General features: G+C 34.6%; 1 long non-coding RNA gene and 1 pseudogene across 2 annotated transcripts; both read right to left on the reverse strand.

Moving 5' to 3' along the window:
- Nucleotides 1-8,158: 8,158 nt before the first annotated feature.
- LOC139888323 (G-type lectin S-receptor-like serine/threonine-protein kinase At1g11410) lies at nt 8,159-38,212 on the reverse strand (annotated as a pseudogene).
- A 10,761-nt stretch (nt 38,213-48,973) lies between these two features.
- Nucleotides 48,974-52,135, reverse strand: LOC139891461 (uncharacterized). 2 transcript variants are annotated; one of them, XR_011773660.1, is made up of 3 exons: nt 51,635-52,135; nt 49,524-51,100; nt 48,974-49,370 (listed from the first exon to the last, which is right to left on the reverse strand). It is a non-coding gene; the product is annotated as an uncharacterized lncRNA (long non-coding RNA). The 2 variants fall into 2 exon arrangements; XR_011773662.1 differs by having other exon boundaries at nt 49,524-51,704; nt 52,016-52,122.
- Nucleotides 52,136-72,089: the final 19,954 nt, after the last annotated feature.

A 72,089-nucleotide genomic window follows, 5' to 3' on the forward strand; every position in this document is an offset into this window, starting at 1 on the left:
TACTTGTTACCGCGATTAACTTTAAATGCCCGAAACGTCTTTGTGACACACGTACATTATACGAATAATATTTTCAGATATTATTTACATTCATGATTAATTTTATTAATCATTTTAATTAACTAAGGTTATTAGTTAATTACTTGGTCTTCTATTGGATTTAGTTGTTAACTAATGGAACTTGGGCTTTTATTAGTGTTAATGGACTTAAGAGCCCACTCTACTCACCTTAATGGACTAATTAGCCCATTACTAGCATGCAAGTATTACTTAAGACTTAACAAGATTAGTTATGTGTAAAGAATCTAGTTACTTACACCTTTCCCATGCAAACACCTCTAGTAACCAACTTTTAAGACTTTAACATGCAAGAGACTAGTGGGCAATTTTCTTCTCCCTCCCCCATTCAAACCGTCAGCCTTTGTAGGCCATGGGGAGCTCAAAATCTTTTTTTTTTGTGTTACATATTACTAGTATCTCTTTTCATTTCTCACACACACATACACTTGTATTCTTTTCTCTCTAATTCTTGTAAGTAACAAGCTCATTTCTTTCTTCTTTTCTTTGCTACAAACCGAACCAAACACCTATAATCATCATCATTTGCTTGGTTGTTATTTGTTCTTGTTTATGGTTTACTTACTTACTAGTTGTTAGTTGTTTACTTACATGTTGTTAAGAACCAAACTCTTTAGTTTGATTCTTCATTTTATCTTGTATTTACAAGAACAAACAAGAACAAAAGTTCCTAGTTTATGATCTACATTTATTGTTTTAAAAGATTAAAAGTTCATGTGTTGTTAAACTCATACTTGTGTTCATGAAGTAAACTTAAAGTCTACTTCCTTAAAGATCAAAGCTTTGGTTGAATCTTTAAAAGTATGAACAACCATGAATTATTAACTTGTTTATTTAGTTTATTACTGCATTTACTTGCACTTTAATTTCGTGATTCATGTTCTTGTTGGTCAAGTGTTACTAGTTAACTTTGATCTCATTAATCTTGAACTAAAGTTAACTTTAAAAGTTCAAGAACATAGAAGTATAACTTTCTAGTTATAACTTCAAATACTTATGTAAGATCTAAGTTTATATAGCTTATGGTCTTCTAACTTTGTCATAATCAAGAGCTTATGAGCTTACATACACTTTACAAGATGATAATCTAAGTTTTGTAACTTATGGTTTCATTAAAGTAAAGATTCAAGTATTATTACTTAGGATTTAACTTAATAACTTCAGATCTAGACCTTTGGGTCTTGGATCTTCAAGATCTAACTAAGAATTATGTTCTACATCTTAAGATCTTGATTAGTTAGTTTACTTTCAAGTTTGTAGTTCAATATTACTTTTATATTTCATGTATGTGTTAAATCTAAGACTTTGATGTAACTTTGGTTCATCAAACACTTGCAACACTTAAGTGAGTTGTGCTACATATCTTAGACTTGCACTTGTGTTATGATGGTGAAACCTTGGTTAAGATGATGCAAACACATCAACGAGTTGTACACTTGAAGCTATATGCATCAAGGATGAGAACCGTGATAAGCGTCGAGTACCAAGAAACCCACCGGAACCTACTGTTTTACTGTTTTTGGGTCTGATCAGTACGACCTGGGCTACTGTAAAGATGATTTTCAGTTAGCTCTGTTCGTGGAGATAACTTTTCATTTAAGACTCATCTTAATCCGAGTTACGATTTAGGATTTATGGCCCTCCGATCGTCACTATGTCCTTTTAACGTTGTGCTGAAAATTCTGACCTACTCGCACTTAGACCGTCGCCACGGTCAAACGAAGATGAGTTTGCTTCTGGAATTTTTACCACAACTAAAGGACTCATATACAGAGCCATGGCCACTGGTCTCGCCTTATTTCAGTAGGTATAGAGGCCGTGGCGACTGATCAAAGTCAGCCTTTGTTTTAAACTCCTTTCATGAACGAAACTTACTTTACACCTTTTGTTTAATGATGAATGATGATGACCTTTAAGACCTAATTTACATACATTTAAACCTATTGGGACGATTTACTGACTTAGTACTATTTGACTTAGGTTGAGGACTTTCCGGACCTACGTACTTGCTTACTTCCCGACTCGACTTTACCACTACTTTACCACTGTGAGTTATAGCATCCCTTTTTACTTTAACTATTTTGGGAACTGAGAATACATGCGCATTTTACGTTTTACATACTAGGCACGAGTACTTAAACTTATATATGTGTGGGTTATACAATGGCATAAACATTCCCTTTAGCTCGGTAACGTTTAGTCATTGGTTTTTGAACCGGTGAACGCGAATCTTAGATATGGATCCATAGGGTTTGACATCCCCACTCGAGCTAGTCGTGCTAGCATTTAACGAGTGTTTAATACTTCGTATACATACGCATTTGCCAAGTGTACTTTTAGGGGGTATAAACGTTAAGTTAGTTACCAAGTGCCCACGGTTAAACATATATACTTTATCATACTGTTTTGAAACGCTCTTTGTAGCACTGAAATCTCGTGGCCTACCTTACATACTGTTATACTTAAACTATAGTTCACCAACCTTTGTGTTGACGTTTTTAAGCATGTTTTTCTCATGTGCTTAAGGTTGCTTCCACTGTGTACTAGTCTTGTTGTAGACACCCGCTGCTTTAGAGATGTCACCGCATGAACGTTTATATTGCATTCATAAACTTTATTACTTTTGAAACTATGATTTGTAACGACCTATGGGTCACATACTATTATCTTTGCTTCTAGTCATAGAAGCATACTTTTGGTTGTAAAACAAGTGACGTTGATTATGACGTCAGCTTTCATCATGAATGTAAACGTATTTTGAAAACGCATATAGTGTTTGACCTTGTAATGATCCTGTTATTGATGATTCGTACACGACGGTTTTGTACGGGGCATCACACATGTAGTGTATTAAGATGTATTAATACAATTTTGGAAGACTTCAAGACATATATCAAAACAATCATACTTAACAAAAATGATTACATTTACATTCCCATTTATTTTCATCAACAATTCTACTCATATTCATCCGTATTCGAACTCGTACAATACCCAACTTCTAGATGTATTTACTATTGGTATATACACTTTAATGATCAGCTCTTAGTAGTCTTAATGAGTCACCTAAACATGTGGGAACCATCATTTGGCAACTGGCATGAAATATCTAACAAAACAACAAATTAATGGAGGCTATATGACAAGGCCATAATCATGTTTTCATGCACACACACAAACACATTCATTTTCCAACTTTCATGCATCAAACACAACTCTCTCAAGTTCTATCTTGATGTTCTAAGTGTTCTTCATCATCTTCATCAAAAACTACATCAATCTAGCTCATAAATCCAACCTTTGATCACCATACAAAACAACTACTCAAGAACACTTCAAAAACACTTCCAAGTTTACAAGATTACTTCCAAGCTTTCAAAACCATTCCAAGTAATCATCTAAGATCAAGAAAACTCTGTTATTTACAGCAGGTTATCTTTCTAATTCAAGGTAATATTCATATTCAAACTTTGATTCAATTTCTATAACTATAACTATCTTAATTCAAGTAGTAATCTTACTTGAACTTGTTTTTATGTCATGATTTCACTTCAAGAACTTTCAAGCCATCCAAGATCCTTTGAAGCTCTAGATCATTTCTTGTCATTTTCAATAGTTTTACCTACTATACTTGAGGTAGTAATGATGTTCATAACATCATCCGATTCATTTATATATAACTATCTTATTCGAAGATTATAACTTGTAATCACTAGAACATAGTTTAGTTAATTCTAAACTTGTTCGCAAACAAAGTTAATCCTTCTAACTTAACTTTTAAAATCAAATAAACACATGTTCTATATCTATATGATATGCTAACTTAATGATTTAAAACCTGAAAACACGATGAACACCGTAAAACCGGACATACGGCGTCGTAGTAAAACCGGGGGCTGTTTTGGGTTGGATAATTAAAAACTATGACAAACTTTAATTTAAAAGTTATTCTTCCGGGAAAATGATATTTCATATGAACATGATATTATATCCAAAAATCATGGTTAAACACAAAGTTGAAGTATGTTTTTCAAAATGGTCATCAAGATATCGTTCTTTCGACGGAACCTCTTTCAAAAACAACTTGTAACCTGTATTTCTGACTATAAACTTATACTTTTTCTGTTTAGTTTCATAAATTTTAGTTCGTTATGAAACCATAGCAACTTGATTCACTCAAAACGGATTTGAAACGAAGAAATTATGGGTAAAACAAAATTGGTTAAAATTACTGGTTTTAGCTACGTAAATTTTATAACAAATCTATACTAACCATAACTTAACTAACTTATATTGTATTATACATATAATCTAACATATATTATATAATCTTGATAGACCATAGACACGTATACAATGTTTTGCCATATCATATCGACGTCATATATATATATTATTTGGAATAACCGTAAGTCACTCTATATGCGGTAATGCTCGAGTTAGCATATAAAGGGTCGAGGTTGATTCTAAAATAATATATATACCTTGAGTTGTGATCGAGTCTAAGACTTGTATACAATGGGTCGTGGATTGATTCGAGATATATATTAATTTATTTATGTACTACTAATTGTGGACTACTAACGTTGGACTGCTAATTTAACAACTTAAATCATCAACACGTAATAAAAAATGTTGTGAATATATTTCGATCATACTTTGATATATATGTATATATTTGTTATAGGTTTGTGAATCGACCAGTGGCCAAGTGTTATTTTCCAACGAAGTAAAAATCTGTGAAAGTGAGTTATAGTCCCCACTTTTATTATCTAATATCTTTTTGGGATGAGAATACATGCAGTTTTATAAATATTTTACAAAATAGGCACAAGTAATTGAAACTACATTCTATGTTGAATTGCTATACCGGATATCACCCTTGTTGAACTTGGTAACCTAAGAATCAGTGTTTATTATAATTGCCACTAATTGACGCGAATCCTAAAGGTAGATCTACAGGCTTTGACACGCCCCAGTCAAAGATTTTGAACTACTTTAGTACTTCGATTTTTCTCTACAGACTAGTGGTTCTGTTTTGGGGATATTCTAATGCATTTTGTTAATGTCGGTTACCAGGTTTTCAAACATATGAATGATTTTTATACAGATGGTTGTTTATGAGAAATGAAATCTTGTGGCCTATTGTTACAATTTGATAAATATATAGGTTAAACCTATAACTCACCAACATTTTTTGTTGACGTTTCAAGCATGTTTATTCTCAGGTGATTATTAAGAGCTTCCGCTGTTGCATGCTAATTTAAAGAAAAGATTTGGAGTCAGCATGCTTGTAATATATTGTTTAAAAACTGCATTCGAAGACAATTTGTTGTGTAATATTATTGTAAACCATTATATACTGGTCGTGTGTAAACGTTATATTTTAGATTATCATTTCTTGATAATCTACGTAATGCTTTTTAAACCTTTAACGATAAAATAAAGGTTATGGTTTGTTTTAAAATCGAATGCATTCTTTGAAAAACGTCTCATATAGAGGTCAAAACCTCGCAACGAAACCAATTAATATGAAACGTTTATAATCGATATGAATGGGACATTTCAGTTAGTCCCTAGAGAAAATTTAAGCTAAACAACATGTAGCATACACAGTAAATATAACGGGTCAAAATCAAAATGATACGGAGTATTAAAAAATTCAAATGTAACCCACAATATGTTTCTAATTCATACAACCTTCATACTCTATATACAAAAAAGTACTATTGCCGTAACATAGTTTTTAGGGTTGTAATGGGTTGGGTTTGGGTCAAAACGAGTTGAGGTCCAAACGGGTCAGGTTTTTAGACAGGTTGAATGGGTCAGCTTAAATGAGTTGGCTCAGGTCGGCTTTAGACCCTTTTTTACATTTTCTATGAAACCTTATATGTGTTCACATTTCTTAATCAAACATCACATTTGTGACATTCTGTATTCACATTTATGAAGTTATATACATATATTTACAATTTTGTTTTAACACTTCATTTAAAACTGTAAATAGTTGAATGATACTACCTCCGCCCCACTTAAAGTGTCCACATTTCTATTTTGGGACGTCCCATATCAAGTGTCCACTTTGTGTTTTAACCAATCAGAAGAGGTTATTCTGGAGAGAGAAGATTTCTGATTGGTGGAGAATGAAGTTAGTGGAATTTTCTAAAACTGTGTGCAAAAAGTAAGTGGACACTTGTAATGGGACGGAGGGAGTATAAACGTAAATGATAGCTAATAATGAAGTTTCGAGAAATGTAATTGTGTACTAATTCCAACTATCGTTTGAGTGTCCATCTCTGTAATGGTTTTATGGTTTAAAAAGTCATCCCTTAATATCCTTTCAGCTCAACTCGCCCGTTAAAGAGAAAAGAAATGTTAAATGACAAAAATACCCTCAAATGCATGGCACATTATTAAAACTAACGAAAAAAATTAACACCCGTTAAAGACAGAGACAACCCTAGATAGATTGAAGTGCAAACCACATGACTATCCATGATTAAAGAAAAACTTAAGGATGAAACTGGATGTTTTTGACAAATCATAAGGACTAGTCTTCAAGTTTTGTCAAAAAGAAATAGGAAAAATTGTTTGAAAATGTATTGAACTTTCACCAAATTCCTATTGTTTGTATCCAATTTTCAGATCTCCTATTGTATGCATTCAACTTTCTAAACTGTACTATTGTACGCATTAAGTAACTTCTATAGCAGGTTTCCGGTTAATATGTATAAATAATTACTAAAGTAGTCCTTGTGATTTACATTATTTTTCTATTCGGTCCCTAAACTTCAACATCATAACAAAGTGGTCATTCCACGTCATCCTTGTGATTTGCAAATATTATCACTTACCCAGATTAGCAGACCCCCACCATTTGTATTCTTCATTCCAAATATGCTCTTCCTCTTATGAAGAACAAAATCACACAAGAAATTGTGAATCCACAACCATGTTCTTGTTCTTGGGTTTAATCTCAGATCTCTCCTTCAATTCCGGCGACTAACCGAAGTATAAAGAGCACTTGCGATGAACTAGCACCCTTCACTCACGCTTCGTTCACGCCGTTGAACTTCTTGAAGGCCATGAAATTACATAGAAAATCCCAAAAAAAAAATTCAAAAACTCTTTTTTTGCACTTATGAGATGGGTTTAGTTTACATTATTAAACAAATTGTTTAGGGGCAACACCAAAGTCAGTTTTGGAGTTAATTGATGTTATAGATCTTACACTAACTCATGTGAAGAGCCATTTACAGGTCATGAACTTGCAAACAAGAAACCCTTTTTTATTTTCTCCCTTCGGCGAAGTCTCTGGTACAGTCACTGATGTGTTCAACAACTATTAATCAATAATTATATATAAACTGGTAGCTAGCTGGTTCGAGTAATGCCGGAGACCCCATCATGGTAATTGTAATTTTGTAGCTGTAATGCTTATTGCAAGTAATTATTATATAAGTAATTATACATCACGAGATGTTGAATTTATGGTAGTGTGATTTGTGAGTAAATTATACATCACGAGATGTTTTAATGTTAGTGTGATTTAATTTTATAAGGATATATTGGAATTAATATCTACAATTTGTATTATTTCATGGTAGCTAGCTATTTTGTGTTTGTATTTAATTTCCTGTATGTTGCTGTTAGAGAAGAAAAAAAAATGTGAAGATGAAGACGATGAATCTATGATGATGTGTGGATGAAAATTTTTGTCGACCAATGACGTTAAAATTAAACATGAGGGATCAATGATGTAATTTTGTCTAGAAATGAAATTGAGGTGACCTGGAAGGTTACCTGATATCACAGGTTAAATGCGTACAATAGAACAATAATAATAGTTGAATGCATACAATAAAAAATATGAAAGTTTGCTGCATACAATCGGAATTTGGTGAGAGTTCAATACATTTTCAAACAATTTTCCCAAAGAAATAAAAGTGAAACAATAAGGTACAGATGGAATTTTGGATGTCCTACAACATTGATGGAATAGTACCAGAAAACAAAAGTATTAATCCCAAGTCCTAACAATGAATTATATGTGAATAATCTTTTCCCCTATGATCATACCTTATCTACCATTCATAACAGTTATTGTCATATTGTTCATTGAACCATCTGTCTCTTTGCTTTCGTCCATGGTTGACTTTGACTAAACTCTGCCAATGACGAATGCTGGTCTATTTGGCGCGGGTAGCGAGATGGTGTCATTGAAAAGCATGGAGATCATATCTGATGCCGTTGGTCTATCTGTTGCACTTTCTTGGACACACAAAAGAGCGATATGAACAATCCAGAAAAACTATTGTTTCACAACAAATGTATCTTCGATTGTTGGATCCTTCAACTCCAATGTATCTCCTCGTTGTCATAGCTCCCATGCCTAAATCATTAAGAAATATAACTTTTTCTTCAATAACATTTCCATATATACCATAAGCAGTTTGGATTCATTGAAAGTAAGGTACTTCCAGTCTACTGTATGAAATTATTATAATATATGCATATTTGATGTTGCAGACGTTTTATATGGATAGCGAGTAGACTTACATAGCCAATCAGATTGAATGAACGGTCAAGATAAACGAAACTACTATTTTTTCTTCCACTGACGATTTCTAGGATCAATACTCCGAAGCTGAAGATATCGGACTTGATGGAGAATGTCCCTTCCATTGCATACTGATAATGCTAAAAACGAACATATATTTCATAGCATTATCCCTCAAGAAAGACAAGCTTTTAGTTGCAATTGTTCTATTTACAAGTGATATTCATTTAAATAATAAATGGTGAAGACAAAAGACAGATTCGACAAATTGAAGACGCAAACGACCAAAAAGCTCAAAAGTACAAAATACAATCAAAGTGGTTCCAATTATTGATAAGAAACGTCTCAAAATTACAAGAGTACAAGACGCAAAACGTAAAGTACAAGATATTAAATTATACGCAAGGACGTTCGAAAATCCGGAACCGGGAACAAAGTCAACTCTCAACGCTTGACGCAACGAACTAAAAATTACAAGTCAACTATGCACACGAATATAATATAATATTTAAATAATTCTTAAAATTATTTATATATTATATATATTATTATAAACCGTCGGCAAGCAAAGAAACAAAGTCTTGTGAGCTGGAAAAAGGGGCCATGCGATCGCATGGCCTGGAAGGCAAAAAGCCATGCGATAGCATGGCAGTAGGTGACACCCCACATTGCTATAAATTCGCGTGTTTTGGTTCAATATACATCATCTTTTTCTCTTCTCATTCATACGTAAAGATATATATATATATATATATATATATATATATATATATATATATATATATATATATATATTTATATATAATATATATATATATATATATTATATTTTAATTTTAATTTTAAATTCTAATAATAAGGATATGATAGCGAATGTTGTAAGGGTGTAAGTCGAAATTCTGTCCGTGTAACGCAACGCTATTTTTAATCACTGTAAGTTATGGTTAATGTTATTTTTAAATTAATGTCTCGTAGCTAAGTTATTATTATGCTTATTTAAAATGAAGTAATCATGATGTTGGGCTAAAATATTTAAAATTGGGTAATTGGGCTTTGTACCATAATTGGGGTTTGGACAAAAGAACGACACTTGTGGAAATTAGACTATGGGCTATTAATGGGCTTTATATTAACTAAACGATATCTCGTTAATTTAATATATAGACTTATAATTTGACGTATTTATATATAACCACGTATGCTTGACTGGGTACGGTGGGCGGGATATCTATAAATACCAATAATTGTTCATTTTACCGGACACGAAACTGGATTAATAGTTAATAGACTTGTTGAAACAAGGGTGGATTACATTCAAGGGTAATTGGTGTAATTGTTAACAAAGTAGTAAAACCTTGGTTTACACGCAGTCGATAACCTGGTGTATTCATTAAACAAAGTATTAAGACCTTGTTACAATTCGAATCCCGAATTAGTTGAAATATTTGACTTCGAGAATAAGAATAATTTGACGAAGACTTTCGCACTCTATATTTATGACTGATGGACTATTATGGACAAATCTGTATGGACATATCGAATAATCCAGGACAAAGGACAATTAATCCATGGGAATAAACTAAAAACAACACGTCAAACATCATGATTACGGAAGTTTAAATAAGCATAATTCCTTTATTTCATATTTAATTTCCTTTATTTTATATTTAATTGCACTTTTAATTATCGCACTTTTATTTATTGTCATTGTATTTAATTGCAATTTTAATTATCATACTCTTTAATTGTCGTACTTTTTATTTATCGCATTTTTATTTATCGCAATTTCATTATCGTTATTTACTTTACTCTTTAAATTAAGTCTTTTATTTATTTAATATTTTACATTAGGTTTTAACTGCGACTAAAGTTTTAAAATCGACAAACCGGTCATTAAACGGTAAAAACCCCCCCTTTTATAATAATAATATTACTTATATTTATTTTTGTATTTTTACAAATATAGTTTTAAAAATATAGCGTTAAGCTTGTTTAATTTTCCCTGTGGAACGAACCGGACTTACTAAAAACTACACTACTGTACGATTAGGTACACTGCCTATAAGTGTTGTAGCAAGGTTTAGGTATATCCATTCTATAAATAAATAAATATCTTGTGTAAAATTGTATCGTATTTAATATTATTTCGTTGTTAAAATAATACTATTTCCTAGTACACCTCGCACACATCAAGTATTTTTGGCGCCGCTGCCGGGGAAATTCTTGCTTAAACGCCGGAAGAGCAACGCTATAAAAAAAGATTTTTATTAATTTTTAGTTTCCTTTTATAAAAATACGCTTTTGTAAAAATACGTTTTAAATATACGAAAATATAAAAAGAAAAACAAAAATATAAATATTTTTAATAGTTTGTTAAATATATATATAAAACTATAAAGTTTCTTTATTTTTATTTTATAAAAATATAAGTTTTATTTAATTTATATAAATATATTATATATATATATAAATCAGAAAACAGAAAAAAAATAATAAAAATTACCCAAGGCCCGGTACTGTAGCAGCCCGTAACCTGGCCCGAAACCCTAGCTCATGCGATCGCATGAGCCCGAAGGCAAAACTTCATGCGATCGCATGAAGCTGTCTGACACGCCACAGTTAACCCTAATTCAGCATTAATTACAGTGTATTAATTATTATTATTATTAAAACCCTAATTAGGTTATATTTATTTAATTATTTAGTTTAGTTTTTAGTTTTAATTTGTTTTAGTTAGTTTAATTAGTTTAATTAAATTATAAAATTAATAGTTTTATAAAATAAATAATATAAAAATAATATTTTTATAAAATTGTACTTTTTACAACTTTAAGTTTATTTTTATATTTTGTATCTTTTTATTTGTTTTTAGCGTAATATTTGTATTTTTCGCTCGTACTTAGTTTTAAACTTAGTATTTTTCCATAGTTATTTTTATTTCTAAATTTTTAGGCTTTGCCGTAAAATCTCTTAAGTGCTTTTTCTTTAGACTAAGATTTAAGTGCTTTAGAATTTTGCGACGCCGTTTTTAGTACTTTTTAAGTTATTGCCATTTTGGATATAGTATTCCTTTTAAGATTTAATATTTTTAGATGCAACTTTTAATTCTTAGTTTTTAGTTCCTTTTTAGGTATCGACGCGCTACGTTCTTTTTATTATTATTCGACCTTTTATTTTTCGACGTTTTTCGACGCGCTCTTTTTCTTTCTTATTTCTCGACGCTCTAGTTTTTAGGACTTAGATTTTTTCTATTTCTTATCTAAAATTTCTTTAAATTTAAACGAAAAATTATTTTAAGTGGTTAAATTGATAGACATCAAAATTTTCTGGTTCGTAGTAATAGTTGGATTTGTACGTGGACCGGGTTATTGGAGCCAAACAGTACTCAATTATATTGAGACCAAACGAATCCTGCCCCTCTGCTGCATCTTTTGGCTATTCAAAACGTGGCAAAATCAGAAAAGTCTATTAATTGGATAACTTATATAATTTTTCTTTCTTTTTAAAAACTAATAGGATATTCAGTGAATGCACCAAGCAGAACGTTCACCACCTTTTGTACGTTCACCACCTGTAACTCGATCAAGACATCTAGCAAATATTGTCGCCGTTATTTTTCTTTAGAATCGTCATCCAGTCAACCAAGTACTCCAATTCAAATTTCCGATAATCCATTTTTTGAACCCGACCTCACAATTGAGAATCCGGAGAATATTCAGGGATAATTCAGAGATCCTGAACCATTAATCTTTCCTCCGGAACCACCAATCATTCAAACAGAGATTGTTGAGGAACCAACCATTAAATCAGAATCCTCTAGTGATTCAGATTCAACAAATTCAATTATGGAAAATCTGGAACCTCTAAGTATGGAAGACCGAATGCGAGCTAAATGCACGGGCCAAGGTCACGCAATTACTCAACCAGACATTAATGCGACAGATTATGAAATCAAAGGACAAATTCTACACATGGTAACTAATCAATGCCAATTTAGTGGTGCGCCGAAGGAATATCCAAATGAACATCTTCGTACCTTTAATAGGATCTGTACACTATTTAAAATCCGAAAAGTGGCGGATGAACAGATATATCTCATGTTATTTCCCTGGACTTTAAAGGGAGAAGCCAAAGATTGGTTAGAATCGTTACCAGAAGGGGCCATTGATACATGGGACGTTTTAGTTGAAAAATTTCTTAAACAATTCTTTCCGGCATCTAAAGCCGTGAGACTTCAAGGAGAAATTGTTACGTTCACACAAAAGCCAAATGAAACTCTATATGAGGCGTGGACAAGATTTGGAAAGTTATTAAGAGGATGTCCGCAACATGGTTTAGACACCTGTCAAATAGTACAAATATTCTACCAAGGATGCGACATCACTACAAGAAAAGACATCGATATAGCAGCTGGTGGTTCCATTATGAATAAAACAGCAACTGACGCTTATAAAATTATTGATAACACTGCTTCCAACTCACATGAGTGGCACCAAGAAAAAGATATCGTTAGATCATCTAAAGCAGCTAGAGCCGATTCTAGCCATGATTTAGATTCCATTTCTGCAAAAATAGATGCTGTCGAGAGACGAAAGGAAAAGATGACTAAAGATATTCACTCAATACGAATTAGTTGTGAGCAGTGTGGAGGACCACATTTGACAAAAGATTGTCTCAGTATTGAACTAACAATGGAACAAAGAGAGAATATTTCATACATAAACCAAAGGCCTGGAAATAATTATCAGAATAATTATCAACCGCCAAGACCAATCTACAATCAAAACCAGAACTATAACCGAAATGTTCCATACAACAACCAACAAGGTTCAAGTAATCAACAAGTATCCAATAATACATACAACCAGCAAAGACCTAATTTTCAAAATATACCACCACAAACCGATGATAAAAAGCCAAATTTAGAAGACATGATGTCGAAGCTAGTTGAATCTCAAACGCAGTTTTTCACATCTCAGAAACAAACCAATGAACAAAATGCTTAAGCATTTAGAAATCAACAAGCTTCTATTCAAAATCTGGAACAAGAAGTAAGTAACCTAGCAAGGTTAATAGGTGAAAGAAAACCGGGAAGTCTACCTAGTGATATAAATGCTAACCCCCGAAATGAAACAGCTAAAGCCATTACCACAAGAAGTGGTATTACACTTAAACCACCTGAAATACCTGTAATTTCTGATGAAGCTATTCCTACTCCACAAGAACCACAATCTGAACAAGATAAGGAAAAACAACCGGTAGTTGAAAAGGTTAATGAAGATAACACAGTTAAGGCTAAACCTTATGTTAAACCATACCAACCACCACTTCCTTACCCAAGTAAAATGAGAAAAGAGAGACTTGAAGCCGAGCAATCTAAATTCTTGAATATGTTTAAACAAATAAATGTCAATCTTCCTTTCATTGATGTGATTTCAGGAATGCCTAGATATGATAAATTCTTGAAAGATCTAATCACAAATAGAAAGAAAATGGAAGAACTCTCTGCTGTTACTATTAATGCAAATTGTTCTGCAGTGCTGTTGAATAAGATACCAGAAAAACTTTCAAATCCAGGAAGTTTCACAATTCCATGTTTTCTGGGTAGTCTTAGTTCAATAGAAGCATTGGCACACTTAGGTGCTAGTATAAATTTAATGCCGTATTCATTATATGCTAAACTAGATCTTGGAGAATTGAAACCAACACGAATAAGCATACAACTAGCCGATCGATCAGTAAAATATCCTAGAGGGATAATGGAGAACATGCTAGTTAAAGTTGGTACTTTAGTATTTCCAGTAGATTTTGTTATTCTGGACATGGAAGAAGATTCTCGAGTTCCTCTCATATTAGGAAGACCATCCTTAAACACGGCTAAAGCAATAATAGACGTGTTTGGTAAGAAACTGACCCTAAGTATAGAGGACGAGAGTGTTACCTTTTCAGTTGATAGAGCCATGCAACAACCGCAATCTGCAGATGATACATGTTATTATATTCAAACTATAGATTCACATGCAGAATTGTTAGAAGAATTTCCAGAATTACAAGGAACAGGAGAATGTTCTTTAGGAGAAGGAACTGAACCAATTGATGAAACTGAAATGTTAGCTACACTTATGGCTAATGGATATGAACCAACAACAGAAGAAATTCAAATGCTAAAAGAAGAAGACAGATATCGATATAAATCATCGATAGAAGAACCACCGACATTAGAGTTAAAGCCACTTCCAAACCATTTGGAATATGCTTATTTACATGGTGAATCTGAATTACCTGTAATAATGTCGTCTTCTCTTTCTGAAAATGAAAAATCTCAACTCATTTCTGTGTTGAAAGCTCATAAACTAGCTATTGCATGGAAGATTCATGATATTAAAGGAATAAGTCCTTCGTATTGCACACATAAAATCCTTATGGAAGAAGGTCATAAAACATATGTGCAACGCCAACGAAGACTAAATCCTAATATGCAAGATGTTGTTAAGAAAGAAATTATTAAACTGCTTGATGCAGGTTTAATTTATCCAAATTCTGATAGTCCATGAGTAAGCCCAGTTCATTGCGTGCCTAAGAAGGGTGGCATGACTGTCATCACAAATGTGAAAAATGAGCTTATTCCTACTAGGACGGTAACAGGATGGCGTGTTTGTATTGATTATAGAAAATTAAATGACGCCACCAGAAAAGATCACTTTCCCTTACCTTTCATTGATCAAATGTTGGAAAAATTAGCCGGAAATAGTTACTATTGTTTTCTTGATGGTTTTTCCGGATATTTTCAAATTCCAATAGCACCCGAGGACCAAGAGAAAACCACATTCACGTGCCCTTATGGTACTTTTGCTTACAAACGCATGCCATTTGGACTTTGCAACGCCCCTGCAACCTTTCAAAGGTGCATGATGGTGATCTTTCACGATATGATAGAAGAATGCATGGAAGTTTTCATGGATGACTTTTCAGTCTTCGGTGATACTTTTGAATCATGTTTAGTTAATCTTGAACGAATGCTTATTAGATGCGAACAATCAAATCTAGTACTTAATTGGGAGAAATGCCATTTCATGGTTAAAGAAGGCATCGTTCTTGGTCATAAAATTTCAAAGGAAGGAATTGAAGTGGATAGAACTAAAGTAGATGTAATTGCTAAACTTCCACATCCCACCAATGTTAGAGGAGTTAGGAGTTTTCTAGGGCATGCCGGTTTTTACCGACGTTTCATAAAAGATTTTTCTAAAATTGCCACTCCTATGAATAAACTCCTAGAAAAGAATGCTCCATTCATCTTTTCAGATGAATGCATCAAATCTTTTAATATTCTTAAAGAGAAACTCACTAATGCGCCGATCATGATAACACCAAATTGGAATCTACCGTTTGAACTTATGTGCGATGCAAGTGATTTTGCAATGGGAGCCGTTTTAGGACAAAGGATTGAAAAACGATTTCAACCTATTTATTATGCTAGTAGGACGTTACAAGGAGCACAAACGAATTATACAACTACTGAAAAAGAACTCCTTGCTATTGCCTTTGCTTTTGACAAATTTCGCTCATATCTCGTTCTAGCAAAAACGGTGGTCTATACCGACCATTCTGCTCTTAGATACCTATTTTCAAAACAAGATGCCAAACCAAGATTAATCCGTTGAATCTTACTCTTACAAGAGTTTGATATTGAAATCCGAGATAAAAAGGGAGCAGAAAATCTCGCCGCTGATCATCTTTCTCGTCTTGAAAAACCCGAATTAGAAGTTCTAAATGAATGGCCATACAAGACAACTTTCCTGATGAATATCTATTGAAGATAGATTATAATCAAATTTCATGGTTTGCATATTATGCAAACTACTTAGTATGTGGATTTCTTGAAAAAGGATTGTCGTACCAAAAATGAAAGAAATTCTTTAGTGATATAAAACACTATTTCTGGGAAGATCCACATTTGTTTAAAAGTTGTCCCGATGGAATAATACGCCGATGTGTATTCGGAGATGAAGCTAGTCAAATCTTAAACCATTGTCACACAGGACCAACAGGAGGGCATTATGGGCCTCAACTTACAGCAAGAAAAGTTTACGATGCTGGATTGTATTGGCCTACAATTTTCAAAGACGCACACCTTCTTTGCAAATCCTGTGATGCTTGTCAAAGGGCTGGACAAATAAGTCAACGTGATGAAATGCCACAAAATGTCATTCAAGTATGTGAAATATTTGACATTTGGGGTATTGACTTTATGGGTCCATTTCCAAAATCTCATAATAATCTCTACATTCTCGTTGCCATTGATTATGTATCTAAATGGGCGGAAGTACAAGCTCTCCCAACTAACGATGCACGAGTTGTAGTCAACTTTTTAAAATGTCTTTTTGCAAGGTTTGGAACACCGAAAGCTTTAATAAGTGATCGGGGTACTCATTTCTGTAATAATCAACTTGAGAAAGTTCTCAAAAGATATGGAGTAACTCATAAAATCTCCACTGCTTATCATCCACAGACAAGTGGACAAGTTGAAAATACCAACCGAGCTTTAAAACGTATTCTAGAGAAAACCGTAGGATCAAATCCGAAGGAATGGTCCATGAAATTGGAGGATGCACTCTGAGCTTTTAGAACAGCCTACAAAACTCCAATTGGAACCACACTTTTTAGACTCGTTTACGAAAAAGCATGTCATCTTCCAGTAGAAATTGAACACAAATCATTTTGGGCTTTGAAGACATGTAATCTTGATCTACATGAAGTCGGACGTCTACGTTTAAGTCAACTAAACGAATTAGAAGAATTGAGACATGAAGCATACGAAAATTCGTTAATCTATAAGGAAAGAACGAAGAAATGGCATGATAAAAGAATCAGAAGTTCAAAAGAATTTAAAGAAGGAGACTGATAGTGCTCCAAATGAACATATATTTTGTAGCAATATCCTCCCAATATGTAAATTATTTAGTTGTAATTGTCCTATTTTAAGTTGTAATCGTTTATATTAAATAAGTGCTAAGACAAAAGGCGAAAACGGCGATTTGAAGATGCAAACGTCCAAAAAGCTCAAATGTACAAGATACAATCCAAGTGGTTCAATTTATTGATAAGAAACGTCTAAAAATGACAAAAGTACAAGTTGCGGAACACAAAGTACAAGATATTAAATTATACGAAAGGACGTTTGAAAATCCGGAACCGGGACATGAGTCTACTCTCAACGCGTGACGCAACGGTGCAAAAATTACAAGTCAACTATGCACATAAATAAAATATAATATTTAAATAATTCTTAAAATTATTTATATATTATATTATTATTTAATAACGTCGACAAGTAAAGATCCAAAATCATGTACCGCAACTCGCGAAGTTTGAAGGGTAAAAGTGCCGCAACTCGCGGAGTTTGAAATTTCATAAATGTCCTATAAATATCAACGTTTTCTGCCGAGTTTTAAACACACAAAAAACACAATAATAATAATACTCTGTAAGATATAATAAATAAATATATATATAATATATATATATATATATATATATATATATATATATATATATATATATATATATATATATATATATATATAGTATAGGGTAGTTTTATATTAGATTAGTTTGGGTTAATATAAAGGTTATTTTACGGGTTTTAATGTTGGAGCTCTGTCCGTGTAATACTACGCGATAAATAATCAATGTAAGCTATGTTCTCCTTTTTAAATTAATATCTCGTACTTAAGTTATTATTATGCTTATTTAAGACGAAGTAATCATGATGTTGGGCTAAAAATATTAAAATTGGGTAATTGGGCTTTGTACCATAATTGGGGTTTGGACAAAAGAACGACACTTGTGGAAATTAGACTATGGGCTATTAATGGGCTTTATATTTGTTTAACTAAATGATAGTTTGTTCATTTTAATATAAAGATTTACAATTGAACGTACCTATAAATAACCATATACACTCGATCGGACACGATGGGCGGGATATTTATATGTACGAATAATCGTTCATTTAACCGGACACGGGAATGGATTAATAGTCTATGGAATTATTAAAACAGGGGTGAAATTATGTACAAGGACACTTGGCATAATTGATAACAAAGTATTAAAACCTTGGGTTACACGCAGTCGATATCCTGGTGTAATTATTAAACAAAGTATTAAGACCTTGTTACAGTTTAAGTCCCCAATTAGTTGGAATATTTGACTTCAGGTATAAGGATAATTTGACGAGGACACTCGCATTTTATATTTATGACTGATGGACTGTTATGGACAAAAACCAGACGGACATATTAAATAATCCAGGACAAAGGATAATTAACCCATGGGAACAAACTAAAATCAACACGTCAAATATCATGATTACGGAAGTTTAAATAAGCATAATTCCTTTATTTCATATTTAATTGCACTTTTAATTATCGCATTTTTATTTACTATCATTTTATTTATTGCACTTTTAATTATCGCACTTAAATTATCGTCATTTATATTTTTCATTAGGTTTTAATTGTGACTTAAAATATAAAATCGACAAACCAGTTATTAAACGGTAAACCCCCTTTTATATTATTATTATATATAAAAATATATATTTTGTACAAATATAATTGTTTAAAATATAGTGTAAAATAAGTCGTCTCCCTGTGGAACGAACCGGACTTACTAAAAACTATACTACTCTACGATTAGGTACACTGCATATAGTGTTGTAGCATGGTTTAGGTATATCTCATCTATAAATAATTAAAACTTGTGTAATTTGTATCGCTTTTCGTATCAAAAATATATAGTATTTCACGTACACCTCGCACGACATCAAGTATTTTTGGCGCCGCTGCCGGGGAACTCGGCGAAACGCTATATTTTTAATTTATTTTTGTATAAATATATTTATATATCATTTTAGAAAAACAATATAAAATTAAAAAAAAATTGTTTTTCAAACACCGCGACTCGCGGAGTTTGCTGGTACGAGGAACCACGACTCGCGGAGCCGCCCTGACCGGCTGACCAGAAACCCTAAAAAGCATTTATTACGGAGTAATTATTATTTATTTATTTTTTTACCCTAATTAGGTTATAAATATAATATTATTTAATTTAGTTTTTAATTAATTTTTATTTTAAGTTATTATTAGTTTTATTAATATATATATAAATTAATACTTTTATAAATAAAAATATATAAAAATAATATTTTTATAAAAATAAATAATTTTATCAACTTTAAGTTTATTTTTATTTTTTGTTTATTTTTATTTATTTTTAGCGTAATATTTGTATTTTTCGCTCGTATTTAGTTTTAAGACATAGTTTTTGCCGTAGCTTATTTTTATTTCTAGATTTTTAGGCTTTGCCGTAAAATCCCTTAAGTGCTTTTTCTTTAGATTAAGATTTAGGTGCTTTAGAATTTTGCGACACTGTTTATAAATTTTAGTACCTTTTAAGTTACGACGCGCTACTTTCTTTTTATTTTTCAACCTTTTATTTTTCGACATTTTTCGACGCGCAATCTTTTTCTTTCTTATTTCTCGACAAGCTAGTTTTTAGGACTTAGAAATTTTCTCTACTTCTTCTCTAATAATTCCAAACAAAAAAATTATTTTAAGCGGTTAAATTGATAGACATCCAAATTTTCTGGTTCGTAGTAATAGTTGGATTTGTTAGTGGCGAGTTATGGGCTTCCGAATTAAAGGGTCCTGGCTACCTGCTGCATCTATTGGCTATTCGAAACGTGGGCAAAATCAGAAAAGTCTATTAATTTGATAACTTATATAATTTTTATTTATAACTAATAGGATAATTAAAATTTGGTAATAAGTGTAGTATGAAAAATCTCGAAGATATTTTGGAAACTCTTTACGACATACGAAATCAATACTCTCAACCGAGTGTTGATGACAATTCGTTCGGTCAATCTTGGATCACGAATGACGAAACAATAACTGATTGTGAAATCTGTGGAGATTATCACTCAACATGGGAATGTTATTATTACGTTCCTATGGAAAATTACGCACCCACGGAACCTGAATGGAATGATTATGAAGAATACAATTCAAATTGGGATTATTCCCAAGAATTTTTCCAAACTCAACAACCAGTAGACGAGGAAAATTACGTGTCTGAAAATTTATTAGACAATATGAAAATCAAACTCGAAGAACTCAATGCTCAAAATGAACAAATGAGAGAGTTTGTAAACCGGCAAGCTGAAACTCTATCAGACTACACACCTGTTGATCTGAGGAGTATTGTGCAAGAAAATCTCATATCATCGAATTTTGATGAATTCGAGAGCTCCGATATCACCAACTATCCCGATGATACTTTTTATTCAGTTTTACCAATTTCACAACATATCGACACATTAGCCTCTATGGATGAAGAAGAAGTAAGGGCGACAAATTGGTACTCTTGGGAAAACGATAAAGTTGAAAATTTTACCCCCGAGACCAAAATGGTGAGACCAATAAGTACCATTAATGAAGAAGAATTTACTTTGATCCCGAAATTCACCATTCCACAACCTTCCAACCCAATATTCTCAATAGACGAGTCATCCACCGAAAATGAACTACGAGCTGTAATAGATAATGACACCTCGGATTTCACCCAATTGGGTAATAGAGGTGAAAACTTTGATCTCGAGAATAAAAGGAAGGAAACGTTAGAAATTGTCCACCCTATAATATGTATGTCGGTGTATATCGATCTATTTGACCAAGAACCAGAAAAGAGACATATCCATTTACTAAAAGCTACACTTAAAAAAGAATTAAGTAGTGACAATCGGGTGAGTCTAAACTTTAAACCCATTGATATATCATACACCACCCGAGATATAAATAACTGGCTCACTATTTTAATTCGTGGAACTTATTCTACCGACTTCACATGTCGTCAGCTAAGTGTGGGGAAGTCTAACCCCACTTAATGTTAAATTAGGGGTTTTAGTGCATAACTAGTAAATAAAAATACACTATTAGGGTAAAAGACGTATTTTCAAAAATTAGCAAACAGTCCAGAAAAGCAACCGTTTTTGAAGAAAAACATGTGTGATAAAACAAGAAGGAATGAACGATGAGGCGCGCCATCTATCATTCGACGAGCTTTGTAATTACAAACTGGGTATTTTTAATCACTTTTCTACACTTATCACCCTCGTGAATTTATAATTATAGTCTGATTTCATGCAAATGAGGGCATTGCATGATCTCAAGTATGGGGAAAGGTTATAAATTCTCTCGGGTTTGCACTTAGTTTATTTGCCAAATTTTGTGAAAATTTTAAAAATTTTCAAATAAATGAATTCAAAATCATGTTTATACATATTTATGAACGATGAAAATTAGGTGTTAATACCGAAATTATCGTTACCTCGGAAAGGACATAAATTGAGAAACACCCTAAAATGATTGAATTCATTTAAAATGGAATAAAGGAGAATAAAAAGGCAAAGAAAGAAACTAAGTGTGGGGAGAATGTACCAAGTTATTCAATTAAAAACTATCTATCACATGTTTCTGTAAAGTTATTGCAGGTACTTTTGTTTTGGACGATTTTAATCAGTTTTACCCGATTTACTGTAATATATTTGAAAGAAAAGATGGATCTACACGATGAATCAATTCCATCATTAAAAGGAAGTAAAGTCTTCCGAAAAAGACACGCGCTTCTTGATTTAGGTCAAGAAATTGTCGTCCATACCAGCTGTAGGTTGACGAAAAATCTAGAAAAGTCATCTCTAAAATCAGCAGGAAATCCACGGACATCAGCATTAAACAGGGTCGCCAAGTGGTCAGATTTATCCTAACCATGAGAAGGATTTATCTCGTATAATAGGGGGGCACCGTGCAAATTAGCTTGATAAGACTAATGAATCAGATCCCCAGAAAGGATAATCTCCTTAAAGATCAAAAATCAGCTTTTAAGACTGATATTACTCAATCCTTGAGATTGACCTTAAAGATTGAGAATTACAAACTCATGGAATTCGATGATATCTAAACTCGAGCTTGACGAGAAAATATTTTGATCAAAATTACAAACCGATTTGTTTTCTGAAAACCTATTTTCAATGCGTTCATTACCATTGAACGTAAAATCCTAGGAATTCACCTGGAATTCATTAGGTCACCTGAACCAAATCGGGTGTCAACCGTAAGAACGGTGGTTGCATAGCATGGTCGGAGACAGGACCTTGTGCCAGACCGAAAAATCATAGGATGATCTTTACTATTGCTCCTACAAAGGATAGTACAAGCATCCGACATGTTTATAAACCATAATCAAAAGCAAGTCACGGGACATTGCCTTAACAGTTGTTTGTTCATCGCTTTCCTTTACAACCGGACGGTAGTTTAACGAAAGGTAACATACGGGACAACTAATCTGGACGTGTTGCTTTCCTAATACAAGGTTAGCAAGTGGGTAACACAAAACCATAAGTTTTGAGCTAAAATTTTCAAATCTGAAACCCACAAAAAGAATTTGCAAACACCAGTGAAGGGTTATTCCAGAAAACTTATCTAGGGTAAAAACTAGATTGAATTTTCAAAAGATCAAATATTTTCATAAAGATCCAATTTCCTTAAAGGATCTAAATTTTTAATAGTCATGTGGGACTGTAAACCACACCGTTACTATCATTATTTATACCGCCGTATCAAAATCACTGATGTATAAAGTGTGAAAAATAAAGAAGTGATTCGTGTAATTTAATTTCAAGTTCTGTATTGCTTAAGGACAAGCAACGCTCAAGTGTGGGGATATTTGATAGTGCTCCAAATGAACATATATTTTGTAGCAATATCCTCCCAATATGTAAATTATTTAGTTGTAATTGTCCTATTTTAAGTTGTAATCGTTTATATTAAATAAGTGCGAAGACAAAAGGCAAAAACGACGATTTGAAGACGCAAACGTCCAAAAAGCTCAAATGTACAAGATACAATCCAGGTGGTTCAATTTATTGATAAGAAACGTCTAAAAATGACAAAAGTACAAGTTGCGGAACACAAAGTACAAGATATTAAATTATACGAAAGGACGTTCGAAAATCCAGAACTGGGATATGAGTCTACTCTCAACGCGCGACGCAACGGTGCAAAAATTACAAGTCAACTATGCACATAAATAAAATATAATATTTAAATAATTCTTAAAATTATTTATATATTATATTATTATTTAATAACGTCGACAAGTAAAGATCCAAAATCATGTACCGCAACTCGCGAAGTTTGAAGGGTAAAAGTGCCGCAACTCGCGGAGTTTGAAATTTCAGAAATGTCCTATAAATATCAACGTTTTCTGCCGAGTTTTAAACACACAAAAAACACAATAATAATAATACTATGTAAGATATAATAAATAAATATATATATATATATATATATATATATATATATATATATATATATATATATATATATATATATATATATATATATATATATAGGGTAGTTTTATATTAGATTAGTTTGGGTTAATATAAAGGTTATTTTACGGGTTTTAAAGTTGGAGCTCTGTCCGTGTAACACTACGCGATAAATAATCAATGTAAGCTATGTTCTCCTTTTTAAATTAATGTCTCGTACTTAAGTTATTATTATGCTTATTTAAGATGAAGTAATCATGATGTTGGGCTAAAAATATTAAAATTGGGTAATTGGGCTTTGTACCATAATTGGGGTTTGGACAAAAGAACGACACTTGTGGAAATTCGACTATGGGCTATTAATGGGCTTTATATTTGTTTAACTAAATGATAGTTTGTTAATTTTAATATAAAGATTTACAATTGAACGTACCTATAAATAACCATATACACTCGATCGGACACGATGGGCGGGATATTTATATGTACGAATAATCGTTCATTTAACCGGACACGGGAATGGATTAATAGTCTATGGAATTATTAAAACAGCGGTGAAATTATGTACAAGGACACTTGGCATAATTGATAACAAAGTATTAAAACCTTGGGTTACACGCAGTCGATATCCTGGTGTAATTATTAAACAAAGTATTAAGACCTTGTTACAGTTTAAGTCCCCAATTAGTTGGAATATTTGACTTCGGGTATAAGGAAAATTTGACGAGGACACTCGCATTTTATATTTATGACTGATGGACTGTTATGGACAAAAACCAGACGGACATATTAAATAATCCAGGACAAAGGATAATTAACCCATGGGAATAAACTAAAATCAACACGTCAAACATCATGATTACGGAAGTTTAAATAAGCATAATTCCTTTATTTCATATTTAATTGCACTTTTAATTATCGCATTTTTATTTACTATCATTTTATTTATTTCACTTTTAATTATCGCACTTAAATTATCATCATTTATATTTTTCATTAGGTTTTAATTGTGACTTAAAATATAAAATCGACAAACCGGTCATTAAACGGTAAACCCCCTTTTATATTATTATTATATATAAAAATATATATTTTGTACAAATATAGTTGTTTAAAATATAGTGTAAAATAAGTCGTCTCCCTGTGGAACGAACCGGACTTACTAAAAACTATACTACTCTACGATTAGGTACACTGCCTATAGTGTTGTAGCAAGGTTTAGGTATATCCCATCTGTAAATAATTAAAACTTGTGTAATTTGTATCGCTTTTCGTATCAAAAATATATAGTATTTCACGTACACCTCGCGAGACATCAGTGACAGAGTTCTTCTTTTCAATTCACGATTCAAGCTATTTCCTGGAAAATTGAAATCAAGATGGTCTGGACCATTTATAGTCAAAAGAGTTTTCTCATATGGAACTGTAGAATTAATAAATTCAAATGGGATTGAATTTAAAGCTAATGGTCACAGAGTTAAACATTACATACATGATCCGATGGAAGTTGACAACGAAGTTAATCACAATTTCAACACCACAGCTAACTAAGTGTGGGGAGAATCAAGTCTTTAAAGGATAATATATATTTCTGTTAGAGTTAGATATTCTGTTTTCGTGTAGTTCTCAAGAATGGAATCCGAATGGTCTTTCCCTAGCAGACGCTAAAGAACTAGTCTTCTCCCCCCATTCTGAATTTTTATTTTTTTTTAGGTTTTACGAGATGAAGACTTCATGTGAACTAAACCATGGTCTAATGCTACACACTTTAATCACTAAACGTAATAATGACACCCTTCCAAGTGAAATGGTATCATTAATCAGAGGTAAATTGGACGGAGTAAGAAAAGAATCCAGGAACGAAAATAATAAGTTACAGTTTGGTAAAGGAAAATCAAAATCCGCAGCGAAAAGAAGAGCAAGACACCTTGAAAGATGTCACAAATGCGGAAAATGGTCACACGAAGGAAAATGCTCGACGAATCAGACATATTCCAATACCGAATTTGTCACTTTATGCAGAGATGGACCGTTCATATGTTTCGAAGAAAAAACGTTGAATGCTCGAGGTTACGCCTATGTAGCTATGGAAAACCAATTAGTCCGACTATCTTATGAGTGGGCTAAAGCAGGTCACTAAGAATTCTATTTCACAGGTAAGTATGTACAGTTTTTATTTTTATTTTATTGCTTTTAACCTTTTGATAATAAACGCTAAATCGTTCGCTATAAGGTTTTAAATTGATATTCAATAAAATTAGGTTTTGCGACCGAAATTATTGATATCATACAAAAATTTACTACATCACTGCGAAATTTACCGTTTATTCTTAAGGTATAAATATCTTTAATCAATCAACCCAAAATATTTCAAAAATTCGTCATGAGTTAAACTAGGTTATGGAACCGAAATTACTTTACCGAAAAGAGGGGCGTATATTTTTGATAATATCTGATTGATTAAAGTGGGATAAAAGACCAAAAAGATTTTTAATTTTGTTTTTACTTTGTTTTTAAAATTAATATTAAAATAATATTGTAAACTTTTTAAATCAATATATTTAAAATTGTAAATATTTGAAAAATTAATATTTTTAATATAAGTTTGTATGTATAAAAACAAAAATATAATAAAAGTTTGGTGTGACTTTTCAATTTTCATAATATGAATTTTTAATTTTATGCATTTTAAATTTATGTTTTGTGTGAATTTAAAAACAAAAATTTACTTTATTTTGCTAAGTTAAAAATATGATTTTTAAAATTCATCGTAAGTTGAAGACTAGGTCGTTGAACCGAAATTGCTTTACCCGAGGGAGGGACGAGAACTTTTATTATCATTATTTTTAATCTAATTGAACTAAAGTATGCCAAAAACATTTAAAAAACCCAAAACATCTTTACTTTTAAAACTGCGCTTAAAATTGACAAATTTTAAAATTTTGTCGAAGGACGGACTAGGACAACAATTCGAAACGCCCTCACTCCTAAAAAGAAACAAAATTTTAATTTTTAATTAATTATATGTTTTATTAGTGTAAGGTTTTTATAAAAAAAAAAAAGTGAAAAGTCACTGTACCCGGACTCCATGCGATCGCATGGAGTTTGGCCTTTGGTGCCATGCGATCGCATGGGAATAAAATTCAGGCCAGATTGATAAAACCCAGCGAGCTGCTCTGCTCTCTCCACAATACACACACATATACACGAAAATCTCTCAAATCCTCACCAAAATTCACCATTTTTTCACCGTAATTCGTCAAATTTCTTGCTCTAATCATGCCTAGGTTCGGATTCTTCAACAAAAAGGTAAAAATTACACCCCTAAACTCTAAAATTTCCTAGTTTTTGTGATAATTACCAATATTTTACCTAATGCAATTTTGTTAGTTTCTAGTGTAATTAGTGTTAAATTGTTAGTATTTTATGCATGTATAACCTAGATTGATGCTATTTAACATGATTTGAAGCCAAAAACTTCAAAAAATTTAGGAATCTAGGGTTTGTGTTCTTGAGCAATTTGGGGCTTTTTGATATAAACAGGTTATGGCCGATTTTTGTCATGAATTATTGCTGAATTAAATAGTGTAACATGTTTAGGTAGCTAAATGATCCAAACTTCGATCCTAAACATGATTTTTGGATATTAAAGTAGACTTTTTAAGTCTAAAATTCATGAACTTGATTAATTTGATATAATTGCCATTTGAGACTCGTTTAATTGCTAGTAATGACTATTTTGACATGTTATTTGAGTTAAATGCTTATGAGACTTGTCTAAAATTCATGAACATGTACCTTATTATGATCCGCTACAGTTTGCTAATGAATTCATAGTAATTCCGATGCATCAGCCATTAGAATACCCAACGATTCCTGAACATACATTGCATCCTAATCTGATATTCGATAGAAACTGGAGAGATTACCCGGCATATCAAAGTAATAAATTCAAATTAGTAACGAAAGATGTAGAGGTGCCTAGGGTAATTGATTAGAATCTTTTGGAAAGGGTCCAACTAGCTGACCGTGTTAGGGAGCATCTGATTCAAAGGTATGGCAGTTCTTCTTTTACTGATTAGGAACGCTTATTCACCATTCGTAGACCTGTATATAAGGACTGGTGTGTTGAGCTGATGAGTACTATAGCATTAAATGTAGATGTAGATAGATTAGATGATAGAAGTTTTCTTAGATTTATACTTGGCCGTAGGATGTACAGAATGTCCATGCTGGACATGGCCAGGGCTTTGCAGATATATACGCCCGCTGAATTACTACTACCCGATTGTATGAATTTGATTTATCGTGGTGAAAGGGTAGATAGGAATTTTGATGCGAACGCAGTCTGGAGGCGTATGTCCGATTATAATGTTTTTGGGCGGGGAGGAACACATACCTACTTACATATTAACAGAGCTGAGCTTCGTATAATTTATATATTTTTGGCTAACTCGATTACACAGAGAGGTCACAACAAGGAAAAATTGACCTTACATGATTTATTTTACTTAAAGTGTATTCGAGACCCAAGAGGCTTTGTTAATATCCCCTACTATGTTGGTTTTTATTTATCTAATATGGTTGAAGGAATACAGGAAGGGGGGATTATAGGAGGAGGTATTTTTGTTACTCTCATTGGAGAGTATTTAGGTGTAGATAAGGACCAAGGGGGTCCACTTTTGGAATGTAGGGAGCAGGTTGAGCTTTTAGGATTGAGGGTTTATGCGGGTGCTAAGGTATTAAAAAGTAGACGCAACCAGGCAATACCCTATGAAGGTAGTCATCCTCAGGTAGAGAGAGGCTCAGATGAGGAAATGGAGGAAGCGGATGACATTAGGGATGTCATTCGGGAGGATATGACTGATGTCTACCAGCGTGTAGATGAGGTAGATATGACAAACGCGGAGAGATTTCGTCGGATGGAGCAGTGGCAAGCCCGGAATGATTACGAGCATTCTAGGCAACGACAGCATGATAGATGGGACTATCATCAGCGTCAGATTATGAGCCGGCTGTCACCTCAGGATCACTACGTCCCGACCCGACCCTCTTACTATCCTCAACACCAGCCCGAGATGAGACCACCTTATACTCTCTACGACCCTAACCAGGCATACCAGTACACCTATCACCAACCATGGAACCCGAATGACGACATGAACTGAAACCCCTATCCAGATTGATTTAGTTCCGGTTGGTAATTTATATGATTTTTAATTTTTATTATTTCTGTTTATTTATGTTTAAACATAATATATTGTGATACTTTTATTGTAATATTTAATATTTTTATTATGTTGTACTAATATTTCATATTTGATTTGAAAGTGGGATTTTAAGTCCCATTTCAAATTAACATGCTTGTTTATATTTGTTTGTATGTATATTGTCAATTATACACACCAGAGTAAAACAGCGCATTTTCAAAGACTGGCATTAAGTTCAGCAAAAGCTAGTACTTTTGACGACAAAACGAAAAACAAATATGATGTAACAACAAGACGGAATGAACAAATGATGTGCACCATTTATCATTCAACAAATAAACGCCAATATGTTTGGAAACTTTGGTAAAATTTAATCATTTTTCTACGCTAATCACCCTCAATAATTTAAATTGTTACTGATTTCTTGCAAATGAGGGCATTGCAAGATCTTAAGTATGGGAAGGGGTTAAATTCTTTCGGATTTTTAAAATTTTTAACTTATACACTTGGTTACGATTAAAAATACTAGTAAAGCAGTAGTTGTATTAGAATCTAGTGCTCTCTGATAATAAAGAACAGCCCTACTCTTATATACTGACTACCCAATTCTAGTAAAATTTTTCAAAATTTTCAATTAAATGACCTCAAAATCATGTTTATACATATTTATGAACGATAAAACTAGGTATTAACACCGAAATTATTGTTACCTCGGAAAGGACATAAATTGAGAAACAGCTTAAAATGTTAGAATTCATTTAAAATGGAATAGAGGACAATAAAAAGGAAAATAAAAGCCAAGTGTGGAAAAAATTTACCAAGTTATTTTGAACATATATCACATATTTTTGTACAAATAACTGAAGATACTTTTGCTTTGGACTAATCTAAACAGTTCTACCCAATTTACTGTAATATATTTGAAAGAAAGATGGATCTACACGATGAATCAATTCCATCATTAAAAGGAAGTAAAGTCTTCCGCAAAAGAAACGCGCTTCTTGATTTAGGTCATGAAGTTGTCGTCCAGACCAGCTGTAGGTTGACGAAAAATCTAGAAAAGTCATCTCTAAAATCAGCAAGAAATCCACGGACCTCAGCATCAAACAGGGTCGCCAAGTGGTCAGACTTATCCTAACCATGAGAGGATCTGTCTTGTAAAATGGGGAGGACGCCGTGCAAATTAGCTTGATAAGACTAATGAATCAGACCCACAGAAAAGGAAAATCTCCTTAAAAGATTAAAAATCAGCTTTTAAGACTGATATTACTCAATCCTTGAGATTGACTTTTAAAGATTGAGAATTACAAACTCATGGAATTCGATGATATCTAAACTCGAGCTTGAACGAGAAAATATTTTGATCAAAATTACAAACCGATTTGTTTTCTAAAAACCCATTTTCAATGCGTTCATTACCATTGAACGTAAAATCCTAGGAATTCACCTAGAATTCATTAGGTCACCTGAACCAAATCGGGTGTCAACAGTAAGAACGGTGGTTGCATAGTATGGTCGAAGACAGGATCTTGTGCCAAACCGAAAAATTATAGGATGAGCTTTACTATTGCTCCTACCAAGGATAGTAATTGCATCCGACACGTTATAGACCATAATTAAAAGCATGTCAGGGGACTTTGCCTTAACAGTTGCTTGTTCAACGCTTTTCTTTACAACCGGACGGTAGTTTACCGAAAGGTAATATACGGAGCAAGTATACTGGACGTGTTACTTTCCCAATACAAGGATAGCAAGTGGGTGACACAAAACCGCAAGTTTTGAGCTAAAGTTTTCAAATCTGAAACCCACCAAACCCACAAAAACAATTTGCAAACACCGGTGAAGGGTTATTCCGGAAAACTTATCTAGGGTAAAAGCTAGATTGTATTTTCAAAAGATCAAATGTTTTCATAAAGATCCAATTTCCTTAAATGATCTAAAATTTTATAGTCATGTGGGACTGTAAACCACATCGTTACTACCATTGTTTATGCCGTCGTATAGAAATCACTGATGTACAAAGTGTGAAGAATAAAGAAGTGATTCTAGTATTTTTATTTCAAGACTATATTGCTTGAGGACAAGCAACGCTCAAGTGTGGGAATATTTGATAATGCTAAAAATGAACATATATTTCATAGCATTATCCCTCAAGAAAGACAAGATTTTAGTTGCAATTGTTCTATTTACAAGTGATATTCGTTTAAATAATAAAAGGTGAAGACAAAAGACATATTCTACAAATTGAAGACGCAAACGACCAAAAAGCTCAAAAGTACAAAATACAATCAAAGTGGTTCCAATTATTGATAAGAAACATCTCAAAATTACAAGAGTACAAGACGCAAAACGCAAAGTACAAGATATTAAATTATACGCAAGGACGTTCGAAAATCCGGAACCGGGACCAAAGTCAACTCTCAACGCTCGATGCAACGGACTAAAAATTACAAGTCAACTATGCACATGAATATAATATAATATTTAAATAATTCTTAAAATTATTTATATATTATATATATTATTATAAACCGTTGGTAAGCAAAAGAAACAAAGTCTTGTGAGCTGGAAAAAGGGGCCATGCGATCGCATGGCCTGGAAGGCAAAAAGCCATGCGATCGCATGGCAGTAGGTGACAGCCCACATTGCTATAAATTCGCGTGTTTTGGTTCAATATCCATCATCTTTTTCTCTTCTCATTCATACGTAAAGATATATATATATATATATATATATATATATATATATATATATATATATATATATATATATATATATATTATATTTTAATTTTAATTTTAATTTTAAATTCTAATAATAAGGATATGATAGCGAATGTTGTAAGGGTGTAAGTCAAAATTCTGTCCGTGTAACGCTACGCTATTTTTAATCACTGTAAGTTATGGTTAATGTTATTTTTAAATTAATGTCTCATAGCTAAGTTATTATTATGCTTATTTAAAACGAAGTAATCTTGATGTTGGGCTAAAATATTTAAAATTGGGTAATTGGGCTTTGTACCATAATTGGGGTTTGGACAAAAGAACGACACTTGTGGAAATTAGACTATGGGCTATTAATGGGCTTTATATTAACTAAACGATATCTCGTTAATTTAATATATAGACTTATAATTTGACGTATTTATATATAACCACATACGCTTGAATGGGTACGGTGGGCGGGATATCTATAAATACCAATAATTGTTCATTTTACCGGACACGGAACTGGATTAATAGTTAATAGACTTGTTGAAACAGGGGTGGATTACATTCAAGGGTAATTGGTGTAATTGTTAACAAAGTATTAAAACCTTGGTTTACACGCAGTCGATAACCTGGTGTATTCATTAAACAAAGTATTAAGACCTTGTTACAATTCGAATCCCCAATTAGTTGGAATATTTGACTTCGGGAATAAGAATAATTTGACGAAGACTTTTGCACTTTATATTTATGACTGATGGACTATTATGGACAAATCCGTATGGACATATCGAATAATCCAGGACAAAGGACAATTAACCCATGGGAATAAACTAAAAAGAACACGTCAAACATCATGATTACGGAAGTTTAAATAAGCATAATTCCTTTATTTCATATTTAATTTCCTTTATTTTATATTTAATTGCACTTTTAATTATCGCACTTTTATTTATTGTCATTGTATTTAATTGCACTTTTAATTATCGTACTCTTTGATTATCGTACTTTTTATTTATCGCATTTTTATTTATCGCAATTTCATTATCGTTATTTACTTTACTCTTTAAATTAAGTCTTTTATTTATTTAATATTTTACATTAGGTTTTAACTGCGACTAAAGTTTTAAAATCGACAAACCGGTCATTAAACGGTAAAAAACCCCACTTTTATAATAATAATATTATTTATATTTATTTTTGTATTTTTACAAATATAGTTTTAAAAATATAGCGTTAAGCTTGTTTAATTTTCCCTGTGGAACGAACCAGACTTACTAAAAACTACACTACTGTACGATTAGGTACACTGCCTATAAGTGTTGTAGCAAGGTTTAGGTATATCCATTCTATAAATAAATAAATATCTTGTATAAAATTGTATCGTATTTAATATTATTTCGTTGTTAAAATAATACTATTTCCTAGTACACCTCGCACACATCACATACTCAGGAGGCATATAACCACTGAAAACACACATTTTTGCTTAAGATATGAAGAAAATATATAGTAATAAATTTGACCAACAACGAATTCATACATACGAGTTGACCATGAAGATATAATTACCTGAGATCTTGAAGAAAGATAACTTACTATGTTCCAACCACCCTGTTAGTCATTGCTTCCGTTTCATTCTTTTTGAAAATTCTTGCCATGCCAAAATCAGAAATTTTAGGGTCCAAATTCTCATCTAAAAGAATATTATTGGCTTTTAAATCTCTATGAATAACTCGCATTCTTGAGTGTTTATGGAGATATAACAATCCTTGAGCAACTCCTTCAATGATGTTGAATCTTTTGGGCCAATCTAACTCTGCCTTTCTATTTTCATCTACAAGATTTCAAAAGAAGGTATGATGCACACAGATTACCAAATCAATTACAGTATGAATCGGCTTATGTCAAAAAATTCTTACCAAAGAGAAAAAAATCCAAGCTTTTGTTAGGCATATATTCGTAAATTAACATCTTTTCATCCTTGTGAATACAACAACCAATAACTCGAACAAGATTTGTGTGTTGAAGTTTGGCTATAAGAATCAGTTCATTCTTGAATTCCACGAGCCCTTAACCTGATGTTCTTGAAAGCCTTTTTATCGCAATTTCTCGTCCATCGCTCAGTTTTCCCTGTTTTAATAACATCATATTGTATTTATAATTACTGTACAATTGCGATAACCAAACAAGCTATCAAATATAATTGGCGAGAAGCCGAAAAGGGAAACTACCTTGTAAACAGGCCCAAAACCACCTTGTCCTAACTTATTCTCATCGGCGAAATCATTTTTTGCAGTCATAATAGATGCAAAACTAAATAATAGAAAACTATTTCCTTGCCCAACATTGTTTTCAAGCTGGTGTATATCCTTGAAGCTTTCAGAAGCTGTCAACTCAAGGAAATATTCATCTCTCTTTCGTCTCTCCTTCTCTGTCATAAGTATCAATAAGTAATTCTAGAAATTGATACAACTATAACATAAGTTCATTTTGATCTTTATAGTTGTATTTTACCTTCTCGTTTTTGCTTACGCTTCTTTATAAACCATAAAATCCCCAAAAGAATTATAACCGAAGGAATGACAACACCAATAACTATCCATACCCATTTCATGCTTTTTCCCTTCCCGTTTCCTGCATATCGACTTGTTAAGATTCATTAATATAGGCAAAACCAATTGAAAATAAATATTATTACCTGTACTTGGAATAAATGGTACTTGGTTAACCACATACTTTAGCGTAGCGTTGTCACGTGTATTAACCAAAAAGCTATTACTTCATGTCCAAATAACACAACCAGTTCCATTAGTAGTATTGCTATTAAACCTCACACAACTACAATTTCTCAAACACTTAATGAAGCAATCACTAATGCTTAAACCCGAGTTATCATCAGTAACACTTTCCATAAAATTCAAAGCAAAATCTCCATTCTTTTCACTAAAACTATCACCCCCTCTCCTACATAGAGGAGAATTAGAGTCGGCTACACATCCATTACCTGAACCGTACCCATAACAGAACTCGGGAGTCCATACAGTATAATTATCTCTAATTTGTCCTTTTGGTGTGAAAATCCGCACAGGTAAATCAGCATTAGTACCTTCATAATCATAGCTAATATAACGGTCTTTGTTTGTGTAAACAGATCTTGCCACCCTAAGCAGATGGAACTTCAATTGAGAGTGAATCACCCTTTGTAAGCTCGAATACAGTTTTGTTGAAATCTCTGATAACTATGGGGCTGAAGATTCCTGGCCAAACAGTGAAACCACAGTTGTGGACAAAAGTAATTACAGTCCCTATTGATCCTCTATATTTTGAAAAAAATTGTATTCAGAACACATTATAAAACATCAGTAAGTTTGTGTGTGTATGTGTGTGTGTGTGTGTGTGTTTAGTACAGAGTACAGTACAGAGAGTATGATATACCAGTAGATAAGTACAAGTAAAAGAAGAAGAATAAGGTCAGAGATGACGATGATAAGAAATACATGTTTGAAAAATTAAACAGAAGAAACTTTTAATAAAAGTTCAACTGACTAATGTAACATCCCAATTATTTAAGGTAATATTTTAAGTAATTTAATATATACATATATATTGTTGGTGCTATTTTGTATTATAAGTGGATAATATTTGAAGTTTGTTAGTTAAGTTGAAAGGGGACTAGTGATGCAAAGTTAATTTAAGGACCTCCCTTAATGTGGTTTTGGTGGGGAGGGTAGAAAGTGCAAATGAGGCAAAGTTAAATCAATTAAAAGAGTAAAATGTTGGAAAATCATTATCAGTTGCAAATAAAAAATACAGAAACTTAGTGTGTGCTTGTGTGTGTGTCGACCCAAACAAGAAGAGAAGAAGAAATCTTCAATTGAAAGGATTTTGTACATGCAAGTGGAAATTAATGAAATCTAGTGTACTCTAATCATCATAGCAAGTTTTAATTCTTCAATTTCTTCTTCATTGTGCACAATTAGGGTTCTTGAATCCCTAAAGACAAGGTATGAACTTTTGTATCTAAGTATCACTAGAATTGGGTGTTGTGGATGAATCTCAAGCTTAAAAGTAGTTGTATGTTGAAATTGTGCACACTTGTATGATTATAAACTAATTTGTAATTGATAATGGAAGTAAGTTCATGTATGAACTTGCATTTTGAGTGTATGTTGGGATTATGATGAATTAGATGTTATGTATAGCTTAGAATCAAGTCATGCACACTAGGTGTTTGATGAAATGCCTCAATGGAAATGTTATGAGATTTAGTTAAACTTGTAAAGGAGAAAGTTTATGTGTGAATTGTTATTATTGTTGTAAGTAATGATATTTGGATGTATGATAATTTTAAGAATGTTAATAGTTGAAATGGGTTTATGCACTTTTGATGCTTGAAAGAATTACAAGTCATGTTTGTAAGAGAGGAACTAGAAAATTGTTTAATTAAGGAAATGATGTTTGTATAATAATGTTGTTATATTGGAAAAGATAAGTTAAACATGTTATGTATATAAGTATTCATGTGAATGTTGGAGTAAAAAGGAGATTAAGTCAATGTGTAAGTGTATGAAAGTGTTGTAAGCTATTGAAAGTTGTGATTTCGTTGAGTTATGTTATTGATGAAATTAGCTCATGTATAGGTGCTAATCAAGGCATAGGAGCTTCAAGTGATCAAGGAACCTAGTTTAATCAAGGTGAGTTTATAGGGGGTAAATTGGGCGGGTCAAGAGTGGCTTAGTGTTCTCGGATTGCATCCGTGCAAGAGAGCAACGACTAAGTGCACGAGATGAGAAGCTTAGATAGAATTATTAGGTTCACCTAATATTTGTATCTATGGTTGATGATTAGCTTAGTCAAGGTTAATAAGCTTGCTTAGTAACCCTTGTCTATGGCATGACTTAGCTTAGACACTTTGAGTGTCTATGTATGTATGAGAGTAATGTGATCAAGGTAGCTTAGACATATGTGTATGTCTATGGTTGTGTTTAGCTTAGACATAATTACTAGGGTTGGCCTTAGTAAGTTATGTCTATGGTAAGTAATGGGTCGGATCCGAAAGTAAGTAAGCAACCATTTGGTTGGAAAGACAAAGTGATGAAATGATTATGCTCAATATTGTATGCTTTATTATTCGCCTATAACTCACTAAGCGTAAAAGCTTACCCCCATGTGGTTTTATGTTTTTATAGGAACGAAAGGACACCGAGAAGGTAAGGAGCCTATTTAAAGATAGCGGAGCTTTGGGTCTTAGTAAGTGGTAATGCAAGTCTCTATGTTGAATCAAGCTCTAATGGTACCGCTTATCAACGCCAAGTCTTTTGAATTTATAAACTATGTTTCTTTTGAAGGAGTGGGACCAAATGTTATGTTTAAGTTGTGTAAAAGTGTTGCTTATGATTAAAAGATTTTCGAAGTGTTTAATAATGTATGAAACTGTTTTAATTAAGCTTGTTTATGTATTATGTTGTCAAACTATGTTGGGTGATGATGAAATGGTAAAAATGTGTTTTTGTAACATGTTGCAGCTCAGTACCAGCAACCGTGTAAGGTCGCGCCCCGACACTACATGTCGCGCCGCGACATATCAAATGTTTCAAATACAGAAGGGCTGTTAAGCATGAATAATTTCCTTTTAAATGTCGCGCTGCGACCAAGGCTTGCCGCGCCGCGGCATATCACTTGGTCTGGGCAGACACCTGTTTTTTTTTTTTTAAAGTCTATCGTTTCAAGGCCTTAAAAGTTGGTATTAGAGCTATGGTTTAAGGGACTTGGATAACCCAGTATAGGGATTATCTAGGCTTAAACCATTGTTGTTAAGGGATAAGCGGTTTAGGACTTGCACGATAGTTGAGATTGAATGATTATGCGATGCTCCATAGGAAAGAGTTTATTGACGAGACCTATAGTGTAGTAATAAGATTGTGGATGATTTAGACGAAGAGTTTAATGCTTATTAACCATGAGTCATAAATGATTAAGTGCGTAATGCGGTGATGTAATGACAATCGGCCATTGCCATTACATCATTTTAGTACGCATGAACATCTATTATGGTCACGGTGAAATGAGTTGGGAATTCTCTCGGTCTCTTATGTTATAATAAATTGTTGATACATGTGTTTGAACTAATTAGTTATTTACATTGTTTCAGAATGGCTATTGTATCTCCAAATAGAGGTAATGATGAGGACGATGAGTACGTCCACACCCCTTCAGTGGAATCTGTTGAAGGCTCACAATCTGAATCCGATGAGGTTACCATGGCAAATGATATCTCGGGGCAAATAGGACAAGCGTTGGTGCGATACACCCCAACCCTTCTAGAGAAGATAAAGACATTGATTAATGATCAATTAGATGAAAAGTTAAAGACTCTTATGACCAATAATTCTATGTTAAGAGGGGAAGGGGGGAGTGGGGTAAGACAAGAGGAAGTAGAAGGCCCGAGAAAGAAAGATGAGCGCTTTGAGTACAAGAATTTTGCTAATTGTCATCCACCGGAGTTTCACGGTAAGGTTGATCCGATTGTTAGTCAAAGGTGGATCGATGAGTTAGAAGAAACATTCATGTTGTGCGAATGTCCCGAGCACTTAAAAGTAATTTATGTGGCCCACCAAATGAAAGGAAGTGGTTATGAATGGTGGAATTTCATAGTTAAGTCACATGGGTGGGAGGTGGCAACAAGTTTTTCATGGGAAAAGTTTCGTGAGATGTTTATGGATCAATTTGCTCCACCCGCCGAGGTTAGCCGGTTAAAGTCCGAATTCATGAATATTGAGCATGAGAGTAAATCAGTGACCGAGTTTAATGCCGAATTTAATGATAAGTCTCGTTTTTGCCCGGACTTTGTTTCAAGTCCTAAGTTGATGATGGATCACTACCATGAAAAGTTAAACCCCGAAATAAGTGAGTTTATTGATAAGGGCACATATAAGACGTTGGCCGAGATGATGAATAGGGCCCTTGTGAGGGAACACGAACTTAAGAAGAAAGCTGCATTCAAACGAAAGTTAGATCAAGATTCAAAGTCAATTCAAAGTATGAGCCCGAAGAAAGGTAAGTTTAATTCCGAATCCCCGCACAAATCAAAAGGGGGTTTCACGCCGGGAAAGGGCGGTGGTAAAGAAGTGAAGACGTGTAATAGGTGTAGTAAAAATCATACGGGCGAGTGTAAAGCGGGTACTACCAATTGTTATTCATGTGGGAAGCCGGGTCATAGAGCCGCCGAATGTCCCAAGAAGGGAAAATTGTGTTATTATTGTTTTGAAAAGGGTCATTTTCAAGCTGAATGTCCAGAGTATAAGAAAGATTTGGCAAGTGGTAGTGTGAAGAAGGAGGTTAAAACGGAGCCAAAGACAAGTGATAGCCGACCAAGAGCCCGAGCTCATCAGATTACCGCTCACGAGGCGAAGGAATCCCAAAATGTGGCGTCAGGTACCTTTATTGTAAACTCTTTACCTGCGCATGTTTTGTTTGATTCCGGTGCTACGCGGTCATTCATTTCTTTTTCTTTTTGTAAACATTTTGATATAACCCCAAGTATGTTAGAGCATCCTTTAGAGGTTGAGATAGCTGACAATAAAACCGTTATGGTGTATAGTGTTATTAAAGGATGTGAGATTATTTTGGATGATGAGAAGTTTATTATAGATTTAATACCCATGCATATGGGAGAATTTCATGTAACTGTAGGCATGGATTGGCTAGATGACAATGAAGGAATAATACTATGTCGTAAGAAAATTGTGTTAGTTCAATCACCAAGTGGGAAGGTTATTTGGATTTATGGGGAACGGGCTAGATGAGCTATTCCTATATGCACATATGCTAAAGCTAAACGATTTTTTTCCCAGGGGTGTTGTGCGTTTTTGGCACATGTGATAGATGATTCGAAGAAGGTTGTTGGGATAGGTGATGTACCGATAGCTAATGAGTTCCCGGATGTGTTTCCGGATGAATTTCCTGGTGTACCTCCTGAACGAGAAGTAGAGTTTAGAATATAGTTGATTTCCGGAGCCATGCCAATTGCCAAAGCACCTTATCGATTAGCTCCGTCGGAAATGAGGGAAATGATGACTCAACTACAAGATTTGATAGATAAAGGTTTTATACGTCCTAGTAGTTCACCTCGGGGAGCTCCGGTTTTGTTTGTGAAAAAGAAGGATGGAACAATGAGAATGTGTATAGATTATCGTGAATTGAATAAGGTCACTATTAAGAATAAATATCCTTTGCCGAGAATAGATGATTTGTTTGATCAATTACAAGGTGCATGTTTCTTTTCAAAGATAGATCTAAGGTCGGGTTATCATCAATTAAAGGTAAAGGAAGAGGATATCCCTAAAACAGCTTTTCGCACGAGGTATGGTCATTATGAATTCGTGGTTATGCCATTTGGGTTAACTAATGCTCCGACCGCATTTATGGATTTGATGAATAGGGTCTGTCGACCGATGCTCGATAGGTTTGTGATTGTATTCATTGACGATATTTTGGTGTATTCTAAAGGGGAAGAAGAGCATGCGGTGCATTTACGACAAGTATTAGAAACTTTAAGGAAAGAAAAGTTGTTCGCTAAGTTCTCTAAATGCGAGTTTTGGCTTCGTGAAGTACAATATTTAGGACATGTCATTAATAAGAAGGGTATTTGTGTTGATCCGACCAAGATTGAAGCGATAATGAGATGGGAACCGCCTATGAATCCCACCGAAGTTAGGAGTTTTCTAGGTTTAGCGGAGTATTATCGATGGTTTATACAAGATTTTTCTAGAATAGCCACCCCACTCACGAAGTTGACCCGTAAGAATGTACCATGGAGATGGGAAGAAAAGCAAGAACAAGCATTTCAACTCCTTAAGGAGAAACTTGTTCAAGTTCCTATACTAGTTTTACCGAAAGAGAATGAGAATATGACGGTTTATTGCGATGCTTCTAAGAAAGGTTTGGGGTTTGTGCTAATGCAAAATGGGAAAGTCATAGCTTATGCTTCCCGACAATTGAAGGTACATGAAAAACGTTATCCCACCCATGATTTAGAATTAACGGCCGTGGTTTTTGCTTTGAAAATATGGCGTCATTATCTTTATGGTGTTAAGTTATCTATTTATACCGATCATAAAAATTTAAAGTATTTGTTCGATCCAAGAGATTTGAATGATAGACAAAGGAGAGGGCTCGACTTGGTGAAAGATTATGATTGTGAAATTTTGTATCACCCCGGGAAGGCTAATGTGGTGGCGGATACTCTTAGTAGGAAGACGAGTCATCAACCGATTAAGGTAACTAGTTTGGTCATGGTAATATCACCACAAATATTCGATAGTATCCGAGTAGCACAAGATGAAGCATTAACCCCCGAAAACGTGAGGAAAGAAAGGATCCAAGGGCAAGTTAATGATTTTATAGTAGATTCTTGTGGTCTAAGGCTTAGATATGGAAGAATTTAGGTACCTCTACAAAGCGGTGTTAGAAGTGAGCTCCTTGACTTAGCTCACAAATCTAAGTATTCGATTCACCCCGGTGCTACGAAAATATATAGGGATCTAAGGAAAGACTGTTGGTGGCCTGGAATGAAGAGAGATATAGTAAAGTACGTTCATAAATGTCTCACTTGCCTTCAAGTGAAAGTCGATCATCAAATGTCGTATGGTAAGCTACAACCATTAGAGGTACCGGTATGAAAATGGGAGCACATCACGATGGATTTAGTGACTAAGTTGCCTAAGACCCCTCGGCAACACGACGCCATTTGGGTTATTGTTGATAGATTAACTAAGAGTGCGCTATTTTTGGCAATAAGAGAAGCTTCATCGTCGGAATCAATGTCTAAGTTATATATGAAAAAGGTTGTTGCAAGGCATGGAGTGCCGGTTTCCATTATTTCGGACCGTGACACCCGATTTACCTCAGGATATTGGAGAAAGTTGCCTAAGACCCCTCGGCAACACGACGCCATTTGGGTTATTGCTGATAGATTAACTAAGAGTGCGCTATTTTTGGCAATAAGAGAAGCTTCATCGTCGGAAGCAATGTCTAAGTTATATATGAAAAAGGTTGTTGCAAGGCATGGAGTGCCGGTTTCCATTGTTTCGGACCGTGACACCCGATTTTTTTTTTTTTTTTTTTTTTTTTTTTTTTTTTTTTGAAAGGCAAACTCACACACCCACCTAAATCTAACTCGAATATATACACCACGAATTGTCCTAAGCAGGACTCGAACCCTCAACCTCAAGGTTGTAAGGGTGACCTCGATACCGCCAAGCCATTGGCTCTTTGGTCCGTGACACCCGATTTACCTCATGATATTGGAGAAAGTTTCAAGAAGAGATGGGAACCAAGTTGCATGTAAGACCCGCATTTCACCCACAAATGGATGGTCAAAGTGAGCGAACTATCCAAACTCTTGAGGATATGTTAAGGGCGTGCGTCATTGATTTTGGTGGTAGTTGGGATACTCACCTACCTTTAGTTGAATTTTCGTACAATAATAATTATCATTCTACCATCGGAATGGCGCCTTATGAGATGTTGTATGGGAGAAGGTGTAGAACCCCAATATGTTGGGGTGAAGTGGGTCAAAGGGAATTAGGAAACACGGAAGTAGTACAACAAACAATCGAAATGATAGACCAAATTCGTGAAAGAATGAAAGCGGCACAAGATCGACAAAAGTCATATGTGGATAAAAGAAGGAAGCCAATAGAATTTCAAGTGGGTGATAAGGTAATGCTCAAAGTTTCCCCACGGAAGGGTATAATTCGTTTTAGAAAAAGAGGAAAATTGGGTCCAAGATTTGTGGGACCATTTAAGATAGTGACAAAAGTCGGGAAGGTAGCTTATCGTTTGGTCTTGCCCGATGAATTGAGTAATATACATGACACGTTTCACGTATCACAATTGAGAAAGTGTTTGGCGGATGAATCAACATATGTTCCATTGAATGAGATTGAGGTTGATGATAAGTTAAGGTATGCGGAAAAGCCAATAAAGATTTTCGATCAAAAGGTTAAGCAATTAAGAAATAAGTCGGTTGTGTTATTGAAAGTGTTATGGAAATTTAGAAAGGGCTCCGAATGTACGTGGGAACCCGAAGAATGGCTTATGAAGTACTATCCATCGTTGCACCAAGAGTGGTTCGCGAGGACGCGAACAATCCAACAGGGGGAGAGTTGTAACATCCCAATTATTTAAGGTACTATTTTAAGTAATTTAATATGTACATATATATTGTTGGTGCTATTTTGTATTATAAGTGGATAATATTTGAAGTTTGTTAGCTAAGTTGAAAGGGGACTAGTGATGAAAAGTTAATTTAAGGACCTCCCTTAATGTGGTTTTGGTGGAGAGGGTAGAAAGTGCAAATGAGGAAAAGTTAAATCAATTAAAAGAGTAAAATGCTGGAAAATCATTATCAGTTGCAAAAAAAAATACAGAAACTTAGTGTATGCTTGTGTGTGTGTGTGTCGACCCAAACAAGAAGAGAAGAAGAAATCTTCAATTGAAAGGATTTTGTACATGCAAGTGGAAATTAATGAAATCTAGTGTGCTCTAATCATCATAGCAAGTTTTAATTCTTCAATTTCTTCTTCATTGCGCACAATTAGGGTTCTTGAATCCCTAAACACAAGGTATGAACTTTTATATTTAAGTATCACTAGAATTGGGTGTTGTGGATGAATCTCAAGCTTAAAAGTAGTTGTATGTTGAAAATGTGCACACTTGTATGATTATAAACTAATTTGTAATTGATAATGGAAGTAAGTTCATGTATGAACTTGCATTTTGAGTGTATGTTGTGATTATGATGAATTAGATGTTATGTATAGCTTAGAATCAAGTCATGCACACTAGGTGTTTGATGAAATGCCTCAATGAAAATGTTATGAGATTTAGTTAAACTTGTAAAGGAGAAAGTTTATATGTGAATTGTTATTATTGTTGTAAGTAATGATATTTGGATGTATGATAATTTTAAGAATGTTAATAGTTGAAATGGGTTTATGCACTTTTGATGCTTGAAAGAATTACAAGTCATGTTTGTAAGAGAGGAACTAGAAAATTGTGTAATTAAGGAAATGATGTTTGTATGATAATGTTATTATATTGAAAAAGATAAGTTAAACATGTTATGTATATAAGTGTTCATGTGAATGTTGGAGTAAAAAGGAGATTAAGTCAATGTGTAAGTGTATGAAAGTGTTGTAAGCTATTGAAAGTTGTGATTTCGTTGAGTTATGTTATTGATGAAATTAGCTCATGTATAGGTGCTAATCAAGGCATAGGAGCTTCAAGTGATCAAGGAACCTTGTTTAATCAAGGTGAGTTTATAGGGGGTAAATTGGGCGGGTCAAGAGTGGCTTAGTGTTCTCGGATTGCATCCGTGCAAGAGAGCAACGACTAAGTGCACGAGATGAGAAGCTTAGATAGAATTATTAGGTTCACCTAATAATTGTATCTATGGTTGATGATTAGCTTAGGCAAGGTTAATAAGCTTGCTTAGTAACCCTTGTCTATGGCATGACTTAGCTTAGACACTTTGAGTGTCTATGTATGTATGAGAGTAATGTGATCAAGGTAGCTTAGGCATATGTGTATATATATGGTTGTGTTTAGCTTAGACATAATTACTAGGGTTGGCCTTAGTAAGTTATGTCTATGGTAAGTAATGGGTCGGATTCAAAAGTAAGTAAGCAACCATTTGGTTGGAAAGACAAAGTGATGAAATGATTATGCTCAATATTGTATGCTTTATTATTCGCCTATAACTCACTAAGCGTAAAAGCTTACCCCCATGTTGTTTTATGTTTTTATAGGAACGAAAGGACACCGAGAAGGTAAGGAGCCTATTTAAAGATAGCGGAGCTTTGGGTCTTAGTAAGTGGTAATGCAAGTCTCTATGTTGAATCAAGCTCTAATGGTACCGCTTATCAACGCCAAGTCTTTTGAATTTATAAACTATGTTTCTTTTGAAGGAGTGAGACCAAATGTTATGTTTAAGTTATGTAAAAGTGTTGCTTATGATTAAAAGATTTTCGAAGTGTTTAATGATGTATGAAACTGTTTTAATTAAGCTTGTTTATGTATTATGTTGTCAAACTATGTTGGTGATGATGAAATGGTAAAAATGTGTTTTTGTAACATGTTGCAGCTCAGTACCAGCAACCGTGTAAGGTCGCGCCGCGACACTACATGTCGTGCCGCGACATATCAAATGTTTCAAATACAGAAGGGCTGTTAAGCAGGGATAATTTCCTTTTAAATGTCGCGCCGCGACCAAGGCTTGCCGCGCCGCGGCATATCACTTGGTCTGGACAGACACCTGTTTTTTTTTTTTTTTTTTTAAAAGTCTATCGTTTCAAAGCGTTAAAACTAATTAATCCAGAGTTGCAGAAGAGGTCAAGTTAGTTTGTGTTCTTTCATTAGATGTTGGTGCCTGACAATTAGTACATGAATTTTACCTGGTCAATATCAACTTAAAAAACTAGTAAACAATTTAAGCTGCTAAATTTAGGAGGAAAGAACAAATATAGTCTTTGGCTTATCTACTAAATTTAAGCTAAAAACAAGTAGTCTTTAGCTTATCTACTAAATTATATTATATATTATATATTATATACCTATATCTTAAAAACAAAGGAGAAATGAATAGTACTATTCCTTTTTCCATTTTCCATAAACTTAACCCTCAACTTTTATTAAAATACAAATCGCACCCCCACTTTATACTCTTATTAAAATACAAATCGCACCCCCACTTTATACGTATATTTTTTCCCAAAATTCACAAACTTAACCCCTTAACTTTTATTAAAATACAAATCGAACCTCCACTTTACTAACTTTTTTTTTACTAATATTCAATTTTCACAAACTTAACCCCCTAACTTTTATTAAAATGGAAATCGAACTCCCACTTTATACGTATATTTTTTCAAATTTCACAAACTTAACCCCCTAACTTTTATTAAAATACAAATCGAACCCCACTTTACTAACTTTTTTTTTACTAATATTCAATTTTCACAAACTTAACCCCCTAACTTTTATTAAAATAGAAATCGAACTCCCACTTTATACGTATATTTTTTTCAAATTTCACAAACTTAACCCCCTAACTTTTATTAAAATACAAATCGAACCCCCACTTTACTAACTTTTTTTTTAAATAAAACCCGAACGCTAAAAGAAGCAACTTTCACAAAAGGAACAACCCTTCAATATATTATATGTCGAAAAAAATTCTCTTTTACAAAATAGATCAAGACTTTTTTTTTAACTCGCATTCAAAACGGAGCCCCCGGCGCCGAGGGCTCCACAACTATTAATCTATATATCTACAAGGTATTGGAGAAATGAATAGTAACTTTCTAAATCTTCACAAACTCACCCCCAACTTTTTATTTTTTCGTACTTCAGCCACACTCTTTATAATAGTTCACTTTATACCTTTTATAAACTTTCTACACTTTATAATTTAACCATTAAATTTGGTATTGGAGAAATGAATAGTAACTTTCTAAATCTTCACAAACTCACCCCCAACTTTTTATTTTTTCGTACTTCAGCCACACTCTTTATAATAGTTCACTTTATACCTTTTATAAACTTTCTACACTTTATAATTTAACCATTAAATTTCTCATTCATTATAAATCGATCACACTATCTAATAGAACTAGGAGCGTTTTCGTCCTTTCACTTTTTTTATTCCACCCTTTTTTAAAAAAAAGCCCTCATACTTTGTTCAAATATTAAAATCGACCTCTCAAACAGGGGGTAAAGTGTCAAGTACTCATTTTCATAAAAAAATCTTGAACAAACTCCACCCAAATATTCAACGAGCCGTATCTTCTCGCTCACAACGGGTTAAATTTTTCCGACACCATCGTTAAACTCGAAGTAATTTTAGGAACACAATGTCACTAACTATACGCAAAACGGACGCTTTTTAAAAAAACGCTAAATATTTGAGGTACTTTTCATACACGTTGATTTTGCGTTAAATTTTTAAAAGTCGACAATTCCATAGCAAAACGCGGAGATGCACATATATTGTTAATTTAAAATAACATTTAGATCTTTCACGGATTATACCATTTAGTTCGACTCGAGTTGCACTTCAACGACATCATCGTTAGCCACGAAATAATTTTACAAACTAAACGCAATAAATTACATTGAAAATCAAACTCCCGGCGCGAAACGAGGGTTCGAACACTAGTTTAAGCTAAAAACAAGTACAATAAACGGTAAAGATAACGGGTCACAATCAAAATGATATTAAATAATTCAAATGTTACACGCGCTATGTTTCTAATTCATACAAGCTTCAAAAAAGTAATGTTACACATGGTTTATTGGGTGGTAATGTCTGGCAATTGGGTTGGGTTTGAGTTGGGTTTGGGTCGGGTCAAAACATATTTGGGTCCGAACAGCTCAGGTTTTTTGAACTGGTCGAACAGATTGGTCCAAATGGGTTGGGTAGAGACCTGTTTTTTCACATTTTCTAAGAAACCTTGGCTATGTTCGCATTCCGTAATCAAAAATCATATCTCTGACATTCTGTATTAACCTTTATGAAGTTATATACATTTAAATTTTGTATTCACAATTCGTTTACAACTGTAAGTAGCTAAATGATACTGTATATACGTAGATGATAGCTATAGCTATAATCATGGTTGCAAAACTCGGTTTAATTCGGCGATTTCTCGCCGATTTATCGTTTCCAGGAGCTCACCGAGTTCTTGACGGTCAACTCCAACCGCCGGTCAACGGCGGTCAACGGTGGATAACAGTCTGTCAGCAGAAGAAAAGGGTAAGGTCCCGTTTGGCTCGCGGAATTTCAAAGGAATTTGATGGAATTGGAATTGAATTCCTTAGACCGCTCTGTTTGGTTGACATAATTTGAAAGGAATTATATTCCTTGGAATCTTGAGATTCCTTTCCTTCAAGATGTTGATGGATTTGAATTCCTTTCAACATTGAATTTTTCGGGTCGCGACTCTAGAGCGCCTTTTTGGCGCTCAATTTCGAGGCACGTTTTCAGGGAGCTATGCGGCGCGAGGTTTCGGGGCGCGTTTTTAGGGAGCATTTTCGACGCGCGTTTTCGCGGGGCGCCCGGAAACGCGCGTTTTCGCGGGGCGCCCGGCAACGCGCGTTATCGCGGGGCGCCCGGAAACGCGCGTTATCGCGGGCGCCCGAAAACGCGCGTTTTCGCGGGGTGCCCGGAAACACGCGTTTCTGGGGGCCGCCCGGAAACGCGCGTTATCGCGGGCCGCCCGGAAACTCGCGTTATCGCAGCCGCCCGGAAACGCGCGTTATCGCGGGCGCCCGGAAACGCGCGTTTCTGGATCCCCTGCTGAAACACGCATTTTCGCAGGGCGTCCAGAAATGCGGATTTTCGGATCCCCTGCGAAAGAAAAACGCATTTTCGCAGCGCATACGAAACACGCGATCTCGCAGTGCATCCGAAAACGCGCGATCTTGCAACGCGCCCGAAAAGGCTATTTTTCACGGCAGAAAAAGCGTGTTTTCGACACGCGTTCTCAAATCGCGAATCTAAATTTTTTTTTTTTTTTTTGAAAAAGTGAGTCTGGAAATGAACACAAAATTTAGAAACGTAATTCTTTTTATAACTTTTTAATTATTTTATAAAATGAAATTTAATTCCATTCCATGTAAAATAGAACACATTTTTCACATTCCATGGAATTTATCAATTCCAATTCCTTCGGATTCCAATTCCTTCGGATTCCAATTCCTTTGACAGATTCCATTCCATTCAAAAACATTACAAGAGCCAAACGGGCCCTAAGAGAGGAGAAACAAAACGAAAAGGAAAAGAAAGACACCCACGATAAGGATGACCATGTGTTTTAACTTTTAAAAAGACAGAAAAGCACTCCGTAATATAGTAGTATAGCTGTCACTTTGACTTTGAAAAGATAAATACAGTACTTTGAAAAGAGAGAATCTGATTTTAATATCTTTTTCTTTTACTAAATTACAATAACACCCCCCTTATATTATACCAAAATTTTTTAAAATGAACAAACTTGATATATATACAATAACAACGCCTCCAGTTAAAACTACTTATTATATTTAACCAAACTTTATACTATATTTAACATATACATATACATTTATAAAATGTTTATTTTAGCTAATATGTATACATTATATATCTATATATATTAGAAAATATATATTATATTCTAAAAGTCAACGTAAGTCAACATCCGAGTTCTCCCCCGAGTTCTCCTCGAGTCGCCGAGAACTTCTCAAAAACCTCCTGTCGAGTTCTCCCCGAGTCGCCAGTTTTACAACCTTGGCTATATACATAATGAAGTTACAAGAAATGTACTCGTGTAGTAATTCCAACTATCGTTTGAATAAGGTAATATTTGTTTTTTTGGCTGCATTTGATAGTAACAGAAAATCATTTTTGTGTTTTGAAAAAGATAAACAACAAAATCATAATCGAAATATATACTGAATTTACGAACTGTATGTATGCAAATCATAATATCATAACAAACCCTAATTTAATTTCAAACTTAAAATCCCACCTGATGAGAAAATGGAAGAGATGAGCTGATTTTGATTAAATCCATTCGTTAGCACTCCAATCTATAGTGTATTTGGTCAATTTCTCGATCAGTTTTTAATGCTCAATTGAAAGAGAAGAGCTGGCTTTATGTACCAGTTGTAGACCCAATGTACCGTTGTACAATCAATGAGCTGAAGGGAGATCACAGGTTATTTTATATCTTCGATTAACCTGAAAACCGAACCAAATGAGAACCGAAGTTTTTAAATCTGAATTCGGTTTTACTTTTTCGAATTCGGTTTAACCAAAAACCAAACTCAAAACCGAATCCAACTAATAATATATTAAATCATTGATACATATAGATGAAAACCCAATTATAAAATCAAAAGTTGAATTTAAAATCGATTTGCTATGATCATTTTGGTTAAATTCTGATTTTTTGGGTTTGAACCAAAACCGAACCGAGTTGGAATCGGTTCCGTTTTGAAATTAAATTCAGTTTTGCCTCCAAAAAAAACTTTAGGACCAAAGTCACCTTTGCAATCATCCTCGTGGTTTAATGGATGTCACTAAATGACTTACCAAACTCACCTTTTCATCATCAACATTCGATTTACTTTTCTGTGGAAAAAGAATTGTTAATCTCCATAGTAGACAAACTGCAATCATTCTCGTGGTTTAACAGATTCAACACAATTTCAAACACGTAATCAACAACCTATTTCAAATGGGCAGGAATAATCTTCGGGGCTTTGTCAGATTTATTCTTTTCTTTTATCTTGATTTTCTACTCTTTAGATTTAGACAACACAGCAACCGTTCTATCACCTGCCGCTTCCAACTGACAAACCGTTTCAGCTGCTTTCATAAAGACCTTGGGATCTCGAGAAAATACAGGAGTCATCGAATTTAAGAATGTCGGTCAAGGTAAACTTTCAGCATGACGAGTGTCACCCAAGACCTGGCAAATCTCCAGTTCGATCTGTATAGTGTTTGACATCTTATCGAAGATTCTCATACACTACAAATAGCAATGGAATTGGAGATTCGACAGGTCTTGGGTGGCAACTTTTATGCTGAACATTTACCTTAACGGAAATTCTTAAAGTTGATGTCTCTTGTAATTTCTCGAGATCACGAAGTCTTTATGAAGGCAGATGAAGTGGTTGTCAACTGGAAATGGCAGATGATATAACGGTTGTTGTGTTCTCTAAATGTAATGATAAGGAAAACGAAAAAGAAGAAAAAAATAAATCCACTAAAGCTTCAAAGATTATTCCTGCTCATGCTCATCTCAGACAGATTGTTAATTACGAGCTTAAAATTGTGTTGGATTACCATCCATTAAGCCACAAGGATGATTGCAGCGAGTCTGCTATGGAGGTTGCTATGGAGGTTGACGATTCCGCTTCCAAAAAGGGTAAAGAAAAGGTTGATGATGCAAAGGTGACGTTAGTCCTAAATTTACTTAGTGACATCCTTAAAATGTATGTAAATGTTGTCAAGGCCATTCTAGAACATCATTTTTCACCAAAGTTTTCAGTTCTCGGGATCCGACCTCCCAGATGCTTATCTCACCAACATTAGTTCCAACTGAATGACATCATGCAAACGAACCAATGTTAATTGTAAACATTTCATATCTCGTTTTCAAAATGTTACAAAAAAACAGCACAAGTGATCACTTGCATTCATGTATATCCTAGAGCGTAGGATTGTTCAATATTTGGTTTCAAACCGATTCACCTGAAAACCGAACCAAATGAAAACCGAAGTTTTCAAATCTGAATTCGGTTTTACTTTTTCGAATTCAGTTTAATCAAAAACCAAATTCAAAACCGAATCCAATCAATAATATATTAAATCATTAATACATATAGAGGGAAAAAAATTAAATCAAAAGTGGAATTTAAAATCGATTTGCTATGATTATTATGGTTAAATTCTGATATTTTGGGTTTGAACTGAAACCGAACGAGTTCGAATTCGGTTGGGTTTTGGTTTAGGTTTTGAAATAAAATTCAGTTTCGGTTTTTGGTTTTGTCTCTAAAAAATTTCTAAACCGAAGTCTGCACACCCCTACTATAGTGATAAAAAAGTTTAGTGATAGCTGAAGCAAGCACCAACCTGCAACCGGAGTCTGCACAAGGCCAGGAGGTCTCGCGGCAACATCGGCATGAAGCTACCATCCACCCAGCTATTGCACCAACAGGAGAAACAATAGGCTAAAATGGCTGTATAAGAAGGACTATAACAGCTAACACAATAACAAAAACAAAAATAAATATTCATCTTACTACCCAAACAAAACAAACATTCATCTTACTAACTCAACTGCCCACATTTCACAATTAACACAACAGTTAACCATAAATATCATAACTTTTCACTTAAAATCAACACAAATTCAAGGCAAAGCTCAGTATAATAACTTGATATACGGATCGAACTACACAGAAATAAATCAGAACAAAAGATGAAAAAAAACAAATTCATCAAAAATCCTACTTGTGAAGCCAAAAAAGTTCAAAATTAGGGTTTGTTAGCAAACAGCAACTTCCGTATTTCTACAACCAGAACACGTCCTGTGCTTTCTACTCTTTTTTCTCTCACACACACTACGGAGCAATATGTTTATTTCTCTCACTAGAATCTCGTCTCTCTCTTTTTTTATACAGGTGGATGTGTTTTTGACCATTTCTCACTATACTTAATTTTTTCTTTTCAAAAAACGAATGCTCGTATGGAAACGATATCATTTTCAAAAGAAAAACGACATCAACAAGGAGTACAAAAAATAGGGGGGAAATGGGGAAGCTCGTATCTAGAAAGCAACTATCTAAACGAAACTATCTATATACACGAGTTTCCTTAACAACCCGAAAAAACATAGAGACAAACAAACCAAAGAAAACCGACTACAACACGAAAAGCGGAATCACACCAAACTAACTATCAAAACAAACCCCGACCTCACAATCACGAGTCTCTTGATCACTCGGGGTGTGATTAAGTGACGGGATTGTGACAGAGTAAGTTTTATTTACTTTTTCATATGCTGTAGACATATTAATATTAATATTAATAAACAAGATTATCTAACTTGCGCTTTTATGATAGAAATCAATACGAGTATAACTTAATGAAACTAGAGTCTGAAAATAATGTAAATTTACATGTAGGTTTACATTCCTCTTAACTTCCATGTAGATTATTAGATGACAAAACTTAAAGATGCTCCCCGTGGTATGTCATAAACATCAAGTTTCGTTCTTAAACTTTTTTTAATCATAGATAGTTCTATGGTTTGCACTTTTTTAGAATATTCTCTGTCACTAACAACAACAACAAAACTCAATCACACGTGTGTGAGGTATGGGGATGTAAGACGTAGACAATCTTTCCTCTATCCTTGAATAAAGAGAAGTCATTTCTCCACCCCAAGTGAAATACTCCAAGAGTAGAGAAAGTCTTCTCTCTCTCTGTTCGACTCTGTCACTAACAAACAACGTTAATTATTTCTATTAAATCCAAACATGTGCCGAACATTTGAGGGTATTTTTGTCTTATTACCTTTCCATTCTCTTTTCATCTTCATCTTCATCATCATGTTCATCTTATACCAGAAAACTCCATTCAAAACCTAATAAAAACTCTAAAATTAAACCCTGAAATACTAAAAAAAAATCATCTTCAAAAAAATCAAATTACTCGATTAAAACCCTGATAAAACCTAGTAAAATTAAAATCAAATACTCCTTACTTCACATATTTGTAGTCCACTACTTTCTTTTTTGCTATCCCAAATTAATTGTAATTTTCCATAAAAAAGATAAAAACAATGAGGTTTTACGCTCTTACTTTATACATGTAAAATAAGATATTGTAATAAAAGGTAAAACTGAAAAGTTAACAACAAAACATGTAACAATCACTTTTGTTTTTGCTAAAATAACGATTAGTATTAAATTAGAATACATTCGTCAATAAATGAACATTGTTTCGGTTAATAGTCACTTTTTTCATGATTTTTGTTTGCGGACAATTAGTTTGAGAGTGGCCGGACAAACATTGACTAAATTGATTTTATTCGCATGAGATGGCTTCGGGATAATCGAAATGTCAACATCCTCATTTTGTCTATTCACAACTTTCTTTTAATTGCTGACAGTTGTCCCTATCGGTGTACAACCCCACGAAATTAAATTAAAATATTCTTATATTTAGCTTTCTTTTTTCTTGACAAAATAAAAAAGTAGTTCTCACTCATTTTTTTCATACTTTATTTAGACTCCTAGATCCGAGGGGACAATCATTCAAATTCACATTAAGAAGATCTTGACCCTTTCTCTTTTTCTTTGTTGATTCCTACGGTAAGACCAATTGTAACGGTAGAGTGTGTGCGTTCGTGGTGAGTTTTTCTTTTTTTATTTCGCACTTTTTAGATGACTAGGCAGTGTGGAATTTTGATAGAGAGTAATGGTGATTTGGGTTTTTGGTGTGGGTAAAGAGTGTTGTGATGATGTATTAAAATATAATTGATAAAATAATAAAAAAAAGTTATAAAATAATATTTTAAGAATAATATAAAATTAATAAATATAAAGTCACAGACCTAGTTTTTCCGTGAGAAATCAATCCACGCTCGATATATAGATAAAAGCAACGACCCACTACTTAAAAAATTGGTATTGGATTCTTGTCATGTCATGTCATCAACCCACTACGTGGGTGATGACCCGTCACAACTGGTCTAATACAGTAGATCTTATACTCAGAGTAAATGTTCGTTATAACCCTCACGTGGGATCAAAACCCACTTCATCACATAAAAATGGAGGTAATTCTCACACAACAATTTTTAATTCATACACACTTTTATATCATAAATTCACAATTATACCCCTGGATTAATCTAGAGAGTTGAACTTATATTATTATTTTAAGTATAAGTAAGGGTATAATTATAACTTATGTATTTATGGATAAAAAATGATGTGTGAAGATCACATTCCCATCTAAAAAAAGCTTGGTGGCTATAATTAGTGATATCTCTCTGTTCTCAACCTCCAATATGCTAGAATGGATTTGCTGAATTTGTATGTGTGATTTGTTTCTTTTGTTGATGTTCTTTACCGACTGCTTCATCTCCTTGACTGTTCGCCTCCACTTTTTATTAAAAATTAGTAATCGATACCTGAAGCTAAAAGTTAGAATTGGGCACCATTTGTTGTTGGCATTCTGTTATTACTCTTTTACGTCGGTCTATTGTGGTATCGTAAGAAAGCTTAGGCAATAAGGTAATTGACTCGATACTGATGTTAACTTATCATCTTAAGTTTTTACGCGATTCTAAACGGCCAGCATTCTTCCTTGGCCAAATTGAATCGAAGTCAACGTCCTCAGAAGACTACCAGGTAAACAATGTAACCATTACACAAATGACAGCTCGATAGGATAACATTGTATAGTGTTAACACACTCAAGGGCGGATGGGCCTTAGGCCCAGTGGTTTGATGAATTTCCTTCGTTAGAGTATATTGTAAACGTATATAAAGTTTATTGCTTGTGTTGTTATTTATTTAAAGATCAATATGGACAACAAGGTGGAGGTGATGCATTTATATCTTCTGGATTTGATAGTTGGTAGGGCTGAGCAGAAAATCGAATTAACCGAACCATAACCGTTTTAACCGTTAAAATCGAAACGAATTAACCAAACCGAACACATAACCACGGTTATGGTTAATGTTTTTGGATTAACCGAATTTTGTGGGGCGGTTATGAAAATATAGATTATCCACCCCGATTTAACCGCACCGCACCATTATATATATATATATATATATATATTCTATCTTTATAATTAATATTTAACGGTATATATAAAATAAAATTTTGAATAACAGTCAAATATTAAAATTGTGAGAAGAATCAGACTTATACATTGTTATGAATTGTATCACCTCGTAAGTCTTTATATTCGAAAATTAAAAAGAAAGATTTTCCTCTCGTCGACGGACCTTAAAGAATATGACTGCCCAATTCAGATACGGATTTCATTAGAGTATGTTTACAACATCATTAACGTTTACTTTGTTATGTCGTAACGATATATTATATCATAAGAGATGTATGCATATATAATACAATAGTATTTAAATCATGATTTGGTTCAATTTAACTTGAATGTTTGGCGTTTTCCATCTACGTGAACATTTAGTTTATTTGGGATATACGACTTTTAATGATATAATTCGTTATTTAGTGTCATCAAAACGGTATATATCGTTATTCATTGTCCAAACTCATTAATTTTTATTTGTTGTGAATGGTTAACTGAATTAACCATTTTATATCTACACATTAACCATATTAACGGAATTAACCAAACCGCTTTTAACCGAACCGAACGGTTAAGAATGTTAATTAAATAAAGTTTCGGTTATGGGGGTGGGAGTTGTCAATAACCGCCCCCAACCGCCCCATGCTCACCCCTAATAGTTGGGTTAAAAAGAATAGACTTGCAACTCATGTGGGTGATATTACTAGTTTTCACCACAAGGCACTCCAAAAATGCGAAGACTTAATGAAACCAAAGCAATATATTGCTGTTGTTTTTCATAGAAAAAGTGAACGTGACAATGAAGAATATCGAATTTGTAACAACCCCAATTCCGTTTACCAAAAACGAAGCACATTTTTTTTATATAAATAAGTTAGGTCCCAATATCCCGTTAATAATACATAACATTTTCAACTCTGTTTTAACCGAAAACATAATATCGTAATGTTACGTTTAACAACTTAATATAACCCTTGGTACACAAATGACACATTACAAAATTATTTGTAACAATGACCCAATCACACAAAACACGGGTTAATACTCGATAACCCAACCCAATACCAAGAGCATAATCCCGGAGACTACCAAATCCCCAATCCGCTTCCAAATCTCCGAAAGCTACCCCATCGAGCCCAAGCGCTCCTACAAATCTAGTCTAACGACTAGCTAGCCTTACAATCACAATACCTGTAAAAAGGTAAACAACGAGAGGGGTAAGCTAACGCTTAGTGAATGCAATAATTATACATATACATATATAATCTACTTACTTGCAATCACTTACACAATACCGCATACAAGCTAGCAATTCAACAACCATGCAAACATCATGCATAAACTAATATCCGCAATTCAAAATAAGCTAGCAACACCAATAGCATATAGTTCACAATTTAATATGCTAATACAAAATTCACACAACCATGGTTAACCAATCATACAAAGGAATGGTACTCGAATTTCCCATCGGTGTTCATAACAACCGTTATTGTACAACAACATATATCACTAACCCTAGGGCGGAACGACAACACATATCCGTTCATAACCACCGTTAGTGTACAACGACACATATCACTAACTCGTGGGTAGTAAGGACAACACATATCCGTTCATAAAAACTGTTAGTGTACAACGACATATATTGTAGTGACCCGAACTTTTCCATGTTTATATATATTAAATGAAATTGATATTTACATGATTAAGTGTTTCCAACATGTTAAGCAATCAAACTTGTTAAAATTTGATTAATTGAAATAGGTTTCATATAGACAATTGACCACCCAAGTTGACCGGTGATTCACGAACGCTAAAACTTGTAAAAACTATATATATGATTATATATATAATTAACATGATATTATGATAAGTAAGTATCTCATTAGGTATTTTAACAATGAGTTATATACATAAAATTGTGTTTATTGAATTAAGAAACTCGAAACGATATATATAACGATTATCGTTATAACAACGTCTTACTAATTACATATGAATCATATTAAGATATTGTTACACTATGTTTAATCATGATAAATGATAAGTAAACATGTTATTATGTATATTAACAATGAACTACATATGTAAAAACAAGACTACTAACTTAAGGATTTCGAAACGAGACATATATGTAACGATTATTGTTGTAACGACATTTAAATGTATATATATCATATTAAGATATATTAATATGTCATAATATCATGATAATATAATAATTTAACATCTCATTAGATATAATAAACATTGGGTTAACAACATTTAACAAGATCGTTAACTTAAAGGTTTCAAATCAACATTTACATGTAACGACTAACGATGACTTAACAACTCAGTTAAAATGTATATACATGTAGTGTTTTATTATGTATTCATACACTTTTGAAAGACTTCAAGACACTTATTAAAATACTTCTACTTAACAAAAATACTTACAATTACATCCTCGTTCAGTTTCATCAACAATTCTACTCGTATGCACCCGTATTCGTACTCGTACAATACACAGCTTTTAGATGTATGTACTATTGGTATATATACTCCAATGATTAGCTCTTAGCAGCCCATGTGAGTCACCTAACACATGTGGGAACCATCATTTGGCAACTAGCATGAAATATCTCATAAAATTACAAAAATATTAGTAATCATTCATGACTTATTTACATGAAAACAAAATTACATATCCTTTATATCTAATCCATATACCAACGACCAAAAACACCTAAAAACACTTTCATTCTTCAATTTTCTTCATCTAATTGATCTCTCTCAAGTTCCATCTTCAAGTTCTAAGTGTTCTTCATAAATTCTACAAGTTCTAGTTTCATAAAATCAAGAATACTTCCAAGTTTACTAGCTCACTTCCAATCTTGTAAAGTGATCATCTAACCTTAATAAATCCTTGTTGATTACAGTAAGATATCATTCCAAATCAAGGTAATACTCATATACAAACTTTGATTCAATTCCTATAACTATAACTATCTTAATTCGAGTGATAATCTTACTTGAACTTGTTTTCGTGTCATGATTCTACTTCAAGAACTTTCAAGCCATCCAAGATCCTTTAAAGCTAGATCACTTCTTGTCACTTCTAGTAGGTTTACCTACTAAACTTGAGGTAGTAATGATGTTCATAACATCATTCGATTCATACATATAAAACTATCTTATTCGAAGATTTGAACATGTAATCACTAGAACATAGTTTAGTTAATTCTAAACTTGTTCGCAAACAAAAGTTAATCCTTCTAACTTGACTTTTAAAATCAACTAAACACATGTTCTATATCTGTATTATATACTAACTTAATGATTTAAAACCGGAAAACACAAAAAACACCGTAAAACCGGATATACGCCGTCGTAGTAACACCTCGGGCTGTTTTGGGTTAGTTAATTAAAAACTATGATAAACTTTGATTTAAAAGTTGTTCTTCTGGGAAAATGATTTTTCTTATGAACATGAAACTATATCCAAAAATCATGGTTAAACTCAAAGTGGAAGTATGTTTTCCAAAATGGTCATCTAGACGTCGTTCTTTCGACTGAAATGACTACCTTTACAAAAACGACTTGTAACTTATTTTTCCGGCTATAAACCTATACTTTTTATGTTTAGATTCATAAAATAGAGTTCAATATGAAACCATAGCAATTTGATTTACTCAAATCGGATTTAAAACGAAGAAGTTATGGGTAAAACAAGATTGGATATTTTTTGATTGTTGTAGCTACAGGAAATATTGTAACCATTCTATACAAATCATATCCTAGCTAACTTATATTGTATTATACATATATTCTAATGTAATCTTGGGATACCATAGACACGTATGCAAATGTTTTGACATATCATATCGACCCATGTATATATATTATTTGGAACAACCATAGACACTTTATATGCAGTAATGTTGGAGTTAGCTATACAGGGTTGAGGTTGATTCCAAAATTATATATACTTTGAGTTGTGATCTAGCCTGAGACGTGTATACACTGGGTCGTGGATTGATTCAAGATAATATATATCAATTTATTTCTGTACATCTAATTGTGGACAACTAGTTGTAGGTTACTAACGAGGACAACTGACTTAATAAACTTAAAACATTAAAACGTATTAAAAATGGTGTAAATATATTTTGAACATACTTTGATATATATGTACATATTTGTTATAAGTTCGTGAATCGACCAGTAGCCAAGTCTTACTTCCCGACGAAGTAAAAATCTGTGAAAGTGAGTTATAGTCCCACTTTTAAAATCTAATATTTTGGGATGAGAATACATGCAGTTTTATAAATGTTTTACGAAATAGACACAAGTAATTGAAACTACATTATATGGGTGAATGATCGAAGCCAAATATGCCCCTTTTGCTTGGTAACCTAAGAATTAGTAAACCAATCTACCAATTGACGCGAATCCTAAAGATAGATCTATTGGGCCTAACGAACCCCATCCAATGTACCGGATGCTTTAGTACTTCGAATTCGTTTATATCATGTCCGAAGGATTTCCCGGAATGATAGGGGATATTCTTATATGCATCTTGTTAATGTCGGTTACCAGGTGTTCACCATATGAATGAATTTTATCTCTATGTATGGGATGTATATTGAAATATGAAATCTTGTGGTCTATTATTATGATTTGATAATATATAGGTTAAACCTATAACTCACCAACATTTTTGTTGACGTTTTAAGCATGTTTATTCTCAGGTGATTATTAAGAGCTTCCGCTGTTGCATACTAAAATAAGGACAAGATTTGGAGTCCATGCTTGTATGATATTATGTAAAAACTGCATTCAAGAAACTTATTTTTGATGTAATATATTCTTATTGTAAACCATTATGTAATGATCGTGTGTAAACGGTATATTTTAGATTATCATTATTTGATAATCTACGTAATGCTTTTTAAACCTTTATCGATAAAATAAAGGTTATGGTTGTTTTAAAAATGAATGCAGTCTTTGAAAAATGTCTCATATAGAGGTCAAAACCTCGCGACGAAATCAATTAATATGGAACATTTATAATTAATATGAACGGGACATTTCATATATCACTAATTCGTGGGTGGTAAGGACAACACATATCCGTTCATAAAAACTGTTAGTGTACAACGACATATATCATTAACTCATGGGTGGTATAGACAACACATATCCATTCACACACGTCGATGGTACTCGAATTTCCTATCGGTGTTCATAATAACCGTTAGTGTACAACAACATATATCACTAACCCTTGGGCAGAACGACAACACATGTCCGTTCATAACAACCGTTAGTGTACAACGACATATATCACTAACTCGTGGGTGGTATAGACAACACATATCCATCCTACACAAATAAATACATTATATACATACACGTATAATTATTCCACTCACCTTGGAATGCCCGCACAATTCATGTACAACATGATCTCCGTCCTCAAATCCGAGCAAGTAACCACCTATATTACACATAGGTACAATATACACATAAATAGCCATTCTCTAAAAGAGAACCCGGTGCAAACATCCCTTATCCGAGGGATCACACCTTGCTCGCCAAAACCCGCCCATTTAACACCTAATTGACACAAACCAATTACCACTTCGGGTGGTAATTCAAAACAACACAACAAAGTACAATTTAACCCAAATCATACTTTACACCAATTAGACCAAACCTAGATCTTAACACTAAATTACTACTTAGGTAGTAATCATTTCAAACGCCATTTACACCAAAACCCTAACACGTGCAATATTGACCCATATTGCATTTAATCACGTTTGACTTGTTAAAACATCACTTTAACTCAAAAGCACTTCTCATGTGTGATTACTTCCAAAAACGCCATTTAACACTTAACACAAGTGTTTAAACATCCATTTGACCAAAACTAGTGTAATCATCAAATTCGGCCCAATTAAGGTCAACTCATTTTGACATAAGTCCCAAAAACGGCAAAATCACTAACGACTAGTAATTATATTTCCAAAACACCAATTAACACCTAAATCAAGTATTTACATACTTGATTCACCAAAACTTGTCTCAAAACTCAATTTGACACCAAACCAAGTCAACACCCATTTTGACTAGTAAATTTGTTCTTAAGAACATCAAAATTACTAACAACCTTTCAATCTAGTGATTTAACACCCAAACCATGAAAAATTGTAACAACCTGACTTCGTTATTCCAAAAACACGGTAAAAAAAAAAAAAATTCTGAGACAGTACATCAGGACGGCGTCCAGATTTCTGGACGGCGTCCAGTACAGAAGGCTTGGACGGCGTCCAACCTTTTGGGACGACATCCCAATGAACTACCAGGTTCTGCTGATCGGGTCCAAATTACATGAGCGGAAATCCCGCTTCCCGGCACTTTTAAATGAAAACCTTTCCACAACACAACATAATATGATGAACTAAGAGGTTTTCATCATCAAAACAAGTTTTACATCACCGGGCCCACAATGTCCCGTTTTTACTAGTTTCGTTCAAAAATACAAGTTTCGACCATAAGAGTTTAAATTCCAAACGACACCTAGAGCACGGTGTTTGGGGTTAAACTACCCAATCTCGGTCAAACTTCAAAAGCTAATCACCCAAAAGTATCCCCTATCAAAACAAGCGGGAGACCACTAATCCAATTGAATGCCCTTGCCTTTATCCAAGCCCGAGCCTAAAAAGATAAACAACGAGAGGGTAAGCTAAAGCTTAGTGAGTGCAATAGTTATACATATACATATATAACCTACTTACTTGCATTACTTACACAATACCGCACATAAGCTAGCAATTCGACAACCATGCAAACATTATGCATATACCAATATCCGCAATTCACAATAAGCTAGCAATACCAATAGCATATAGTTCACAATTAAATATGCTAATACAAACTTCATACAACCATGGTTAACCAATCGTACTAGGGAACGGTTCTCGCGAAAGACCGTCGGAGTTCATAACATCCATTAGTGTTACTTAAACACCACGTAATCACTAATCCCCCGGGTGATGTCTTGAACAACGCGACTAACTCACCCCCATGACAATGTGGCGTCTTGAACACCGCGACGATTCCACATGTCAATCAACCCAATGAGTGGTGCCTTGAACACCGCGGCATCCACTCCCATGACAATGTGGTGTCTTAAACACCGCGACAATACCACATGTCAATCAACCAATGAGTAGTGTCTTGAACACCGCGACAATACTACTCGTTACTTAGAATGTGGTGTCTTAAACACCGCAACAATGCCACATTCATACTCCACAAATAAATACATTATATACGTACACACATAATTATTCCACTCACCTTACGCCTTTGGTGAATTGATAAATGAAGCTAGCAACTTCAAGGTAACGTACCTAATACATTATGCACATATATCAATCATTCATTCAAGTTGGTCAACCAACTTATTCGCCATTCAAGTGCCATTTGGCCCATAGTGCAAACGTGACCCATTTGCACCATTCATTCTAACACTAGGTCAGGATTATGTCAATCCCTTACCAATAATTCGATTATGGTCTTAACACACCTTTTAACATAAGGTTATTCATTTTCGCACCCATTAACCCACTTAGGTCATCAGAGACTCATTTGACCCATTTCGAGGTTAACATACTCATTTGGGTCACAAACAAACCCAAATATACCCATTCACGCTACACACTAAATGTGCTAGTGATTTACTAACATTTAAGACCCATAAACACAAGTTAGCATTTCAAAACCCTAGGTTAGTCATCTTTGAGTCCTCATGACCCAAACTTACCTAAAAACCCCCAAATCACTAACAAATAGGTTTTATGTTCATCTTTAACCCAAACCCTAACCCTTAAACAATTAAAACAAGGAAATCAAGGTTAAGACTTACCACTACAATCAAAATGTAGCTAGTGAGGAGATGAACAACTTTAACACTCGAGCTTTAACCCGAAACAAGCTTCTTCCTCCTTAGATTGAGCTTTCTCACTCTAAAAACCTTCTCTCTCTCTCTCTAAACTTGAAGTGGAAGTGAAAGAGTAGTTGAAAATGAAGTAATGAGGCTCACCAAACTGACCTTGGAGCCTTAAACTCGTTCCCCAAGTGAAATTACCAAATTACCCCTTAAATATCTAAAACAAGACAGCTGGCCCGCCAGTTCATTTGGACGGCGTCCAAACTCCCTGGACGACATCCAGTCCTTCACACTTCACACTGGGACAGCGTCCCATCCTTCTGGACGGCGTCCCAACCTACTGAGCAAACAGGATCTTACACAAATACTTCCAAATTCATCACCAAACCCTAAACCTACAATAATCGGGTTTACTTACACAATACATACAATAAAACCCTCAATTTCATGAGAAATATGGTTTATAACCCTAACTAGCACAAACCCTAACCCCAAATCAAATCAAAGTAATTAAATCAAATCTAGGTGTTAACACCTATTTTCTTATGAGGTAAGGCTTAGTATGTCAACAAGAGACTAGAAGTGATCTAGCTTTTAGGAGGGCGGAGTGTTGCCGATTGATTTTTACCCTCGGGAAATAATCCCTGCAGACCCGGTACACAAGTGTAGAAACTTGTGGGGTGGCTTAATCAATCTGTCGTCCGTAGAGCGTAAGAGTGCTAGCCGGATGACTTCTAGTGAGAGAAGGTAGAGAGAGAAAGAGAAGTGAAGTCTCAGCTCTCAAAGTTGTCAGAATATCTGAACTTGTGTAAAATGACAACCCAAGGGGTCTATTTATAGTGTCAGATCTACCAAATTTGTTTGGGGACACGTGTCGAATAATGATACGTTCTGTTACATGTGCTCCGAAATTTATGCTAAATGCGGAGCTCTCCGGCCAGGGCTTATGCGCTAGGCGGCCTTCAGGGCTTACGCATGACGGAGTAGCCTGTACAGCGGAGAACGCTGGACGGACAATCTCCACAAAACTGTTTTTTCCAGCCTTCCTGATGCTACTTTTATGCAACCATTATGCCTTTTATGTGTGTATACGATAGGATACACCATTAAGTCCCCCCAGTTTAAGGACTTAAGCATTTGAAAAATGATTAAGTTGTTAAACTTTTGATAACGCATGCCAAACCAGCCTGTTCATTGCCCACTTGCATCGGGGAAAACATTTTAGGCATTAAATGCAGATGAATTTTACTGACACTGTTATGATTAATTTTTTACGGCTAAGATCATCCACGCGCCTCCAGCTGTAAAAAGTATTATCTTGCACCCTTCGTTTAAACTCACCCATACACGTGTCTCAATCATGACCCTAAAAATTGCACCGATGAACCCTTATAAAAACCGTCATAACCCTGTTACCATCACTTTTTTACCTTTGCCAAAATCCAAAAAGCATATTTCTCCCAAATCTTCATCGCCTTCTTCAATCTTCAACTTTTTAAGGTTCACCGTCTTCCAAGGTCAGTACACTTCATCTTACTGCTATTTTCTTATTGTTGATATCTGTTACTGTATTATCATGGCTTCTTCACGGAGTACTGGCCAAGAACACGCCAAGCCTTCTTCATCAAATACTGCTAACATTCCAGAAGTTAGCACAATGGCTTCATCATTGACTAGTGAATACTTAGATGGATTAAAAATTGCCTTTCGCCATCTCAATCAATACAACCCTGTTCTTCCCACTATCGGACAAACTGCTGACAATCCTCCTGAGGGAAAATTTACTTTATACGCTTTAAAAATTACCCACGGCAACCTCCGTGTTCCCCTTACTAACTTTCTTCTTCGCCTTCTTAGATATTACGGGGCCTATCTTAGTCAGATACATCCCCATGGTCTTCAAAAAATCATCCTTTTTGAAATGTACTGCAATGCTATTAATATAAAGCCTCGCATTAATGTTTTTATCTCTTTGTTTAGAATCCGCACAATTAGCGATTGCTGGCTTACTATTGATAGTAAGAAAAATAATCATTTTGTTGGTCTAAATAGAGTTTCAAACTTGAAGGACTGGAAAAGTCCATTTTTCTTTGTTGATGAAACTGTTATTCCGGAAAAATACTCCGTTGTCCAGGAGTGGGGTGCTATTAATGCTGGCATAGGAAAGGGTGTTAAAATTTCTCTCGCAGAACAGCGGATAGTAAATAGCTTGAAAGGACTCCGTATTCCACCCAGATCATACGAAAGGTATGAGGGAATCCTTGTGCTGTGCAAAGTGAGCCAAGAATGGCCAAGCAATTCTGTGCCAGTACTTCGTGAGAAAAAACAGGGTAGGATGTGATATGATCATCCTATTATATATATAGATTTTTGTCCACTGTTTGTCATGTGTACTTATATTGCTATTAATGTGTAATCTTTGCAGGCAACTCCGTGATGCAGGTCCGCTCTGCTCTTTTATCCCCTGATCTTGATGATGATGTGGAGGTCACTGCTCGTGACAAAACTGTTGAAGAGCTTGAGGCGGAGAGAGTTGCAGCTGAAGCTAAAGCTGCTGCTGATGCTGAAAAGGGGAAAGAAATTGCTGTGAGCAGCTCAGACAGCGAATCCGGGTCTGATCATACAGACACTGAGCGGACAACGGATGACACCACCACCGCCGATCAGCAAACATCGGCATCAATTGACATCACGGGTGAAACCAACCCTACTCCTCCTCCAACCCAAAAGACAAGAAAGAAGAGCATAGGCTCTAAAAGGGTGAAGAGTACTGAGGAGGGCAAAAAGCAAAAACGTAGGAGAAGTATGTCCATTCTGCTCTCTTTTGAAAATGCACATGTTTTTGCTTATAACTGTTATGTTTGTTCATAATACTAATTTGTTTTTGTTAGTAATTTTAGCAGAGTCAGATGATAGCCAAGGGAAGGCTACGGAGGGCGGTGACCGGAGGCCGGAGAGGAATCTTGAAAGTGAAAGAGAGAAGGGCCTGAAAATGCCTGACCCAATCTTTGCCCCCTTCGATGAATCTGAATTTCATGAAGATAGGCCTGAAGGCAACTCTGCTTATGATTCTCCTCTTCCTAATATCACTAATCCTGCTGTCACCTCCTCCAATGTTCAAGAGCCAACTCTTCCTGCTCATGTGAGGGCTTTGCAAGCCATCATTGCAAACCCCGCCACTAAAGATAAAGAATTTGCAACTCTTATTCAGGTATGAACGATAAGACCCTCTGCATATATATGCTTGTAATTTATTGATGTGAGCTGTTTGAAATAACTCATAAAATTTTATTGATGTACAGGGTTGTGTTATCCCCGAGCTGAAACCCCAATTCTCTGCTCTCTGTTCTCATCAACTCAGGGAATCAACTATGGCAGCTCATGTACTGCTAACCAACCACCTGGACTCTGTGCTGCAACTGCAGGAACATCAAGAGTCTATTCTTGCCTTTGCTCGTAAAAGAGCTGCTGATGCTGAGCGTGCCTTAAATGATGCGCAGAAAATAATAAAGGCTAAAGAAGTTGAGTTAAAAATTGCTCAAGATATTGCTGCTGTTCTGCAAGGGGAAAAGGATGCTGAGCAGGTGAAAGTGGGTGAGCTGGAGAAACAGCTGAGTGAAGAGAGAGAGAAGTCTGCTGAGCTACTCCGGAGGGTGGAGAAAGGCGAGGGCAATTTTGCTGAGCTTAAGAAAGGTGTGCCAGGTCTGATAGCTAAGGTGCTTGGATCCAGTCTTGTAGGGAATCCCTACAATGATTATGTTGATGCTGCCTGCGCCCATGCTATTGCTGATGTGACCGGCAAGCTGTTCAAACGCCTTGCTCCCAACCAAACGCCTTCTGCTGCCATTGCCAAACTTATGCCTCCTATTACTCAAGAAAAAGTTGATGAGGCCAAGAACAAATTGATAAATCTGAAGATAAATGTTTATGATGAAGTATTCAGTAAAGAAGACTCTTCTGCTCAAGATATACTTGGCGTGCAGTTTAATTGATCTTTGTAAAAATTTCAAACAACGTTTTGTAATAAACTTCTTACTGACTTTAACATTATATATATATATATATATATATATATATATATATATATATATATATATATATATATATATACTGACTTTATTGTGATGACTATGTGTGCTTATATGCTTGTTGCAAATATTTTTATGCTTAACGCTTTAAAACCAATCAATTATGCACCTGAGCATAAAATTTCTATACACAATTGTACAGTATATAATTTAAGCAAATCATTTTGAAAAGTGCATAAGGTAACTCATATGTAAATGCCTTGCAGTATCAAGAATACGATGTCTGATTACGCCTTCCATCATAAAATTAATGAGGAAGAATTATGAAGTGTTTTAGAAGAATGACTATAAATCAATAAACTCTCCGTCTTACGCCTTCCGTCATAAAGTATATGAGGAAGAATTGCTAATTATTTTGCCTTCATACATAAAATATATAACTTCGTACTATGAAGTAATTTTTTATAATGTTTGTCATGACAAGTATCTGAGTTTTGTATCATGCCTCGGTGCGTTCTAGTAAAACTTAAACGTTTTCTAGCCGATCCCTTGTGCCTTTACTGGCCGGCACAAAAGCTTCCGCCATCGGAGGTATTTAAAAATACGATCCTTCTGTGGGCAGGTTATAAATGTAATGTTTTACATTTGTCACGGGCAGCACTTTGTTTAAGAAAAATATAAAATTATTGCTCAGTACTGTGCAGTACATAAACGATTGATGACGACTTTTAGGTGGATCAAGCCTAATTAGTACATCATGAATGTTTAATGTATGCAATTGCTAATGTATGCACTGCAAAATAACCACAATGGTTCACAGTAAGTTTGATAAACGCTGCTTCATATTATAATTCGAAATGTGTTCTTCAAATGCCAAACAGGCATGAGTACAACGATTGTAAAAGGCTGCTTTTATTAAAATGCTAAATGAAACTGCTCTTTATTAAAAAGATAAACACTGTTCTTGATAACTTGTTGACAAATTGCTTTTTCATATGCCGAGCGCCCAGCGCTGTCCGGCCTTCACACTTGCTTACGGAATGAAAAACTCCTGAACTTCTTCCTCGCTGAATAACCTATCACGCCTTCTCTGATTCATTCTGCCTTCTGGCCCATTTGCAAACGTTGATCTTTCCCTTGTTGGCTGCACATACTATGAATGTATGGTTGCGACTCCATTTGGAGTGGGGAATCTGACCTCTGCATGGGCCGTCGATGTTATTGCCCCAAACTTAGCCAAAGCTGTTCTTCCAAAAAGGACATTAAAACGAGAATTGCCATCTATGATTGTGAAATCAATTGTTTCCGTTCTCAACAATGGGAATGTGCCCATATCAACTTCCAAACGAATCTGCCCCATGGCATTTATCGGTGCTCCTGTTAGTCCAGAAACTTTCAACCTCGTATGCCTAGCTCTGCTCTGCACATGCCTTGGAAAAGTTCTCAAACAATGCCAATAGATGATGTCAGCTTCACTTCCTGTATCTGTGTAGATACAATTGACAAACTTATTTGCTATCTCTGCTGAAATGATCACTGGTTGGACGGACAACGCCCAATTCTGAATTGGCTGAAAGATAATTGGGGCATATCTCCAGCTGTCCAAATTGCTGTTTGATGATTCACCTTCTTCATAATGACCATCGTTAATCCAAACCATCCTGATTACAACTTCTGGAGTTGTCTCACGCTCTGTGATTCGTTCTCCGTACTGCGATTGATTCCGATTATCTCTTCCGCCATGCTGCTCTCTTCTGTTCTCTCCACGGCATCCTCTGCTACCATCATTCCTTTGCCACGCAAATTTCCTGTGAGGATCATTCCTCCTGTACTGTTTGCCAGGAAACAAATGATTCAGTTCTCCTGCCTTGATTTTCGCTATAATTTCTCTCATCAAAGATTTACAATTGTCCGTATCATGGCCCCAAGCCTCATGGAAATCGCACCACAACTCACTCTTTGGGCCCTCCCTTTCTTCCATAGGTGCTGGAGCATTGAAAGTGGTCCGAATTGGTTCAGTGAAGAGGATCTCTTTTGGAGTTTTGGTAAGCGCCATAATCAACGGGTGCCTTTCTATTGGCTTTCTGTTGTGGTGAAAATCATTAGGGTGATTGTTTCCTCTCCATCCTCCATTTGAATTGTCATTCCTTCTCTGATTTCTGTCAAAATACCGTCCTCCGTTGTGCGACTTGCTACTACTGCCAGTATCAAACTTGTTCAACCCACGTTCACCAGCTCGAACATGCCTCTGTGCAACCCCCAAAGCTTGATACAATGTTTTTGGCAAGTCATACCGTAATGCATGAACAAGTGCACTAAAGCGTCGCTGGTCCAAACAGAAAATGAAACCATATACAAGCTGTGATTCTGGACAATCAGGAAACTTCTGTGCTTCAAGTGTATAACGCTTCATAAAATTGCTCAAAGATTCATTATGATGCATTGTGATCTCGTGTGCATCAAGATGTGTCAGAGTACAGCTCCGTAGATTTTGGTATTGCATCACAAATTTTGCTCTCAAATCAAGAAAACTGGTAATACTCCTTGGCGGCAAACTAGCAAACCATTCGCGTGCCATTTTCTGCAATACCATGGGAAACATATGGCACGTAGTTTCATCCTCCCAATGCTGCAACCTCATAACACCTTCAAACATAGTCAGAAAATCTTCCGGATCCGTTGTGCCATCATAAACTCCAATTGCTGGTATAGCAAGATTTCTGGGCAATGGATAATTAGCAATTCCATCAATGAAACACTGCGTTGATTCTGCCATCGCTGGTGGCTTGGTGGCTTGTTCTCCAGTAATGAGGGCAAACAAGTTGTCCACAGCCACAGCACGGACGGCGGGCTGCGCTAAGCGTTGCTTGTATTTTGCTGGAGCTGTCTGCTTAAGAATGTCATTTAAAAGCAACACTGCCTGCTTTTCTGACATGAACTCATCTTTGTCAATTTCATCATCAGAGTCATTATTATCACAACTCAGGTCATTATCATCCCCAGAATCATCAATAAGACTGCCCAGCTTGTCAAGTTGCCTGGATAACTTGTACTTTGATATAGATTGCCTTTTCATTATCTGCTTGTCTTTGCCATCCGCCATCCGCCGAAAAGGTATAAATGACGGGCATCGCTGTGGTTGCATCAATGGTCGTCGCTCTGGATTAGTAACAAAATTTGGAAGTCTTTCTGCACTTTTAGCTGTCACTTCTTCGATTACTGGCCTTTTCTCCGAATTAGTTGCCAAATATTTAAGCCTCTCTGTAGTTTCAGCAACTGTTTCTTCAATCGTACCATCTAGTGGTAAAATAGGTACATCTTCAACAGTGACCATGTCGTCAGTTGATGGATGATTGACTGCTTCAAGTACAAATGGAACTTCAGCTGCTTTCGTTCCTTTTCCGTTTCGTGTGTTCTTTGCATTAGTGGATGGCGCCATTGTTAACACCTATTTCCTTATGAGGTAAGGCTTAGTATGTCAACAAGAGACTAGAAGTGATCTAGCTTTTAGGAGGGCGGAGTGTTGCCGATTGATTTTTACCCTCGCGAAATAATCCCTGCAGACCCGGTACACAAGTGTAGAAACTTGTGGGGTGGCTTAATCAATTTGTCGTCCGTAGAGCGTAAGAGTGCTAGCCGGATGACTTCTAGTGAGAGAAGGTAGAGAGAGAAAGAGAAGTGAAGTCTCAGCTCTCAAAGTTGTCAGAATATCTGAACTTGTGTAAAATGACGACCCAAGGGGTCTATTTATAGTGTCAGATCTACCAGATTTGTTTGGGGACACGTGTCGAATGATGATACGTTCTGTTACATGTGCTCCAAAATTTATGCTAAATGCGGCGCACTCCGGCCAGGGCTTATGCGCTAGGCGGCCTTCAGGGCTTACGCATGACTGAGTAGCCTGTACAGCGGAGAACGCTGGACGGACAATCTCCACAAAACTGTTGTTTCCAGCCTTCCTGATGCTACTTTTATGCAACCATTATGCCTTTTATGTGTGTATACGATAGGATACACCATTACTAGGGTTTACCTCAACTCCAAAACCGAGCTAGTAACAAGAAACACCAAGGAGAACCAAAACTCGCTTCCAATTTGGGCAAAAATCACCATCTTCATCACTAACTCAAGCTTCCTCTCTCCAGAAACTCATCTCTCTCTCTCTCTAAGATTGGGAGTGTTTGAATGGATAAGAAATGAGGATAAGATAAGCTTGGAACCAGTTTTGTGGCCAAAAACCCGGCTCTAAAGTGAAAAGACCAAACTACCCTTCTTTTAAATTACAAAAATAATAAGTATGCTGAATCAGGGGGTGTGCGCGCCAAGCACACTTTAATATGCATCCCGCGCACCAAGTGTAATTTGTGTGAGCCGCGCACACAATAATACGCGCCCCGCACACCAAGTGTAATTTGTGTGAGCTGCGCACATAAAAATGCGCCCCTCACACCAAGTGTAATTTTTGACTGTTTGCTTTTTCTTCACACCTGCGCGCCTCACACCCTATCTAGCGCGCCTCACACATTCCAAACTTCAATTTTTGGACATTTTCTTGCACTTTAAACCATTCGAACTTATACCCACAACCTATATGACCCGCGTTAACATAAGAGCTTCAAAATATAGGAAAATAACACGATTTGCGCGATAAACACTTTAAAACCCGAATCCTCCAACTTTAATCATTATACAATTGCACCTTTGGATTAGGGTCTTACAACTCTCCCCCACTTAAACTGGATCACGTCCCCGTGATCTTCGTCA

The sequence above is a fragment of the Rutidosis leptorrhynchoides genome, chromosome 2, assembly GCF_046630445.1.
Source record: "Rutidosis leptorrhynchoides isolate AG116_Rl617_1_P2 chromosome 2, CSIRO_AGI_Rlap_v1, whole genome shotgun sequence".
In the NCBI taxonomy this organism is placed as follows: domain Eukaryota; kingdom Viridiplantae; phylum Streptophyta; class Magnoliopsida; order Asterales; family Asteraceae; genus Rutidosis; species Rutidosis leptorrhynchoides.